Below are 72089 nucleotides of genomic sequence, written 5' to 3' on the forward strand. Positions count from 1 at the left end.
CCAACCTTCCAATTTATTATTTGTTAGCAGGGTGCCCAACCTGTTATTTTCATGCACCAACCATATTCTGGGGGGGGGGGGGCAATGTCTTTTTGTCTTTTCAATTCTTAAAAGGCATCTGGAATTTCATTCAGAGGCAAAAAAGCAAGGGCTTGCAAATGTCTCGTGCGGAGTGCAAAACCAGGGCCAGTGCCGTAGAGCTGAGCTAATCCTGCTATCTGGATGCTATGGTAAAGACTCTGACCCAGGTGAAATAAGCAACATTTATGCTGGCAGGTTCCAAATTCAAGCTGGGTGGCATTTATTGCAGCTATCTCGAAATCAGTGAGGATATATTACAGTGCTAGGTCGATGTCAAATTCCAGGCATAATCCTGTAGTTCTTGTAGAAACTTTTGATAGCACTCCTGGCTTTTACTCGAAAGTAATCCATAAACCAGTGGCACAAAACATCTGGTGTGTTCATTAGTACCAACCATAGCACGGATGGTGTAGATCTGCCTAAATAATGTTGGGCACATTTTGAAGGTGCCATCCATAACCCAATATGCAGTCTCCTGTAGTTTTTCCAAATTTTCATAAGTCGCAAACAGTAAAATGCGTTTGCTGCCAAATGTGTTGTCCTTCCCGGAAAATTGCTCTCCATCTATTTCTTTTAAGTTGTCGGGGACATTGATATCATTTATAAATGTTGGCTGTGCTGGCATGTCAGCGAGTCTCACTCTCTTCACCAAGCTTGTCGATGGCATTTCAGCTGCTGTGACATGCTGGATGATCTGTGCCGGGGTCTCCATGGTATTACATGTCCGTTCCCTGATGTTGTGTCTTCCTCTGGCAACATCAGTTCTTCCTGCCCTCGCTGTGTAGTTATATGTTCTGTGTGAGAGATCAGTTTGCGACTATTGGCAAATTCCACTGTGATGGTCCATGCACGACAACTGCCATTTTTATACTCGCTGCAATGCCAATAATTTTTATAGGGACAGATGTGAGTTTGGACTATTTACCTACATTACATAATTATTTACACTATGACATAATGTCTGAATTATAGCACAAAGTTGAAGTTGTCAGACTGTGTGTCTGCATTAATTAATTTAATGTTTGCTATTCAGTTAGTTAACACTTGTAACAGACACACCATTAATTTACACGGTCGCGCAAACTTTATTAGCTTGTAAATTTGGCAACAGGTTTTCAGTTTGTTAATACGTGGAGACTGTAAGCCACAGACAATAGGAATTACAATGGGGTAATTTGAATAATAAAAAAAACTGTTGGGTCAGATACCATACATGTTTGTAATACAACATTATTCCATATGTAAAAAATTTACTTTCTACAGTAAATTAAATGTTGTGTTTGGATTTATTGTTAATTACAACTTTGCAATTTTTAAATTCTCAATAAAATACTCATGCAGAACACTGGTGAGTTACTGACAATGTTATGTTTATGAATCTTACTATCAATGTTATGTAGCGTGTTTGAGGTGATTTTTAGATGTTTTTAAAAAGTATATAATTATTGCAAGTAATACCCATTCTTGGATGGCACACTATAGGATTTATACTGTTTAAGTTTAATTGACCGTTTACTTACAAATTTCTTTAATAATATCGCCTAATCAATATTCAACAGAATAAGATACAATCGAAATTGCAATGGCAGGAATGAAGTATACTAGTTCTAAAGCAGTTAAGGTTAACTATAAATCTATATAATTGTTTATGTTGCAATTCAATATTTAAATTATGTTTTCTATTATTTTAAGTGGCAGCTCATTAATGTTATTTTTAAAATCTTACTATGTAGGTTATATACTTTGGCATTTATATTCAATTTATAAAATGATTGTTGTTCAACTTATGTCCTTTCTTTAAGTTTATAATATATATTTGTGTATTGTTAGAAGTTTTAGTAGGAAGATTTACCAACTATGTTACAATCAGAGCCAGATTTAGACCTCATGGGGCCCTAGGCAAGATACTGGTATGGTGCCCCCTCCCTGAAAAAATCCATAGCACTATAGTTTTTAGCATAACATATACCCCTATTCAGGGGCTGGCTGGCAGACTTTAGCCTGGGGGGGGGCAAGCACATAGCACTGGCCCAAAGGTAGCAGCCCATTTTTAAAGGTTGGTCTCACCGCTGGCCCTGGGAGGGCCCTCTAGGGACCGCTGGGCCCTAGGCAATTGCCTAGGTTGCCTAGTGGTAAATCCGGCCCTGATTACACTATTTATCAAGTTAAACAGTAAATTACCCAAAAAATAACATTCATTTGTAATATGGATGTTAATATTCATGGCAACCACATTACTCATAGCACCCTAGCAACACTTATGTATATTAATTAATTACATAGTAGATGTCAGTTACATTGAATTCAGACCATGTAATTTGAAAAACAACAAGTTTTTAATATAAATACAATCATTAACAATATATAGTGGAAAAAAACTGTTATCAATATACATTATATGAGCAAAAATTATTTAATGATGATAATATTGTACAATGAGTAAGTGTTGGACCAAAGTTTTTGGTAAACATGTTCAAATGGTTGATAAAGCTTTGTAGGATGCTCTCAAATTTAAGCCACTCTCTTTTAATTTCTGTAAGTGCATCTTTTCTTTATGAAGATATTCAGTTAAGGTTTTGCTTGCACGATGAAGCTGACTTTGTAACATCTGTTGAACGACAAAAATCAAAGGTTGTACATCAGATATTTTTAACCAACATTAAACAAAAATATAGCACAGTGTATTAAATTTTAAAGAAGATTGTAAGTTTGAAGATTTATAAAAATTACCACAGCAAACATAGAATTATAAAAAAACATCACTAGACCTAATAATTAGAAGTATTATTTTAAAGATACTTACATTTATAAATGCTGTTTCATTTACATTTATTCAGTGTGTATCGTGGGAGGTGAAGAGGTTATCTTACAAAAAACTTGAGTAGACAGTCTGTAGTTGAATTTCCAATGTCTGTCAATAGATTCTACCCCCCTCCCCCCAAAAAAAGAGATTAACAATACACATACTACAAATTAATTAAAGAGGGAGAAAAGATAACAAGGCTGTGAAAGGACTGATAGAGCAGAAACAAACCAAGTAAAAGCCTGGGAAAGGAAAATACAAGATGGAGACAGGAAAGGTTTATAGCGGTTGCATATAGCAATAACCTGATGTGCTGCTGTGGCGCAGTGCAGATGATTCTTCTGTCTTCAACGGTGAGGTGGTTCTTCGGTGGAAGTTGTCTGCTGTTCACTTTCTGTTTCAACTGCATTGCTGTTTCCGAGCAGATTGGGACTGCGTTGCAGCACTCTCTTGGACATTTCTTTGCATCATTTGTTTTACCAGTTGCAGACTCGTGGAAACTGCAATGCTTGCTGCAGCCGCCTGTTGCTGTGTGATCCACATTTTATTCACAGCTGCCCACATTTGATGCTGTGACATTTGGATGTTCCTAAGTGCTGTAGAATGTTCCATTTGATGGATGCCTTGGTTCAAAAGTGTTTGGGCAAAGAGATTCTGATTGGCCAAAATTTGTCTCTGATTATCCAAAAGCATGCAAATTATCGAGGGACAAGTGGCTTGGGTCTGTGAACTTGGTTAGTCACACCCTTCTTCCTCACGCTGTGTTGGTTCAGGTGAGATGTTGGGAACTTCAGCATCTGATGGAGGTGTGTTCTTCTGTGGTTTCTTCAGTTGTGTCTGTGACCTGAATTGTAGCTGGGTCCACCGCTTCATTTTGCATGGTGTCCTCTAACTGAACTGTGGCTTGCTCAGATTCAGGCTGAGTGCCATCTTCTGCCTTTATTGCTTTATCTACAATGCTGACATACTTTGCAGAACAGCCAAGTATCATCTCCTCCTCAGGGGCAAACACAGGATTTCTATAGAGGGGTTTCCACACCATGCCGCCAGTGGGTTTGGCCAGCATGCATGGGAGCGTGGCTATAGTTTTAGAAGGTGCTAGGCTGCTCTTCTAATCTTCCTATCCCCACCATATACAAAGGAAATGCTGTGTGCACTACTGTTAGGTACATGCAGCTGCCGATTCACAAGCAGAGCTGTGTGAAGCGGGACATACCTCCCAACTGTTCCTACAGTTGGGGAAAAGTCCTGACCGAGTGTGTCAAAATCGGGACTGATCCACCAGAATCAAAATAGTTGACAGAGTGTCCTGCTCTCTCCTACCTGTTCTTGCTGCTTTCACTACTTGTTACTGCTGCTTGTGTCATAAGCTCAGTTGCTGCTTGTCTGGATCCTGGAATGTTGGGTCCCTGTTTGGAAAAAGAACAGGTATATGAGAGATATAGAAATCCAAGCAATGAGTGAACAAAGCAGCCTGATATTAAATCAAAAGCACACATGTTTAATAATTAGGCCTACCAGCAACCAACCCAGTGAATTAATGGCATTCAATTTTAATAAAACCACCTATTTCCCCCCCAAACAACCCTAACATTAAATTAATAGTTTTTACACTTTCCTCCCAAAAATTAAATAATTAGCATTCACTTTTAAGAAATAGTTCTCCTTCTCCCCAAACTCAACCACACATTCAATTAATGGCACCTATACCACCCCAGCATTAAATAAATAGTACCATCATCAAACTCCAAATTAATAGGTCCATCATAACTCCACTATTAAATTATATATTCCCCACCATCACCCCACCAATAAATTAAAATCTCCCACTCTCAACCTATGAAATCAATATTTCACTCCCCTACACTTACATTAAAATCCCTTCCCATACACTTATAATAAAAGCCCCTCCAAGCCATGCTCCATTTTTAATACAGGTTCTATAATATTGGCAAGCACTCCTTTGTTCTATCTCTCTAGTTGTTTTAATATACTGCTCCTTATATTTGTCATTATATTAATGCTAGTTAGAAGTACAAAATTTAGTTCTGTTTAAATTATTTAGCTCAAAAATGACATATAACAGATATAAAGTGATATCTGACCTAAATTATAAACAATCCAAGATATTTTATGTAGTAATTATGTATGCACTGGTGGACACTAATTAAAACATATATGCACAACGAATAAAGAACTTATATATAAAATGTTTAGAGAAAATGATTCTTTGAGCAGTTTCTAAAAAGAATCAAATGTCTGCTGTAATAGCATTTATAAATGCATTTTAATGGTGATAGATCTTTTGCAGAGTGTTTGCAGCAGAGTGTCGGCACAAGTATGCATTCAGGATCATGAAATTCTTTCCCTATTGACACTAATCTAACTTGCTTGAATCTTACCCTATCCCGTCGTTTAGATGTAACATGCTTGCAGACTTATTTCAGCGTCGGCTCCAGCTGTGCGTCTTTGCGGCTGTGTTGAACCGCATTGTAGAATGCAAGGGTCCCTTCACGGTACAGAGTTAGACAAAAAAGGTGCTGTGTATTTTGCTTTTAGAGGACTTTTACAAAGAATGCAATGCCAAAGTTAGGAGAGCTTTTTAATAACCTTCTTTATAAAGTACCAACACACCGTGTACACATACAATGTAGAAAGCCAAAGTAGGCCAGAATAGGTGACAGAATATACATCTGGATGTGGCTGTTTGACAGCCCCAGTCTTTACACAGAAGAACATACAAAAAAGGTAACAAAAAGGCAAATAAAGTAGACATTCAATTCGAGGGCCTGAAATGTATCAAGATATTAAATACCAAATCATTAAATGATATATCGGAGTGTGAGGTCTAGTTTCTGTAATGTAATAAGGAATGGAGAGAGAGGGATAGAGTGGGGGTATAGACTGAGACAAGACACTGGACTTCTGGCAGACAGCGCTTCTCTATTTGAGGAGAACAGAATCAACATTTAACAACAAATTTGACAGATTATAAGAAGAGGGATGAAGTATCCTGAGGGTGAGCGCTGGCATCGTGTTGACTGTAGCGGTTATTATATATAAAACAATCGCACCAATTTAAAAGAATTTGTGGGATTTATTGTTTATTGGCATACCTTATTGTTAAGGTATGCCAATTTTTTTTCCATTGATGCCAGGAGCCAAATTTTATTTATGAAGTGCTGTCTGGATGAGGGGGTCTGATTTTTTCCAGTTCTTAGCCACTAGGCATCTGGCTGCATTAAGGATTTGTATTGACAACTTCTCTGCACACTTATCAAGAGCCTCTAGCTGAGAGCCCAAAAGTAAGGACCAGGGACATTTAGTAATTTGAATCTGTTTAACTTCACTTATTAAAGCAGCCACATAAACCCAAAACAAAGCAATCTTTTGGCAGGACCACCAGATGTGAAGGAACGATTCTTGTTCGCCACATCCTCGCCAACATAGATCAGATGTTGTCCCGTATATTGTTTTCAACCTAGTCGTGACAAGGTACCACCTGAAATAGATTTTATAAGTGTTTTCTTTTACAAGAGAGCAGATAGAAGTCCTCGAGACTCACTCTCTGATTGTTGACCAGATATCCTCATCTGGTGGTCTGCCCAAGTCGGCTTCCCACTTAAGGAGGTTATATAAATTGGAAATAACACCTCTCTGAAGGGGATTTATGACACAAATAAATTCCATTGGGGTCAGCTCTCTCTCAGCGTCAGGTTTTGAGAAGGATTCAACATAATGTTTTACCCGAAGGTAAGCAAATGACTGACCGACGGGAAATCAAAATTTTGTTTTAGGGATGCCAGTGGAATACAATGACCATGCTCAAGTACATCGCTAATCAACTTTATGCCTCTCACGTGCCAGGATTGAAATCTAAATGGCATTGTCCTGGTGAGAAAGCAGGATTATCCCAGAGAGATGCTATAGGAGAGGGTATTGTAGTGGTCTTAAAATGCAATCTACAATAGTCTCAAACATGAGAAGTGAAGGAAATGACAGGTTAAGCTTTCATAGTTCTAGGTCTGTCGCTCACTGGCATCCCCAATGTCGAGCCTAAGAAAGACATCTTGCAAGTGGAAGATTCTAGGTCTATCCACGTGGGCCAAGTCTGCCTGAGAACCATGCGACTGCCTGGCCCAGGTAGGTAGCACTATAATAAAGGTTAAAGTCAAAAAATCTCCTACCTCCATTGTGTGTGGCTCTATGCAAAGTCACAAAGCTGGTACGTGGGGGTTTGTGATGCCAAATTGTGAAAACCAGCTATGCAGCTGTAGCAGAGTAGATGTGGGTACCATCACTGGGAGTGTTTGAAATACATAGAGTAAATGAGGTAATGTTCATTTTAAGGGAGAAAATCCTACCCAGCCAGGAAATAATCATTTTCTGCCATCTGAGCAGTTTGTGTTAATAACATGTGGTAAGTTTGTTAAGCATGAAGTATCATATATTTCCAACGGACACAGTATTTACTATTATGCATGTCTGGTAATTATATCAGACATAAATGCATGTGATCTGGCCTTTTACATCTGTGCTGCACTCATATAGATGAATTGGATTTTCTTGCATGTATATTAGGTATGGTCTATTAATATACGGTTTTCATACAAAGACCTATTAACCATTTGTAGTCCTCTGTGTGTGTCAGCTCCTCCCTTATGTGCCCAGTCTCTTACTGTTTACTTTAGCATACCAATTTGGAGTTAACAGGCTTATCTCCTTGTGAGGCAGTGGCAGCATCCAGTATCCCTTCCCTCAACCTTTATTAAGAGTGCTTATTGAGCATTTCCCTTGTTTTATTGCAGTAAAGCTGTCTGGGCCAGGGGCTTTATTTAGTTTTAGGATTTTTATGAAGCTGGAAATTTCTCTGTGGAGTGAAATCTGCACCCAATATCTCAAGCATGCAAGGTAGAAGTCTAGGTATGTTGCATTGGGACAAGAAGTCTCGAATAGATTCCACAGGCACCCGGGGGAACTACCCTTAGATGTAATGTTATAGCGTTTACTATAGAATTTCCGAAATTCCTCAATAATTTGGTCAGGATCCTGTGTGGTAACACCTAAGTGTGATTTAATTTGAGTAACATTGCTACGGGACATCTTGGCCCTCAGCCTGGATGCCAATAACCTGTTTACCTGATCACCCTTTTCATAAAAGGTCTGATTCAGACATTTGAGTGTGTTTTCAGTTTTGATAGAGAGCAAACGTTTGAGCTCACCCCCAGCTGTCACTAGTTTATTATAGTCCTCTGGTTGACCTGTAGATTTGTGGATAGCATCCAAGTTGGCAACTCGCTCTGAGACCTCAAGAAATTTTTGAGTTCTCATTTTTTTAGCAAAGAGGCCACTCTAATTAGGCTACCACGAATTACAGCTTTATGGGCATCCCAGAGTTGCATAGGAGAAATCGATTAGTCGGTGTTTATGGAATTTTAATCACAAATTTCATTGGCTATTTGTGATTTTAAGTGGGGATTAAGCAAGGCCCTGTCATTTAGGTGCCAGGTGAACTGCCATTGCCCAAACCGAGGGCCCACAACGTCCACCATCACCGGGCCATGGTGCGTCCAAGTGCTTGGGAATATATCAACATTGAGAAAATGTTGAGTTAATTCAACACACAGAAAGATCATGTCCAAGCAGGTGTATACACTGTGAACTGGGGAACAGAAGGTGTAATTTCTAACTGTAGGTTCTTTAACCCTCCATGCGTCAAACAAGAGGTATTAGGAGAGAAGAGCTCTCAAAGCCTTGGAGTTAGTGGTCACACTCTGAATGATAGATCTAGAGGGAGGCTGGGATCTTTCCTGATGGTTATCTAGTGTGGCATTGAGGTCACCTAAAGTTTGAAAAAGTGGGACTGGTTTGAGTTGGGGGCATACACATTAAGGAAAGTATAAAAGACGTTATCAAGTTCCCCTACAAGAAGTAGGTAGTGCCCCTCTGGGTCCCTGATCTCCGTAGATGGTTTAAATAGAAGTTATTTTGCAAAGAGAATTGCCACTTCCTTTTTCTTGCACACCGGATCACAAGCGTGATAAGAACATGGGAAGTATTTAGATTTGAGTTCAGGGTGGCGTAAACCAGAGAAGTGAGTTTCCTGTAGGAGCACTATGTCACCCTTTAGTTGTCGGATAGTTCCTTTACATTTATGTTCAAAATTTTAATTGCCATAAGGGGTAGATGGAGATATTATGCAGAAGAAAGGCCACCGGGAGCCCATGAGGTGGGTCTCAGAAGGGGGGGCTAGAGTCATCAATGTGAATAGCCTGAGGTATCGGACCCAGGTAGGTGGACGGCTAAAAGCCGAAAGTGTGCAAAGCTGGTCCTAGTGACCAGACGGGGGTGATGTGGCACTGGCAGCACTAGGTGGTTAGATGTGTGTGATGAAAGCAATGGCCCAAGGTGCGTTGTAGAACCAAAGCAGTAAACAAATATACATATTTATGAGGTGGAACATTACTGCAAAACAGATAAAGTAGTATAGCAAACACAATACCAATATTTGTAAAACATAATACTAACAAAACACAGTAAAGTACAGCAGAAAAACCTAGCTGTGGTAGGGTATAAATAAATAACAGACAGCAGAAGACTTAGTCAAGTAGGCCCGTGTGTTGGAGGTCAGAACAGTTGACGTCCATATTGATAAGGGTAACCCAGTACCTGTAGAACAAGAAACATAAAATCACAAAGAGCACAATGTGGGCAATGCATGCGGTATTACAAGGGGGATTGAGTCCCCAAACTATATTTGTTCTAGTAAGCTGGTATGTCTCCCCTAAAGCACTTAGAAAACTAGTAGTTCCAAAGTATGTTGTGCTTGTCTGGTGTCTTCTTAGAAATTAACAGGAGTTCTTGAGATTGGTTAACGTAGTTCACTAAGAATTGTTTAGGTGATGGGAGGGTTGCTTGATTTGGATGAGACTGTACTCCAAACTGATCTTGGTGCCCTCTGAGGTAAAGCTGTTTCTCCCTCCCAAGATGTCCCTAGTGGAGACGAAGAAGTGGGTATCTGTAGGTTTAGTTTCTGCAGAAGCAACCGAGCATCATCGCGGGAATTAGCCAACAGCACCAGGCCATCTTTTTGGACTTGGAGGTTGAAGGGGAATCCCCACTTATACTTAATGCTATTTTCACATAGGGTTTGGATAATTTCTTTCAGTTCTCTACATTTAGTTAAGGTGGTGGAAGCTAGATCTTGGAAGATGAGAATTTTGACGCCATCCATCAGGATCTTAGAGCGTTACCCCCCCCCCCCCCATCCTCCCTGAAGAATTTGATCCTTCGTCTTATAGTAACGTAGATGGAGAATGACGTCTCTAAAGGTGTTGGGATCTTGAGAGTGGGGGCTAACAGTTAACTGATAAAAATGACATAAAAATGGAAAAATAAAAATGTTTATTGTTCTTTTAAGTTTGTTGTGCATATCTTATTTAAAATAGGGGTATTATCTAAAGTGGAAATCTATTGCTCTACAATTAAAGCAATCCTAAGATAGTAGATGGAAGGTTTCCTACCACCACCAGGAAATATATTAATAAAAATAAATAAATAATAATTATCCAAACAATAATTCAGATTTAGAGACATCATTCCATATACTTCTTTAGATGTCAAAATAAAGATCATGATTTGTGGGCCTTTATCTTTCCTTCTTTTCCTAGACTTTCAGAAATTGGCCACGGCCAAAATCCATGTTTAGGCCATCAGGTGTTAGGGTCTTTATATTGTGTGTCCACTTTGCTTCAGTTCTAGATATATTTTTTGTATAATTTCCTCCCCTCCAAAATGTATGGATTTGTTCTATTCCCATAAATTTCAAGTGTTTTGAATCGTCATTGTGTTTCTTTAGAAAATGCTCTGACACACTGTGGGTGTTAATGCCTTTTTTTTAACGTTATATATGTGTTCAGATAACCTGGTTTCAAGTGCCTTTTAATAATTCCTACAAACTGTAGGACACATGGGCATTCCAATTTATATATCACTCCTTCCGAGTTGTAGGATATATTCTGTTTGATTGGAAAGATCTTCCCATTGAAATTGGATTGGAAAGGGGTAATTGGTTTCGTATTATTTTTACCGCTGACCTTGCATGATTTGCATTTCAAACATTTAGGAAATCCTTGTTGCTCTGGCTTCTTTCTGTTTTGGAGATTGCTGAAGGTAGCTCCTAGTCAATATATTTTTCAGATTTTGTGCTTTTTTCATATACTATCTATGGATTTTTAGGTATAATACCTTTACATTCCTCATCCATTTAAAGAATGTGCCAATGTCTCTGAATTATTATTTTATAATTCCTTTACATTACTGTTAAATTGAATGATGAAGATGAAATTGGGTAAATCTGCTTTTTCTTTATATTTCATCAGTGTTTGTCTATCTAATTTTTTAGCCTCTTCGCATTTTGAAGACGCCAACATCTGTGCAATTTCTCTTTAATTTTCAGAATTGGCTTCCAGGTATGTTTTGTAGGACTTCAATTAGGGATCTTTAAGAAGGAGTTTGAACATTTATATGTAACACATCCAGAATTCTGGTATTTTATAATCTACCGAAGGTCTATAAAGATAAACAGAACCCTTCCCCCCAGGATGTCTAGTAGCTTCAAGGATTAACTCCATAACTTCAAATCTTTCAGGGTATATTTTTTGCAAGGCTTGGTGCCATCACAGAAAAGCCATCTAAAAGACACGACTGCAAACTTTACTGGAGGACATCACTTGGAAGGAAACTTACAATTTAGTTACATGTGATGCAAAATCCTTATACACCTGCTTTTGTAATGCAGACGGATGTGAACACACTTACCACTATTTATTTCAAAATATGAAATTTGAAACAGCTCACATAAATTTTATCATGCGTGGAAAATAGTTCATAATAGAACATAATTATTTTTGAAATGACGATATATTCTACAATCACATTCCGGGCATATGACCTTTGTGCCAAGCTACGCTAATGTGTTTGTTGCAAAATGGGAGGATGACAATATATGGTGTAATAATACTTATCAAAACAACATAGTATGTTAGAAACGGTACATAGTCAACAACATCTTCATTTAAGATGGTGAACCATCGAGTGTAAGCAGTTTCATTAAATATATTAATAACAATAAAAGCAATATGGAATTTACTGCAGAGATGCGCCAAGCCAACATATTTTTTGGGGATCTTACAATTTACTTTGAATAAAATACAATAAAAACAGCATTTCCTGCACCGACCTCTCATTTTTTTAAGAAATTCTGCACAACAAGTTTATGTTTATAAATTCATGATGCACATACAATATTCACTCTGTTATTGATAATGAGGAATCTTGATGAGAGTCTTAGCGGTGTGAACAATTTTGCTATCACATGCCTGAATTTTTTCTAAAAGCATGACACTGAAATGTTTCTTTGTGAAATCTGCAAAATAAAGAGTAGCTTGCATGTGAATGACCTGGCATTGAGTGCTAACACTACTATGCTGAAAGGATGAGGCGGAGGATGGCGAATCTACCAGTGCTGCTGCTGCTGCTGGCGATACATCTACCCAGTGGGCTGTAACGGGTATTCTTTTGTTTGACCAGTACCGCTTGTCCACATATACTTAGTTAAGTGGATGGTCAGTCCAATAGCATTTTCTAAGGACTGAATTATTTTTTGTTTAACCTCCTGGTACAGATGTGAAATTGCTGTTCGGGAGAATTGGAACTGAGATGGAATTTGGTAGCGTGGACACATGACCTCAACTAACTGGCTCAAACCTGATGCATTGATTGCAGAAATTGGATGCACATCTAAAGCTAGCAAAGCTGTCAGTGAGATTTAGTGAGTTGCTGTGCAACAGGATGATATAACACTAGGTTCCTCTTTCAAATGCTTGCTTCACAGTCAGTTGGGTAAAATGCTATTTTTCTTGGTCCTCTTTTTCTGTATAGATATATTCACCCACAGCAGCAACAGCTGTAACATACAAGGATGTCTCTTTGGAATCATGGATTGCATTAGGGGAGTCAGATGGAATTGGAAAATTAGATGCTGACATACGTACTAATAATGAGAAAGTTGATGATGACGGTGTAGACCAGGGTTGTCCAACCCGCGGCCCGCGGGCCGCATGCGGCCCAGCACGCCTGTAAATGTGGCCCAGAAGGAGTTTTGGTTGTGACAAGGGGGCAGCACTGTTAATGGAAAAAAAAAATCCTGCAAAAAAATAAAAGAAAATACTTACCTTGCGGTCACGTCAGCTGGTACTCCGGCTCCCTCCCTTGTCTCCTCCTCCGTGCGGTGCTCGCAGTGAATGTCGGGCGTGATGTCATCACGCCCAACATCCATTGCGGAGCGCAGCACAGAGGAGTCACCCGCGCGAGAAAAACAATCAGCAGCACAGAATTGGAGAAAAGAAGAGAAGAGGACAGGAGAACAAGCCGATTAAAAGGTAAGTTAAGGGGGATTTTTTTTATTATTTCAAGGGACGCTGACCAGTGAATAAAAGTCACCTGGTCCTGGAGCATCATGGACCTTATCTCCCTGCTACATACTTCTACTTGTAATACTAATGGGGCATTATATATTATTCTCTTTGGCCCATTATAAGTTGTTATCCCTTAACTAACATAGTGGTGTAATTTGCAAAACAGGTCACAATTTGGGGTCACAGTGATGTATATGTCAGGTACCGCAGGCCTGGTCAGGGCACCCTGATATACAATGCCTGGCTTAAATGCACTTTATTGATATTGCATCGAAACAATACAAAAAGTGATTATAGTATAATAACTAGAGAGGATTTTTTGAACAGGGCGATTGAAAAGGTAAGTATAGGGGGATTTGAAAAAAAAAGTGATATATATATATATATATATATATATCACTTTTTTTCTCATATAACTATGTTTTCTATGTTTTTTTGGATGATCAGCTATCGTTATTGTTAGTGTATCTTATGTACGGCCCAAACCAACTCGTCGTCTTCCAATGTGGCCCAGGGAAGCTAAAAGGTTGGACACCCCTGGTGTAGACACTGGTGAGGATTGCATGAAGTATATCCATTCGGCTGCTACCCGATGTTGGGCTGCTTGCTACTATACACAATTTTGTACATTTCAACAAGTGACTTGAATGCACTCAACGCAAATGACGTAACAGAGTGGAGGTGCCTGGATGATCAACATCCCTACCTCTACTTATTTTGGCCTGACAAAGGCTACAGATGCCTTGACAAATGTTGTCTGGATTAGGATAAATATATTTCCAAACAGAAGAGGTGCTTTTTTCATCTTATGCCCTGGCATGATAATGTGCTTATCAAGGGTATGAGGTGGTACCAATGGTGACTGTTTTAGTTCAACACAATCACCAACATCTTCCTCATTATTTCAGTCAAGTACAATATATTCATTTTCAGATCCACAATTATCCACCTCATCCTCTTGCACATTTGCAACTTCCAAAGTAACATCCTCAATTATTCAGTGTAAATCATCTTTACTACTCATCCTCAAATTTCCAAATGGTTAAGAAATTTTGGAAGGAGGCTGTTCTATACTTACAGTGTCAAAATCGTCAGACTCACATATCGCACTCGATACCCTCCTTAGACTCTCGTCAGAATTCTGTGAGTGCTTAAGTTGTGCACCAGCTTCAGTGCTATTTTCAGGCACTGATTTGGAGGTGACAGTGATAGACCTATACTGAGTGAGAAGGCAGTGCAAGGGAAGTTAAGAAAGATGCATGACCATGTTGGGAACTCTGTTTTGCAATGTGCAATCTAGTACGTGTGCCAGTACAAGCAGTAGCAGGACGCCTACTAACAAAAAGTGAGCATGGTTTGAGCCTTTTCTTGCAAATGTGGCTAGTGTATGGAATGTTAGCTTTTTTCCTTTTTTTTTAACAAATCACTACATTCATCAGAAAATTCTCTCTTAATCCTCCTCTTTAGCTGATGTTTCATTGAGATTGCCAAACCATACTTGGATTTTGAGGACGCTTTCTTTGTTCCTGCATGACCTTTTTTTACTAGTAGAGGTCGAAAACATATTACTAATTCTACTACTGGTACTGGAATGCTCCTGATCTTTAGATTGATCTATGGTTGACATTAACAGGAGGAGTAATGCTACTTGAATTTGGAGTTACTTGTAGCTGCCACACAACAAGTGGATGCACAATGAGATAGGGAAAGGAGATATGAGGGAATTACCTTACAATTCTTTTGACACTGCTCCACAATTATATATTTGAAAAGTAAATATTGGTTCTTAAAAAAAAATAAAAAAATTTGGGTGGTGCTGCTGCTCACACTCCACCAACATCCTGGTTTTTGCCCGCTTAAAAGAGAAGATGTCACTGACTGCCCCTCTTCAAAATTGTTTTGATTGGTAGAAAAACACTTGCAATTTTAAAGATACGAAATTAAGAAATATATGTGCTTTTCGGAGTGTGCTGCTGCTGCTCACACTCCACCAACACCTTGGTGTTTATCTGCTTCATAAAGAAGATGTCACTGACTGGCCCTCACAAAAATTGCTTTGACTGGTAGAAAAACAATTTTGATTTAAAAAAAAAAGAAATAAATTAAGAAATATGTGTTTTTTGGGGTCTGCTACTCAGAGTCATACAGCAACAGCAACCTGTTTTACTCCACTAAATAATAATTCACAATGATGTCTATAGTAATTATATATATATATATATATATATATATATATATATATATATATACACACACACACACACACACACACAAGTTAACCCGTGCATGATACTCATGCATTCTAGTCAAATCAAGCTACTTAAGGTGTTAAAAAGGTTCTTGTCATGCATTTGGGCCTAGCCCAGGCCTCCTCAGGGGAAGAGTGTTACTTCCCGACGCAAGCACCCTTTTTTAACGTGGTTTTGTCCACATGTCACCACCTCATCATTTTTCTCCATCACCTCATCCTTCATCGCCACATCCTTCATCAAGCTACTTAACGTGTTAAAAACTCCCCACTGTCACCCCCGGCAACCACTCCCAACTGTCACTTCTCCTTCAAGAAATATATAGGTCTGTGTATAACTCTGCCCAGCAGGTGGCGCTGCAGCTTGTTTTTTTTTTTTTTACACACACGCCCCTAGGCATTTATATAGTAGATTATATATATATATATATATATATATATATATATATATATATATATATACTATAATAACAACCAGTTACCACTACTACTCTACATTTTCTAACACTGCCACCCAATTGATCAGCAAACTATTCTAGCTGACTGATCTATACAGAAATAAACTGCATTCAAGCAATTACAGGTATTGTATTTTTCTATGTAAATTCCTTCTTTCACCCTGTCTAGTGCTCTAGTCACTCTCTGCACACGATTTTCAGAGCACAGCCTGCTAGCTGATTTCCTGTCCACACACTGCATGTTCTAAAATGGCAGATGAGAAAACGAGGGATGGATATCGCTTAAAGATAGCGATTGAAAATTCGCAAGATCAGACATTTTCCCGGAAATCACGCTTTGCCTTGCTTTCAGATCAAAATTTTGGTTTGAAAAGTCATGTTTTGACTTGAGTCGGAACACCAAAACTCGGTTCTGTTGGATTTGCCCAAATCTGAACTGCTCATCTCTAATAATTGTCAGTCATGCCCTTATATTAAGTTGGATTCTAATAAATCGCATTTCATCATGTTAATTTTGAGAGAGGAGTGCATAGTGTTTGAGGGGCTACATCTTGAAATGTATATTAAGCTGGATTGGGGGGTGGATTAGTGTTTTGGAACTCAAGTCCTGAACTCAAGCCGTGGGAAATCTCCAAATATGTGTGAAGGAACCGACACAAAGACCTCATAGAAGCGCTTAGAAACTGGTTGGGCAACACATATGAGAGGTTTTATTTTGCCAAGTCCAGAATCCCTGGATTTATTACAGATGAAGAGCCTGGATTTAGGTGAGCAATAAAGAGCGTGAATGAGGGTAAAGTAGCTGTCTTTTATTTCAAATAAGCTTTTACATTTTGCCCTGGTGCACTACAGGTCCCAGCGGGCCTGGGTGCCAGTGCATGCTGGCACTTGTGGTTCTCCAAGTTTGCAGTACTACTTGTGCCTGCATGCCCAAACACTCAATGGCAGCCTGAGCATGCTGGGACCTGTAGTGTAGCAGGGACAAAATATTTATTTTAATCATGTTATCACTTGTTATTACCACCCACCCACCGCACCAGTGTGGGGAAAGAGCCCTAGTGCTTTCGGCACAAGGCTTGTTAAAACAGGCAGGGAAAGGGAAAGGGGCGTGGTGACGAAGACTTGTGCTTGATTTTTTAAATTTGGGGGGACCCTACACTTTCTGTCCCCCCAATTTTGCAAGTGCCAGCCTAGGCTGGTAGCACTAGGACTGGTTAAGATTTGTAGGGTAGGTCCACGCTGCTTTTTTTTAACAAAAAAAAATATTATTGCTTATTTAATGATCAGCCTTATGGAGCCGTCCCCAGTGCAGTGAATAAATTAATTAATGTCACTGAGGGGGCGGGACATTTAAAACAGATTGTAATACAAGTGTGTTGTATGTAAACAGCCACCCCCTGTTGATTCTCATTGTTAAATTTGTGGCTCAATGTAATTTGACCCTTGCATGTGACAGAAAAGTTGCTGGGCATTTGGAAGTTGCAGGGTGTAATGTGAGAGAAAAGCTGAATGTCAGATGGTTTGACATGTGGAAGAAAAGCTGGTAGGCATATAGGGTGGTACCTAAGAGAAAATTTGTTTGACATTTAGGATGGCATGTGAAAGGCTGGTGGACATATTGGATGGCATGTGAGAAAAGCTTGTGTGCATATGGGATGACATGAGAGAAAAGCTAGTACTCTGGGTTGACATGTGTGAAAAACTGGTGGACAGGGGGTGAATGTGAAAGAAAAGACAGTGAGGGGTTATATGTAATCGAAAAGCTGGTGCGTAGAGTGGTATGTGTGAGAAAAAAAAACATGAACTTGAAATGGAGGGTACTAGATTTAAAGGAAATTTGAGGAGAAATTACTTTACCAAAACAGTAGATAGATGGAATAGGCATCCAGCAGTAGCGGTATAGCCTAATATAATGGAACAATTTAAATATGCTTTACGGTTATCAGGGATTAAGAAAAATAGTGAAAACTAGATGGGCTAAATGGTTCTTATCTGCTGTCAAATTCTAGGCTTCATTCTGGAGTTTGAGTGAGAGATTCAATAGTTTTCTTCAAATGTAGATGGTGTGTAAGTTTAACAAGCCTTAATTTGACAAGTCTTGAGGTACATAACCACCTGGATCCTCCGCCCTGCCTCTGACCTTCTCCATGCTCACTTCTAAGACATTTGCTGTGCTTCCCCCAATCTTTGGAACTACCTACCCTCCCTCACTACTCTCGCTTAACTTACAATCCTTCAAACACTCACTCAACCCTCACCTTTCAAGCTCTCCTATCCTACCACCTCCTGACCATCTTATCCATCAACCTTCCAACCTTCTCTTCCTTTGCCCACAACCTTCATTTCATCCCATTTGGTCCTATTGAGCTAAAATGTAAGTGCTTACGGATAGGGTCCTCTCTACATATTGTCTCATGTCTGTCAACTTTCTGACTCCCTCATACGTCCAGCCATGTCTTTTGCTACAATCTCTGTACACTGTTTTTATTCTCCATAGCATTACTCATACTTATCTGTGCTGTTTATGTATATTACCTCATCTATTTGTGACTTGATTTGTGTTTCCGGCGCTACGGCATCTGCGATGCCTTATAAATAATATCTGTAAGGTTTTTGTCTATGGCTATTCATATAGTGCTAGCATACTTTGTAATTGATAACAAACACAGCAATAAAACAAAACTGGGTATTAACAGGTAGAGAAAAAAGTAAGAGAGCACTGCTCACAAGCTTACAATCTATAGAAAAATTCCTTCATGCATATGTAGGTTGGTGGATTAGAATAAACATACCAGGAACAGCATGCTGTTTGAGCGATCTGAGCATTCAGAACATAATAGGAGGCACCATACATGTATTAATTACAAGGGCAATCATTATTTATTAATGAGGGCAAAATAATTGTATGAAAATAATTGCATGAATAGAATATTGGTGCAAAATTAATGTAGGATTATATTAAGAGGGTAATATTTTTATAATAATAACCATTTGATTGCCAACAGGCACAAAAATTATTTATTTATGACTGGGCAACATTTATTATTTCATGATGTGGGCACCACTGACAAGTGCTAGCATGCACTTGCACCCATGTGATGACACCAGCAACAGTATCTAGCTACTTCTAATTGACTGGTACTTATTGACCCTTCCAGCTGATGGTACTTCAATCATTAGAATTGTAGCTATATAATGTCAAGGCCCGGCCAGCTGTTCGGATTGCTTATTTGTCATTTCATTTTGACCACTGTAGGAAAGTGTTGCAAATGGATTTTTAAAGTGGGAAATGACAGATGTGAGTTATTTTTTTTTATTTAATTATATTTTATATGAAAAATGTGACATTTGTTTACAAGACTATTAGTGCACTATTCTCCCTGGCAGGAATTTGAAATGAAGTGCTTTCTACATGCAAGTTTCTGATAGGTCAAGAGAATAAGAATAGAGTTCGTAACACAATAACTTCCTTAACATCGGATGCACTGAATTTCAAAATTGTTCCTCACCTCTCTGCTTATTTTCTTACCTCTGCTCACTGAAAGGGCCACACCTTAAACCTCATAATTTTAAGACCTATGTGCATAACTAACTTCACCCACTTTCTGACCACACTATATTAAATGCCACTCACAATTCAATTACCCCACCAGCCTGGCCCCCATACATATGTGAATGGATTATGGGAGGTTTTTCTCTGCTTCCTTGCAAAGCTTTGCATCTGATCACAAATCTCTCCAGACCTACTTATCTCACAGTCATTTTATCAGGAGAAGGTTGCTGCTGTCAAACTACACTTCGCCATACTCATTTTGCTAAAGCCATGGCATACCCATCATAAATGGTCTCTCTAAAATTCCACCTGGGTTGCAAAGTGCAAATGGAAGAAACAGTTTAAATTTCCGTAGCAATAAATCTCAACTTTGCTCGTTCAGGTCTTTCCTGAACCCCGATTAAAGAACTAAAATAAAACAAACTACTTTGCACTCACACTTTCATTCACATCATATATTTCCTTTATTTAATTCCACACTTAATCACACACACACACACAGGGTCCCTTTAAGAGAACAAATCCATCACCTATTTATCTAAGTACCCCAAGACTTGGCATTTGACCTATCATTCTCAGTATACAATACTACAAGCAGAATGTGATATATTTTTTTTTACCAAAAACTGTCCACAAATAAATTCCTCCCATAATATTATTCCATGCATTAAAAAAAAAAAAAAAAAAAAAGATCTTCCCAAGCACTCCTAAAAACAGCACTTATTTATAGGGGGATATTCAGCGAAAAAGACTTCTCTATGACGATCATACAGGTCCCACATTAAAGATCATTCACTCTCTAATAAAAGGAGTCTATTAAAGGGAGTTTTCACAGGATTTAAGGCATCTCCCTATTTACCAAAGCCTCCAGCCTGTAAAGACTATCGCTGAAGGGTAGCCATCTGAATGGGCCTCCTGCAATACTTTCCCATATAAAGCATGGGGAAGCCTTTTTTTCCCCCAAGGATGGCATGCGCTAGGGATCTCCCACAGGAAACAAAACCTTGTTGAAAGAAATTTTTTTGGAGAATCTAACTGGAAGTCAAAGTCTGCACTTTCGGCTTCAGTGTGCATGACCAAGCCGCCACGTCAGTTCAAGCGTTCGCATAGGGTCCCAGAATTGACTTGGCAAGCAGTACGACTCCTTACTGCTTGCAGGTACTAGCATTTTTTTTAATAAAAGATTTTAGATCGCAGAAAATCTTGTGATCAGAGGGATCTTAATAAGTAGACCCCATAATGTGCGTGGAATATGATTGACACATTAGAAAGATTTTTCAGACATTACTTCACGATTTACATTCTATGTAAATTATGAGTATTCTCTCTCAAGCAACATTTAAACGATTTTATTCATGTAAGCGTGTGTTATGTTTATGATGTACTATACACCACAAAGGTTTCACAAAGTATTTTACAGACACGTAAAAACAGAATAAAACACACTGCTTCTGTACTTATAAGTGGATTTTTTTTCACTGAAATATTGAGGCTATTGCTCCACAGTAATATAGGTATTTGTTTTTGAATATAATCCATACTTGTGAGAACTCATCCTATCTCTCTGAAGAATCTATCCACCTGTCCGCAGAAGACTTTGGCAATTTCATGTCATGTTTATAAAGGACTCATACAGAAATGGCACATTTTAATCACCATTTACATTATATATTGTACTGTATATTTGTATTGGTCATACTTATATATTTACGAGTCTAGTTATATATTACACTTGGTATATTATTTGAAGAGCCAGTACCAATTATGTTTTGATATTTGTACCATGCATGGTTGCATTTATACCCCCATCTCCCACCCTCAGCTGTCAAAGCTATTTGCCAACTGCCTAATGTATTAAGCACTCCATGTACCATTTGTACCTTTATCAATTCCCCACTCCTTGTAATGTCTGCAATATAATGCCCCTATGCTATATAGCTGTATATGGTGTCACTTGTCTTTCTTAATTTAAAAACATGAGTTTGTAATAATATTTCAATTGTTTGAAGGCATTATCCACTTTAAGACAACACCTCATTATGCACTTGCACCTATTTACCAAACTGGGACTCTCAGGAACCCTTCCGTAACCTTCATCTTGGAGTTGGACTGCGTGCTATTTAAGGGCAGGCACCCGCTATAGGTCAAAGGAGAAGAGGACTCAGTCAGTCCCATACAGTACAGTGAAGTACATGAACAATGCAAGCATTAGAAGGGTCTGAGGTTTGAACAGAGAGCATTCAGGGTTGAATACTATTATTTGTTTGCACCTATATACAAAGCACCAATAGCGATATTACCCATTAAAGTGCTATATAGAGAATAATTAGTTTTTGACATCAGTTGGTAAATAAGTGGTGCTTGCCACCTCAATAATCTACCACATTTTGTCAATTAATGTAACAGACTTACACACATTCGTTTTGCCAATTTACCCAACAGTATAACTTAGGAGTATGGAGGAAACTGGAGAAACACCAACAAGCATTGGTGAGAACATACAAACTCCACCTATAAGGTCCTGGTTGGACTAAAACCTATGACCCCAGCATTATGAGGCAACAAGGCTAACAACCATGGCATCATGCTGCTCTACTATTTTACTAAGTATCGTCTGCATATAAACAGTTAATATTAGCTGGAAAACCACATTAATACAGCAATGGGAATGATTACATACACCAATACTAAACAAGTAATTTCAGCAGAGAAGGGACATTCTCACTTCTCCAATGTTTATGCCCCCAAAAGATGCTACGCACATTTATTCTCGTGTCATGTACAATACTTACTTGTCCCTTCATGAAGGTAAAGTATTCTCTAGTCATCCTTTTATCGGTTTTGTTTTCTAATGAAATATGGAATAAAAGTAGGCACTCTAATATTGTTTCATACATCAAAACATAGGTATTTCAGCAAGAAGAGCTCTGAAGGAAATATTTTGCTTTGAAAGTTATCATTTCACTTTAAATAGGTCTACAGTGCCCATTCATTCAAAGAGTTTCAAATAAGGTTTTTTTTTACCCGATTTATCTTTAAGATAACAAAATGCTGGCCTTAAAGAATATTAAGTTTGGGGGTAGTACATTATAAATGCAAATGATTATTCACCTTTATTTTAATTCAAAATGAAAGATCAGCATGTAACAATATCATATCAAATAAATTTGCGCTAGCTGCTATGTCATTAAGAAACCATTTGCAGTTACTGGGTTTGTCAGTAAAAATCAGTCAATATCTATAGCCATAAGAGACTTCTCCATCAAATTTAAGCACACTTTTAGGTAAAAACTAGAGTGGAAACATCTCTAAAATAGGAACACTTGCATAAATATTACAATATTAAAAAAATATTGTTCAGTTACTTTTGTTCACAAATATCTCACTAGTTCACTTCTTTGCTTCTTTGTAAACAGAAACCTTTATAATCCAGATTCAAAAATAAATTCATCAACATAAAATGTTAATGTTTTGCAAAGATCCTTCATCTAATCATTTGATGGATAGAACAAACAAAACAAAAAAAAAAAAAACCATTGGTTGGCACTCAGAAACACTTTGTGGAACTGGGGAGCATAGGTTCCTAATGACTATTCCGTCACTACAGTTTACAGAAAGTTATTTTTAAGTAGGAAAAATACAGCATACAAAACTGTTTGACATTAGCCTTAAGATTACACTTAATGTTTTAGATAGACATTAAAAGTAGTCTGAGTAAAAGTAACTGTAATGACGTTAATAAGGTTTATTAAAAAAGGGAAGGGGGACAAAAAAAATCTACCCCTTCAAAATTTTTCTGATTGCACCTTGCGATTGGTCCTCGTGAGGTTTAAATGAGGGGGTGGGGGCCACCTTAGGAAAATATTTTTCACGTGGTGATAGTCCAGTCTTTAGTCAGTCATTAATGTAACTTTTTACTTGCAATAAGAGCAAAATGATTTAACCTCTGAGACAAGACAGTGTCTCTGCCTACAGAGGGAATTAAACTTTAACAAACCATTTACAAATTATGCGACAAGGCTATACAATTTAAAACCCTTCCCCAATAATGAATGCAACCACAATTTTTTTTTCTTTAAGTGAATCATGATTTCAGCTACAAAATATGAATACATGAAAGGCACTGGAATAGATATGCAATATGAGAAGTCCCCACTTCATTTAAAATTAAATATACTGGAATTACACTAAAAAACACCTAATGCACAAAGAATGAAAAACTGATCTAAGTACATTAGAGTCAATGCAAGAAAACCTGATAAAGACAATAAGATCATCCAAGCTATTGCAACATGCACCAGAGTGAACTTTAATTTTTAACATTAAAAAATGAATTAGTTACTTGAACTTGCTAATAGAATCATCAACTTTATTTATTTTTTTAGTATTGTAAATGTTCATATCCCATATTATGGGCAGCTTTATTCTAAATGTACCAGTCATTCCTGGTAACTATCCTAAAGAAAACTGCAACCTTATTACTCTTCCTTTTGGAGACACATCAATAGTTCATCTATTTTCTTCCTTGCCATACATCTAGATACTGCAAGACTCATCAGAGGACCAACCATGAAGAACTGGCAACCTTGCATCAGCTCTTTGTCTTACATGTTAAAATCTAGGAAGCAGCAGAGAAGTGCAAATACCAAATGAAATGATCATCACAGACATAGGAGCACAAAAGATCTTTTTATACTCTTTTTGGCAGCTAAACTTGATAAATAAGTGAACACTTGTCACATGTTATCACAACTCACCTACTACAACATTATTAATTCCTTCAGATTAAGAGTAGACATGGCAAGTAAAGTGTCTGGAATATTTATAATCCATATAAAACAAAATGCCATAAGCTCCATTTAAAATAATATTCTTAACATTATATACACTCTGGGGAAACAGTGTGAAGCCACATGTCTTCCAGGCAAAAACATTTTTTTTTTTTTTTGCACATTGACATCAAACTTGTTAGGAAGTTTCTTCTTTCTTGTTTGGTTACATATGCAATATGCCATAGAAAAATAGGACATAGCTGACGTTTCAGAAAACTGTGCTTCAAAATGAACGACGCTGCTCAGTTTGTTCCAGGAGCCGTGATTTGTCCAGATGCAGTTGAACACCACCAATGAATTTGAATATAATTTTAAAGCAGCTTTAGACTTGCATGCAATAGTTACTACTGAAAACATATGCACATTAGCTCTTGAAATGTCACAGTACAGGTACACAAATAAGGCACTCCAGTTTTGTTTGATTTTGTTTTACCCCACTATCTGAAAACCCAACCATCAGGCCATTTCACCACCATTTGCAGGAGTGCCTTTATTGCCATAAAAATGAACTTCAGTTAACACAATGTCACAGATGAGGTCTGGTGACAAAACAAATGGAGTCTGAAAATAGCAGATTAAGGCCAAATGATTCCATATCATTGGTTACAAGGTTCTAAAATTATAACATTCCCAGAAATACAAAAGTCATACAGATCAAAATATCAACATGTTATACAAAGCTGGATATTTCTCAAGTGGCCAGGAATAAAACCAATCTGTTTAAAACTCTGCACCAAATTATTATAAAGAAAATATTTTTGGTAGCCCTTTTTCTGCTTGAGGCCTACAATGAGCTACTCTGCGAAGCTCTACAGAACCTTCTCAATGAAAGAGCATGTAATGTTCACTTAACAGTATGCTTAAAAAGTAGGTAAGCAAAGTTGAAGTGTCTAAAGCTTGAGATGTTTCAATGGAATATATATTATTTTCTAAATACTATTTGAAAAGATGTAAGTGGCTCTTTAAAGCACTAGAAAAGTCATCTAAAATGGGTAAATCACTTTGGGTGAGAACTTTTGCAGTCCAGGGCAAAGAATGAAGCCACAGCAAGCAGTTAAAACATGTAACAGGGCATGCCACAGAGACGTAAATTTAGAATAAACGCCAGTGTTAAAGATTAGTCATTTTGTCCATCTTCCATACTGGAATAAATTGAGCACAATCTTATTGTGATGACTAAATTGTTCTTTACATTTGCTTTGGGCAAGTCTGAATGGAGGAAAGAAAAGCATTTATAAAATAAAAATATAGGTACTAAGGAGACTATGCATATTAAAATGCAAATAAATATATTCTATGAAACAAAAAATTTTTTTTTAAAGGAAATACAAAGCTTACAGAAAGTATTCCATGGGGTACTTTATAGTTTAGTGTGGCTTATACAGTTTACATTTACCTTACATGGATACAACCAGCATGTAAATAAGTGCATACATGTGCCTAACCTGACAAATTTAAAAGCCTATGGAGAGTAATTTGGGAGAAGTTTTAATATTTGTACGTCAGAGCACTAAAACACAAAGTGAATCCAATAAAGATCCTTATAATAAGTCATCGTTAAGTATTAATTGCATGACCATCATATCACCTCTGCACATAAATCACCAGAATCAACTTGGTTTTTGTTAAAAAAAAAAAAAAAAAAAAAGGGGGACCTGTACACTGGTAGCCAGGTGAAAGAAAACAGATGGAAGCCTGTAGAAAAGAGAATTGAATTGCACCAAGTTATGTTTTAGGCAACTTCTAAATGGTAATATAAGTGATGCAAAAAAACAAACAAACACAGCAGTAAGGGGTACTTATAAAGAAAAGAAAACCTAAAAAGAATGAAAAAAGGGAAGAAATAATGTTTATTTTTATATAACTGACTTATTCCCTTTGCAAATACAGGTAAGGTCACTTTAGCATTTAATGGATAGATGTTGACCTATGATGATCTTGCCAAATACTACACAATGTCGAGGATCAAGTGGCTTTCAAGCAGCATGGTGGGTGTTCAAATTTTTGCAGATTTAGATCATTCGATTGCGTTTATGGGTTGGGGAGTCTGTAATGACATCACCACACTGTGCTGAAGTACGCTTTCTATTGCCATTGTCCAAGTGGAGTGCCATTTCTTCTGATATGAAAGTGTTCAAATCGACATCATGAAGTCCATTTCTCCTACGGCTAGTATTGGAACTGCCGCTAACATGAGTGGGTGAGCCTGGAGTACTTGAGCGGACACTTATGCCAGCCATTGCTCCACTCAGACCTGCAATTAACAAAACAAAAATAGTTTATTGCAATGTAAAGTTGGTTTACTAAGCAGCACATGGTTTTGACCAATAAAGAGCAATATGACCATGTGCTGCTTTACAAAGCACTGAGGCAAAGGCGAAAAGGACTTGAGTATTCTGAATAGAAAGCAACAAATGTTGGCTATCCACAGCTTCAGAAACCTTATAAGCTACACCAAAATTGCAGGCCTCATTTTAAAATAAGCATGCTCAACCACAATGCTCTCCAAACACACAACCAAACAGGTACCCTTTGAAAGTTAAGAGGTCTTCAGTTAATTGAAATCACTCAGTACTTGTTTCAGATATAGTTCTAAAACAATATACCTGCCATTAATAGAGGTTTTAAAAATAGCATCAGACTATTTAACAAGTTTATTGGATCACAACCCCCAGTGATTGCATTTGGTAAAGGGTGTGTATATTGTAAATAATGGTCACAAAAATATGAATATAAACATGAATAATTTAAAAGATTATATATAAAGTTCAATCCAGAACATTCTGGTTTGTGGAGAACAGATTTGCTATGACCTAAGAAAAGCAATTGCTCTTCATTCTAAAAGTAGTTATATAAAGCCCAATTTCAAAACAACTTGAAGACCACCACTTTAAAGTGAAAAAGCTTTAGAAATGGATAACATTGAGTGTATCCAATCTCCCCAGGAGAAGGCCTCCCAGCAAATTCAGCCAGAGATCAGATCTTCCCATAGCACATGGTGGGAGTAGTAACCTACAGTGAGATCAGTCCTAAAAAAAAAAAAAAAAAAAAAAAAAATATATATAAAAACAGCCATTGCACAGTTTATGAAGGTGCAGATTTCGCTCTACTTTGTACAGGTTACCTCAGTCCTCAGTAAATTATTTGAGTTGCAGTCCCCACAGAGTTCTAACCAGCAAAAAGCATTGCTTTACACAGCAAACCACCATCCTGAGCTGAAGTAGTTCGTAACCATCTCTGAGTTCCACTGAAGAGAAAATGGATTTGCATGATCCCCCAGCTGGGTCAAATCTCTTATGCGCAAACTTTAGCTGCACATGCGCAGTTCAGGTTTGGCATTCACAGGCAGCAAGCATTAGGTTGCCAGGGAAAACATACAACACCTTATATAGCAGGGGGATCTTCACCGGGCTCCCCAAGTAGCTCCGGCAGTCAGCAGCAGGGGTTCACCATGCATCACTGCATATTGCATGGCAAAGCACTACTTTAACAAATTGACCCCATGGTCCAGGGGTAGGCAACCCCTGGCACGCGTGTCAGATGTGGCACTTCGACCACTTCTTTCTGGCACTCCAAAGCTCTGCAGCTGCCTTACAAAAGCAGCCAAAGATAGACGAAATGCAACAGTTCCATTTTGATAATCTTCGGCTGTTTTAATAAAGCAGCTCCATGGTTCCCTTGTGGAACGAATGGTGTCTGGATGTGCGTCCGGAGTCTCCAGAGAGTAAATATGAGGCATAATATCACATACACACATATACAACTGGCACTCCTGGGCTTGAAAATATTTTTTCTGGCACACTGACAGAAAAAGGTTGCCGAGCCCTGCCATAGTCCATTTTACATGAACCTTTAGGTCATATGCAGAGTAGTGGCAAGTGGATCATTGCAGGGAAGGTCACAAGAGGGAATTTAACTCACATGTATAGTGCACTAAAGGATGCTTACTGCAAGGCTGTATTGAAATATACCAACCAAATTAAAATATTAAATGAACAGCCTTTAATCTTAAGATACCAGAATGTTAGCAAGTAAAAAAGTGTGAATTGTGAACAGAATTCTGTTAACCAGTCACATGAACACTCTCAAAATAGTATTTACATGCACAGATTGATAAGGGCAGCGGACGTGTATTACATTTCCAAATTAGACATAAAAGAGGAACACGCTAAACTTTAAAGTGTTGCTTAATATTTGTATAACAATTTACATAAGATGCAAGATTCTCAAAGCACTTTCCTCCATCTGTACTACATGTACTGGTGTTTGAGTCCAGCATCAGAAAGGCTGCCCACAAAAGGATAGATCAAGAATGAGCAGATACCATATCTAGAAGCAAGATAGCAGCAAAACAGGAAATATATTCTTCTTCATTAACTCTTTCCAAGAGATCAATTAGAAGGGTTACGTATTTAACAAGATTTGTTACTATAGTACCCAAATGTTCCACGAATCATATCCCAAGTTCATGTACAGTCAAACTTAACAGGTTGTAAATAAGTCCAACCAGTTGTAAATCTGCATTCTATCAAAGAGTATGTAGCTCCACCGCTGCTGGAATCAGATAAAAATACCCCTTATATAATCCTATCTGCCTTTCTGCTAGGGACACCCGAGACACTGCCAGGAAAAGATTTCTATTAAGTGTCATACTATAACAGTGTCTATAGGTACTCTATCCATTACTATGCATCAACTTTATCGTTGCATGTTATCACCGACCTAAACGACTTTTACCATCAATTATTTAACCATTTTGGTAGTCTTGTAATATTGTACGCAATTTAATAAATGTGGGAAAAGTGAAGACTTTGAACAAGTATTCATAAAAAATGCAGTCTATGAAATCACTAGGAAATATTGACATGACCACTCTACAAAAAGGTCACTGTAATAGAGTTCACCAAATTATGAACTTACACAGCACTACACCATACAAGTGTTCAACTTTACTTCATTTTGACCACTATAGGATCTCTTCATTGACAATGACCAGATTTTACCATATGGTGTTCAATTTATAATTCTACAAGCATTAAGTGGCTTGTGTTAAATGAGCACGGTTGTAATTTATTCATATATACAATAAATCCAAGTTAGCTCTGCTTTAGCTCTCCACCTAACAAAAAAAAAAGTGACCTGTGTTATTCCGTGACTCCAAAAAGGGATGGCATACAGTAGAATATTATGCATGTTTTCGAATCAACGAATCCCAAAGACAGATTCTGAGATCCATACTACAGGTTGTACACCTCAGCTAAAAGCAAATACAGATATTTAATGATTGAACCATGCATTGAACAAACCATTTTGATGCCTACAAAAGCAGATTAAATGTTATACCACAAAACAAGTGTATGGTATCCTTTACAAACAAGAAAAAACAAACCCGACATTGGCAGCAAAAAAGTGAGCAAGCATTTTTAAATAACGTAGGTTGCAGTCTCAGACATCATACATAAGTCTGCCTCATTACTAGCAGGTCCAGACCAACGTATTACTTTGCAGCAATGAAAAAGTCTTAATGTAATTGTAATACTTGTGAAAATAAAAATTCAAGAGAAGAGCGACAGTCACCCCAGGGTAAAACATTGTTAATACATATGTATGGCCTACTTTGTAAATTAAAAAAAAAACCTACAAACAAAAAAGCTGCCAGAGCCATGCCTCTGGGAAGGGGTGAATAAAAACACTTACCAGGTGTCTTCAAGCAGCTTATCACTTCAGCATCTCAAATGGGGAGATCACAGATGTTTCTATGCAATACCACACATTGAAAACTGACAATCTAAAAATGACCTCCAGGATACCCAGTCTCCAATACCAGGATATCCCTTCAGTTCTGTTGAAAGCAGCTTCAAACTGCCACTGCGCAGCCACATTATGCAGTAGCTGCAGCAGACAGGACACCACATCATTCGGCGAGTGGAATATAGCAAATTACCTAAAATTCTTAAGACCATAGTAAAAGGTAAGCACATCTTAATGTATATTCATATATGCACCACATTAAGATGATAATTTTAGGAGGCAGATTTAAAAAATCAGATACTTGTTACAAAAGAACCCACATATTTCAGTATTAAAAAATAAAATATTTCAAAACATTCTTGCATCACAAATAAAAAGTAGTAAGAGTGTTAGGAATGGAATTTATAAAGATGGCGTTAGTAGAGATATATTAACTGAAAGTTTAAGGTTACCATGGAGAGCTATCGCTTCTCGGAAGGGCTCCAAATCAGTCTCTACAGATGTGCCAGTTTCTGACGGAGAAGCTCGGTTGGGGGATACAACAGTTAGTCTTGGGGGCGCACGCGAGTTTCTTGGAGGGGGAATTTTGCCACATAGAAAGCTGATCAAATCCTCTCTGCGAATTGTTCTTCGGCGCTTTTTTACCCAGGCCAAGACATCCTTATTGCGTCGCTGATAACCAATCTGAATTCCTAGATCAAAGCTCAGCTGATGTGAATCCACACTTTCTGCAATATAAAAGGTAAAAGTTAATTAACATAAAATGATTTGAATGCATATCATCAGTTACTTATATAGCACCACTAATTCCGCAGCGCTGTATAGACAACTCACATCAGTCACTGCCCCATAGGAAATTTAGATTTTAAGCTCCAAACACACACACTCAGACTAGGGTCAATTTGACAGCAGCCAATTAACCTACTAGTATGTTTTTAAAGTGGGAGGAAACCAGAGCATCTGGAGGAAACCCACGCAGACACGGGGAGAACATACAAACTCCACACAAATAAGCCCATGGCTGGGAATTGAACTCATGACCCCAGTGCTGTGAGACAGAAGTGCTAACCACTTAGCCAACCATGCTGCCATATTTGTAGGTGCATTTAATATCACATGAAATTTAGAATTCAGAGAACTGGAGGGAAGGAAACCCCCCCCCAAATGGAGAGATTAGTTTCCCAACGTTGCTATGGAAAGAAACCTGCATCAATGTTCCAAAGCAAAAATCGATATTTACTTTAAGACACCTAGGGCTTTTTTTCAGTACCATTGTAATAAACAGTCTTGAACTGGGTACACACTAACACAATTATCACGCGGACCACACCATAAACTAATATTTGATCAGATATTACAAGATATACGCTCCCATGATCATGTTTTATTATACAAAAGCACATTGTATCTGTCTATTTGGTTTTATAAATTTACTAAAAATCACGATCAAAGCTGGAATGAAGTCAGGCAGATGTGGAAGTGTTTATGCACTCATGAGTGTAGGAAGATATCTGTGGAGTGTACAGAATCGCAATCTTTTCAGCAGATGGTTAAGAAAAAAAAAACAAAACACAAATCTGAAAGTAAATTGTGCAGGTGCTATGAGTCTGCATGATCATCGGGATTTTCAGCAGTCTGTACCCAGTTTTATTTTATGGACATTAAATAGAGGAGTGGGGTAGGCAGTAACCCGTTTCTTAATTATCGCTAAAGATTCTTTCATGCAACAAACCAAAGTAAGTTGCCCAAAAAAGTAATTTAGTTCTTCCAAGTATATTGATATGTACTTGGGTCTGAATCAAGTCTATGGCCAGTATAAAGAAAAAGCATTTACAGTTCTCTTGCATATGCAGTTCTAATAGAGCCACACTATATGGCAAATACTTTCTGCATAAACCTAGTACTGCCTTGCATGACAAGCCCTTCATGTAACTTCCCAGACTTACTTTCTGTTATGAGAATCCCCAGTGACATCACTGAATAACCTATGACAAATATGGATGTGTACAGAGATTTCCCATACAATATAGGGACTGTGCTTGGCCAAAAACCAAATAGCATTTTCATTGGCTGCAACACCTGTATATTTGTACTGCAAAGAAAATAAATAAAAGTGCATGGATTACCAGTTACAAACCCCAAGCTACCAGACTTGAGTCGGTAGTTTTAGCAGGTACTGTCTGTCCATCTGTATTGGTGCCAGGCAATAACCTTCTCCTGACTAACTTAAATCCATTATATAGGGTACCAGCTGGTTTCTCGTTGATAAGGTTGGCCACCTTCATTTATTTGTGGAGTTGTCAAGTTTCCAGAACAGACTGGGTCATTTATAATGAACATATATCTGCTCAACAAGTCATCAACTGTGCCACATTCAGGTGCTACAGGAAATGCTACATAAATTAGGAGGCCTTCTGTAAATGAAACAAAAACTCAACAGGGAACTTTCTAGAACATTAATCCTCAATATTCAAGATGATCATTCCATAGCGTGCTTTTAAAGCGTAAGTATCGTAATTCAGATGCCAAAATCTCAAGCATTTATCAATACTGGGTATGCTTGCTTGGAAAGTGGTTTCCCTTATGAAATAGTAAAATTCTAATAACGGTTAAAATTTTTAACTAAACCTGCCTGCTTTGTATTTTACAAAGCTAGTCAACTTAGTGGCTCAGTGCCTGGATATGCTTGTCCCATGACTTTCAATTTCTTCAACATGACTCACTCTGCTATGTAAAAACAGTCACAACAAGTAACAAATATTCAACATTGTTTAGATTCAGACAGCATTACTAGAATATCCACATCAAGGAATATACTCTAGAACCAATTTTAATACATTTGCATTTCTATTACAAGTTCCTATTTAAGGTTAAGATCAGAAGAATTTTATATAAATAAATCAAACCTTGCACATTGTTTCAACTCAGACTGATAAGCAACACATTTTAAACAGTGCACTAATGTCTACTACCAAGATTTAAAAACTAAAAATAATTTGCACTGGATCATGTGGGTGGAGCTATAGATAGGACATATCTTTTCTGTGAAGTTTGGTGGTTGCCGCAAAAGCTATGGCAGCACTGTGTGCCAGAACGACATGTGCAAAGTTACAATGTATCAATAAGCTGCTTAATTAGCATTTGAAGGTATCACAAGTGTTAGGAATGAAAACTAAACCAGGAAGTTAAGAAAGTTTAAGATCCATCTTACCTTAAATACTGACTGTACAACACATGCCATTGTGATACCTTCAAATCAAAGGTTAGTCCAACCACTATTAACATTTGTAAAGTATGTGTATCACCCAACCAATATACCCGCTGCTAAATAGTTTATACTTGTTAAAAATGTCTCCAGCATTCTTTAACTTGTTGCTTTTCTGATGGTTGCCAGTGAACTAACCTCAAATGTTTATAGTTGTATGCCAGATTTATCCAAATGCCAAAACCGCTCCATCAGGGCAGAAAAATGTCCAGCACATGCAGACATTGTTGCATTGGCATAGAAATAAATGCCCAACTTGGGGGTAAATGTATGAATCTCCGGATTCTTCATCTCCGGCGTGTTCAGCCTCTTCAGCGCTTAAATTTAAAGCGGCGCTGAAGCGCCGCTTTAAATTTAAGCGCTGAAGAGGCTGAACACGCCGGAGATGAAGAATCCGGAGATTCATACATTTACCTCTTGGTGTTTTTTCAGAGCAGACTTAACAAATGTTACCAAAATATCTTCACTACATAATTTAACATTTTATTTTTAACCACATTTACGCTGTCTGACTTGCTTCAAGAGATTTTTTTTGTAGCCCACAGACAACAGAAACCAAGTGCCCAGAAGTAAGGGCAACTTCAACAAATCAGATGCAGTACAAAAGTCAAGATCTAAATCAATGGCATGTAGTCCACTGATTAAACAGTACTGTTCAGCATAGGTTGAATTCATACAGATGAATACAATCTGTGAAATCACAGCATTTCATTAAGAAAATTACAGTATGCTGAGGTATTTAAAGTCCTTCTGTCAATTAAATGCATTGTTCAAAGTTATAACTGCCTTTTGCAGTTTATAAAAAGATGTAGGAATTAAACCACACATTATCAGCACTCACCTAAAGCAAAAACGAATCTGGAATAATATTTACTCATTTGAAACATAGGCCCATTCAAAAGCACTGGATTAACAGAAGGGCATGTAAGCCAAAGAACAAAGATTATGTCACTGATAATTTGGAAATAGAATTTTAAACAGAAAGACTAAGTAGCAATTGACATGTCCTGCAAATTCTACCCTTCCAAACATGACAAGACCATGTTCTATATTGTGACATGCCTATATACTGCGCAGGTGTAATACATACCCACACAAAACCAGATACACTGGACTAAGAAATAAAAAGCTATACCCACCAGTGACAATTTCAGATCACAAATACACAAACTGGTCATGCCACTAAAGTTTAAAAATGAAGTATTCAATGAAATACATATTTATTTTTCCAATGTTAGTTCAAAACTTAAGCCATTTGAAACCATCTCATTCTAACTAAATCAGGGCACAGAAAGCGTAGTCTGACTGTATGGTCATGGTCAACCATCTCTGTTGGGATTATTCAGTTGTTAACCAGGAATCTCTATGGACACATGCATATTGCAATTTGTGAACTAGGATAAAAATATCCAATGTGTATAGGCACCTTGATTTTGTTTTTAGATATTTCTTGCAATACATCAGTACTTGTCATGTGTGAAGAGCACAAGTCAGTTAGTGTTTTCAACCAATCCATTATCTGTATGTAGGAGCCACTGAATTTTCAATACTGTTCTGCCAACTGCTGTAGCAGAATTAGCCATTGGAGAAACACAGAATAAGTAGGGCCAATTTATCTAATCCCTGAACAGCAGAGGTGTCTCGGAGCAAACACCTGCCTAAATAAGTTCTTTAGCAAAAAAAAACATTTACAATAAAAACACAAGAAAGACTTTTTTTTTTGAGTGGACAACTATACTAAAAAAAAAAAAAGAAAAAAAAAGTGAACATTACTAATTAAATGTAAACAAGTAACTTTGCACCCATGTATCCACTGATATACAAGAGGCACAAGACCCACAGTCTCATTGCAAACAGGCAGACACCCCTTATAAAATATTATTTTCATGGTCTTGCAGTTATATAAAACAGACCACTAGAATGCACAGATTACCAATTACCTACTGCCAACATAAAGATGGTATAGTTCCAGTTTTAAGCTCAGCAACCCTACTTCCACTGTATGACATTTAGCATTCTAAATAAGTGTGGGTCAAGCGTTTGCCCCAAAAACCAAGTACAGTTTGAACATAACTAAAACAGGTCTATTAAAAACAGACTGTGTGAAAGAACACCATACACAATATAGCAGAAAAATAGTAAGCTACATTTGTTTTAAATGTTTCTACGAGTCATGGCTCTGCCAAAATGACCATCACAGGACAGTTAATTTTGTTTCAAAAAAAATAAAATCTTTGAAACATCTTGAAAAATATGTTACTATATTATCAAGACAGAGCCCACCATTAAACAAAACAACCTGGGAAGAGGAAATATTGTTATATAAAAGCATGCTCACCAAAATAATTACCAATTACTACATTTAATACATACATAAGACTTTGTAGGGACTGTCAGTTTGTATCTATTAGTTGCAACCAAGAGATACAAAGAAACGTCAAGCCACTTCATTGATAAATATGAACAGCTCCCCATATGAATATACAATACATGAAGCCGTACCTTTATATAGATTGGTGACAGCTGTTGCGGCGTTTTGGAAGGGGACCCACAGTGACAGTCCCTGCTGCTGACACACGCGATCTGTAAGAGGAAAAAATAGTGAGCCACATGTAAATACCAATAAAGGCAGATTTATCACTGTGCAGAACGGCCATGTTCTGGCTCGCCATTTTTATAATCCGGGTCGGTCCCCTTCTTTAAGTCCTGTAAGAGGGTGGGTGCTCGGAGACAGCAGACTAACACAAGCAGACACAACACAAGTCGCATCAGTCACCCATTTGGCAGAGGAGTGAGAGAGGAGGATCGGTTAATAGGAGAAAGGACGGACCGCGTTACTCACAATAGAGAGGTGTAACGCCATTTTGTTTTAGCAAAACAACCCTTTACCCCAGCAGAGCGAAATCCTGCTCCTTCCTGCAGGGGTAACGGGGGGATACTTTGGGAGTAAACACAGCTGTCATGTCGCTAGGAGCTGCAATCCTGTACACAGTACCCGCCCCCCAGACACAGTGGATGCGCCCCCCCCCCCCCCGGGGGGGGGTAAGAGAGGGTTACATTAGCCCCTCTCACTGCACACACTGGGGGTTAGAGGGAGGGGCTATAGGAAATACTCCGGTATAGGTGCATTCGCTGGGGGTAGAACCCTCCGCCATTTTGTTTTTCTGGCTCTGTTGCTGGGTGAGGTGGGGGCTGCGGATCTCCCAACCCCAGCCTCCGAGGAACACAGGTAGGCCTCAGCCTAGCCCCGTTACCACACATCGGTACTCCCGGTTCTGACCTTTGTAAAGCTGCGCCACGGCGGTGGCAGAGTTCTGAAAGAGATGCCAGAGTTTCCGCTGACTCTGCTCGGCGGCCTCCTCCTCCTCTTCAGGTGGCCCCTCCTGCTCGGCCTCGGCCAGACACTGCCGCTCCCATTTAGTGAACCAGTGTTCGGGTCCATGTTCCTGGATCTCAGCCTCGCCCTCCTCTTTCTTGTCCTCCATTATCCTCCAACCTCCTCCTATTTTATCTTCCGCTGCCTCCCAATCCACTTTTTCGCTGCTCTGCACTCGCAGGAGGGTGGCAACTCGACAATTCAGTGGTTACTCTTTACCACGCTCTAAAAAGAGTCCGTGTCGGGTACGAGAGCAAACCAGTCCTGCCAGTTACCTCACCCCCATAGTTCCTCCGTGCTGACTCCAAATAAACTGAACCTATGACGCCGCTGACCTGACACTAAGTGTTAGCTCGGCAAATCCTGCTAGCGCAGTAACAACGCCCACCACTGTCTTCGCGCACTGCTACTGGCTAGTGTTTCGCTTTGAACTTCAACCGTTCTTTTTATTGGGCGTCCGCGCTGCAAGTCAAAAACGTCACAATGGGTGGATTTGCCAGTCAAGCTTGGTTGCTTAGCAAGAAGAAAAACAACAGGACGCATGCGCGTGGTTCTTAGTTGTTATGGATGGCAGTTACAGGAAGAGCAGTTACCAATGTTATGTTGTTTGTTTTGTTTTAATTTTTTTTTATTCAAATTACTGTACATGTACACAATTGAATGTGGTATATTATAATAATTTCTCCCAGGTAAATATCGGCGTCTCAACAAGTAAAATCACCAGTACACAATATGTTTTCTTAGGTGTAATTGGGGTTTCTGCTGAAAAAGCCTAATGTTTTTGGCTTTCAATACACAAAGAAGATAATTGGGCGTAAAAGACACAATACATAATCCCACCGAGGTGTGAAGAAATGCACGATTTTAAAAATATATCAATTATTATTTGAAGAATTAAACGTTTAACAGGAAAACAACAATGAACAGTAAAATTACATGAGACATTGTATACCATAAGATAAGGACCCGTCATTGTATCTCTTATTTGTATCTCTTATAAGGGCTGTTAATGCAATACCATGGGGCTGTTTAACCAATTGCATAGCATTTAGTTTCCAGGCTCTCTACCTCAAGGAAAAAGGAGAACGTGACTACCAAATGTAACATAAAGGGATCTCACTTTGGAGTATAGAATATAAAAACTGATTTCATTAGGGACCCCAGGATTGTAGAGGAAGGTGGTGTCTGCAATGAGGCCTCTACAATTCAGAAATGGTTAATAGTGGAATTAGTCCTGGAATGCTATGGGTGGCTGTAATGTCAGTTATGAATTCTCTAGCTGTCAGATATATTGTTCCCCTGGATGTTGCCTCTGTAGTGAAGAGAGCATAAGCTGGGTACACACTACAGCAGAAATTTCAACCAACTTTTTATGCAGGGCTATTTTACATACGATCGATGTTCCGATCGCTCGTTCCACGGACTGCATACACACTAGCCTTGTTTAGGACGATAAAGGGAAGAGCGGACGTCCCTTTAGCAACTTTTTACAGCCATGTTGTCGTGAGCTATGACTGTAATTTCGTACTCACTGTTGTGGATCGGTCGGAAGTTTATACACACTACACAGCGGAAACGAGATTGGATCGAAAATATTAAACGGTACGACCAACCAAATGAGGCGACAATCGTCCATTTGGACAGATTTTCGACCATCGTGTCACTGCACACACTGACCCGACTTTTGAACGAGCGGTTGTATGTCGGCTGATTTAGCCGAATATTGGATGAAAACTGTGTAGTGTGTACCCAGCTTTACTTGTGGTCCTGATGTAGGGTGTGGACAATGCCACAGAGGAATTATCTTTATTATGGTGTAGCAAAAGGTATTGTGCCAGACAAACTCAGAGCAACAGAAGTTTCTAGATTTTAGAGAATTATGACATTAACAGTTGAAACCACTAGTCAGAAAGTCAGAAGAGATTTTCTAAATCACTCATGTTTCAAGATCCAACCATCTCATTTTTCAAGTGCATCTTAAATGTCACTCTGCAATCCTAATCTCTCTATAATTGAATTCAGAAATGAAAATTTAAAACATTTTGCACATTTTCAAGATACTTTTCTTACAAATTGCTGAGCCATTTTTTGCAAATTTTTTGAAGGGTTCCGTGCTTTTCTCTGCCCTTTGCAGCCTTTGAATTAATATATAGTTCTATACCCATCAACTCTTTGGAACACATGAATGAAAGAGATTTATCATATGAGCGAAATAATTGGAAAATCCGGCATCATCTTCAGCACCGACAAGTGTGCATGTGGTTTTTAATGTATTGTGCGACTATTTCATAAACTGAATACATATATAACCAATTTATTTCCCTTACAGTAATTTTGTATTATTCATTTATTTTTTTAATAAATGTCCCTTTCAGTCCATTTAATTTCACCGGTAGTGCAATAATTATGGATAATATCAAATGTAGTACAGTCCTAGGAGGGATTGGTAACCTGATCTATTATGAACAATCTACTCTGGGAGTACATGATGCTGGCCCTCTGGCCATTATGTACCCCCAGAGTGGTGACCAGAGTTGCATATAATGCACTGGGGAAGTGATAATCCACCATATGATAAGTAAGGTACTTTATATTTCACCTGCAGGCTGAGGCCATCTATGCATAGCACTATTTATTGATTTTTTTTTTCTCACATCAGTTTTCTTTCACATTTTTATTCATTTTTTTTTCATGGCTTTTAGGAGACGCTATGGATCCTGTCACCAACATTCTAGGATAAGAGGGTTGGCAGGTACCTTTTCATTCCCACACTTCTCAACCTATCCAAGGCTCTCCCATGGGTTAGAACAAAGGATGTAGGCCCTTTAAACAACATTGCTTGAACTGCAGATTTGCTTGCCCTTTAAACTAAAAAGACCCCCCTAGCTTTACAGCAAAGCAGTCTCTGAAAACACTTGCACGCATTGGAACATTATGGCCAAGGAGTCATGGATAAAGTGACCCTTCTCCTGTGGGAAAGGAAGCAAAGACACTGTGCACTGTTGGCCTGATTCAGAGTAAGATTTATGCCCATTTGCATTGTGTATCTTTGTGTTTTTTCCGCACTGGGCATGCTTAGAAAGTGAACTTAATCAAATGCGGATATTCAGACCTGCTGCTTTTTGGCACTTATGAATCCTTACACCTGAAGAGGCGTTATGGGAAAAGTGAGATATGTTCTAAAATAGGCAATGTACACTAAGGGTCGTGTTTGAACAATTGCGTAAGAATTCAGACTACTAAGTAGTATTAGGTAAGACTGAAAAAGTGGTTTTGTTTCAGGGTGATCGAGGGTAGGTGTAAGTAGCGAATGATCATGATGATAACAAACACCCAAACTAGCAAACCACTTGTAATTAGAGGATTGTGAATGATTTGCAGACACTTATTGAGAATTAGTAGTCATTCAGCCATAGATTAGGGTTTGCTGATTGTATTGTAGCAAAGATAAAAGCATTTTTTTTTATATGCATGTCAGGAAGTATTTCCTGCTGTATAAGCTAGGTTATTCAAGTTTAAATGATGCTTCATAGCAATTACATTCATAATATATTAAATAAAAGGTTTTTGAACATGTTCGCAAGTTTGATGTAAATATCTGAGGGGTGTGTCTTTTATAAAGCAGACACATCTGCTACTCATTAAGACCTGGATGCATGTTTAACACAATATAATGTACATATACATTTTAAGAAAACAGCAAAAGTTAAATATCATGAATATTTACATTTTATCAAGGAGGGAAGTGCAAACTTCAAATGGGAAATTAGACCCCTGACTTGACAATGTTACTTGTGCCCTCCATGTGTGATGGTAGCGTCTGACTAAATTGGCCGTTTCGGTTCCCTTTGGAGTGTGAAACACAATTTTGTGCTTGGCATAAAATGGCATAAATGCTGCATGTTGGTACATCAGAAAATAGATGACCACTTTTGGCCTGTGTGTTCTGACTGCACTAACATACCCCAGTATTGATGGAAGTGATCGAGCCACTCAGCCCCTAGTGGCCGTATCTTGCCAATTTGGCCTCCTACATGCTGCAAATTGGACATTGATCCTATCACTTGGTGCTAAGGCAGAACATCAGAATTGATCCATGTTTCGTCACCATTAGGAGGACTTTCATGCTCTGTGCAAAATCAGTTTTGCTGCCACCATGTATCTCAATTTGTACAAGATTATTTTGGTTTTCGCCAAATGCATAGGTGTACAGAGCAAGAAGGCGGTCTGTGAAAAGGTACAGGAGTTTGCACAGGCCGAGGATAGAATTTGTGCAGAGAAAGGGCATTCCTTGTAAAACATAGAGTAGATACAAAGCAGCTCCTATTTTAGTGGAACAGTGCAAATGCGTCATTTCATTTTGAGGAGCAAGATCATTGAAGTTAGATAACGGCATAGGCATGTTGCATTTTTAGTGTTTCTCCTCGCTGGGAGCTGGTGCATACAGCCATCATTTTATTTCTGTAAATTAATTTTGCACCAACTCGTCTGGGTTTTGTCCTATACAAATAATGAGAGCCATTTTGCACCAAGTAATGGTGTTTAAGGCTTTACACGCATAAAAATGAATCATTTAATAAAAATATAAAATAAGAAATATCCCAATAACCTTAGTCTCATAATTATTCTCATTTGCTAATCCGAGTATTGTTTTAGGAGAAAGTATAATTTAATGAAGGGGTGGCTCCAAACTAGTAGGAGATTAGACTTGGATGGTACTTTACACTTGCACAATGCACCTCTAGGGATTTTTATGCCTTTTCACACATCTAGACCCTAGTGCCTTTTGGTGCCCCGAGTAAGCTCATTGGAATGGGACCCTTCTAAAAAAAAAAAGTCTGTTTTTTATAATGCAATGAAGACAACTATAAATTCATTTTTTTATTAGAAAAACACGTAAATAACATTTATATAGAACATACAAACAAGTATATGCATAGTGCCAACAAACGACAAATACATTGAAGAATACAAACATTTCTTTCTCGACTTCTTCAATGCAAATTCATCAATGATTTCTATTGACAAGAGCGCTAAAGCACTCAGCTGTTCCTGACCCATATAGTTAAGATTTTTGATCATTTTTGATTTTTAAAAATATCTCTGCCTTGGCTATAATCACAGGTATAGTTACATACACCAGACAAACAGTATATACATTGGTATAGCTTGATGGCAAAGAACTATGTTCGGTTAGTAACATATTGGCAAGCTGTTCAACATCCTTCACTTTATTTATCCTGTCTTTAAATGAAGCCTTAACCAAAAGAAACTGTGATGGAAATAATGGAGATCTTCGTAAAAAAAATTCTTGAAAAATTCTCTGCTTCCAAACAAACTTCTGCTGCAGTAGAGTCTGCAATAAAGTGTAGTTGAAGGACCTTGTATGTCTACATTCCTTGGAATCAGTTATCCAATTGTGAACAGCAAGTATCGATCATTGGATAAAACAGAGTTACTCTGAAGCAGCGCTCCAGATCAGTCAGCCTTACATCTTCACAAAGATCACCAAAATGATTTTTTACTTTCTTAACTCTGTTATTATGAAATTGATTTGAAAACCCCAACTTTGTACACATTCCAGAAGCTTCCACTATAAGACTACTGTAAAACTTTAGTAATTGCTTGAAAGGTCCATCCATTTTGTTTTTCATCCCTTGGAAAAGGTCCAAGTTGTTGGTTTGGGCCAGATGCGATGATAACCTGTTTCATCTCTGAGTCCGTGATAGTGTTTGAAAAATTGTTTGTTGTATTTTGAAGAGAAGTATTCTCAATATCTCCAACAGGAGTTGAAGGTGAAATCTATAAAACAAAAACCACTAAAAATAGTGAACTGACTGGATACCATTTTTCTTTCCAATGGGAACTTACATGGTGACCCCTTGAATCACTGTCAAGGTTATCAACATTTGCATTATTTCCTTCTGCCCGTTCATCGGATGCCATAAAATACAAAGTGCTTTTTATCGGATACATATCACAAGGTGGGGTCATATAAGACTCCAGCCTATAAAACAGCCTTAACAATAATTCTAGTGATATACATAATGTTTATGGATCTAATACTAACTGAATAAAGGAAGCTGGGCCAAAATATTTTGTTACAGTTTTTGATTATACCATTGCCATTTACATCAGATGAACATATGGATGTATTGGCGTTGATTGATATTACCATAAAGTCAACTGAATGGAACCTAGCTGCTTCTGCACCTTTTTTCTTCTTTTCCTGCCTTTTTTTAGCTCTAATCTGATATGTTCATTTCATGTCTAAAACATATATGCTACAAAGAACACACTCACCAATCATTACCAATAACTGCACAATAGCCTCAACAACTTGTTCAGGTTGGCAAAACATGTTGCACTGTAGGGGGTGCAAATTTATATTTAACTCTAAATTGCAGTGTAAAAATAAAACTGTGTGTTTGTAGCAGTATTTGTGTGCTACATGCAAAAATAGGTAGTATTTTTAGTATTTTCATTGCATGTAAAACAAATCCATATGCACCTCTTGCATTGCTGCATGGCTTGTCCAGGGGCAAATGTGCTCCTTTTTTTATTTAAAACTGCCCTTCATCCCAATAAATATTATGTACTGCAACCACTACCTAAGATATACTTTATGAATGAACTGCAAGAGTATTCTCACTAGCAGCCAACCACGTTTTTTAGCACTTAAATGAATATCAACAATGGGAAAAGCGTTTAAAGTTTTTATAATGTTAGTGTATTGTCGAGACGAGGTAGCGATGATAACTGTATACTTTTAAAATATATATACAACAATATTTAGTAATATCCACACCCATTGTGCAAGGGTGTCCAAACCCATGAAACCAGGAATATCCAATCTAAGGAAATGCTAGGAGCTGCTAATTTTTTAAAAGTCAGCAAAATCGATTGCTTTCAAGCGTCAAGCATTTCACCTACTTGTATAAAGAGTGCTTGAGGATTTTAAAGTGCTGTCTATTCGGGGCTCCTTTTGGCCAGTGGCCATAGGGCACTGCCCCTGCTGCCTCAGCCTTGATTTGACCCTACTAGATGCTCTTCTAGTTTGCAGAGGCAGCTGCCGAGAAAGGGGTTGGGTACTAAACGGCAAGTACAAAAAACCTGACAGCAATTTGCACGACATGACAACAGCGATACTTTGCTTACTGACAGTGTGTTCATGTCGACCGCTTGGAAAACAGATTTCAAAGAAATGCGGTGAATCAACATCCCGTCCAAGCAAATTGACATCATTTTAGAGAGAGCGACACAGTGATTGGTGGTATTAAGGTGCTCATTTAAGGAGGCGCCGGCTGTACAATGTTTTCTTTTACAAACCATTCTACATTGTACAGCCGGCGCCTCCTTAAATGAGCACCTTAATGCCACCAGTTACAATGTCGCTCTCTAAAATGACCACATTTTGCCTGGACAGGATGGTGATTCGCCGTATTTCTTTGAAGTCTGTTTTCCAAGCGGTCGACATGAACACACCGTCGGTAAGCAGTGTATCGCTGTTGTCATGTCGTGCAAATTGTCAGGTTTTCTGTAGTCGGCGAAGTGACTACCACTGCGAGAGTGGAGATTAGGCATGCTTTTACATATCTTATAAAATAACACTTATATGTAGCTATATGTAGCATAAAACAAATATTGTAACTAATATTTTACTGTACAAATCCCACAGAAAATAATTAGCTCTTCATCAGCTAACCTGGGTGCTTTAACGGAGAATTACAGCGATGCCACCAGGTTTAAGAAGTCATATACCCATTAGATACTCAAGCCTATGGGTGGGTTATGCTATATAGGCATATTTATTCAAGGCCTAAAGCAGCACTGTCAAGGGTGCTGAATAGGAATGATTTTAAGTTAAATTTCTTTCCAAGAGGGTCTCTGTCAGCCATCACAATGGTGAAATTGGTGTTGACCAGCAGTAAATAAATATGCACAACCATTAAGACAAGGCATGTTTATTCATAACGTCCTATAGGATTGCAGACTGTAAATTGATGTCTGTCTCTGAGTACGCATTCTTGTGCACACCATGTTATTCGTGCCAAAATAACCTGTTTCTATGACACATGCTAAATTTTAAATAATGATAAATATATATAAAAAAAAAAAAAAAAATTGACCCTAGTCTCTCTCTCTATGTCTGTCTGTGTGTATGTTAGGGAATTTAGACTGTAAGCTCCAACAGAGCAGGTACTGATGTGAATGAGCTCTCTGTACAGCGCTGCGGAATCAGTGGCGCTATATAAATAAATGATGATGATGATGATGTGGACTCTCTGACGTAATCTGTGGCATTGCCATTATTTTGTTTACAGCAATAATTGTAACAAATGCTACCAATGTCCTTTTTACCACCTCTTCATCAACACCAGAAGACTGCTTAGCATTCTTAGGACACCTATTACTGTAATTGGTATTGCCCTTAATATTATAACAGAAAGTCCATAATATATTAGTGAAAATCACACACTTATCAAAAATGTATGCATTCCAACCAGTTTCTCTCCTGATTGTGAAGCAGTGACCACAACAGCAGTAGACCTTTTGTTAGTGTATATTTTTACAAATATATCTGTAGGGTATCAGTTTAAAGGATACTCATCTGTCTTTAGTATAGAACGATATGAACCCATCTGGATGATTGGGGAGTCTCTATTCAAAGGCACCTCTGTAAAGTACCTTGTCCAAGGATTTGCTGCCTAGTTTAGGTATATCCATATACTGTGAAGGATCACAGGTCACCAGTACGTACCAACAAGAGAGCTAAAAGTATTATTGTGCATTTACATGTTAAAAGGGTTTGGGTGTGGTACAGTGTGTACCACTGTGTAAAATACTGTGAAATTATTGCATAAAGTTTCAAAAGTTAAACTGCTAAAGGGAAGTACTGCTGCAGGCTGTTGTTCAATTAAACCAATTTGAGTAATTAGAGTGTCAGCGCTGCCTTATCTATAGGTACTAAGTAAGAAGTAAAATAAAATAGTGCAAGGGAATTTATTGGAATTGCTATGCAAACATTTAGTTTTTTGCTATAAGATACAGAAAAATAGTTGCTGCCCAGTCCTCATCTGATAAATATGCCAAGGTGACTTCTACATCATGCTACACCTGCTAAAGTGATTTTCATGTTTGTGGTCACTGTTATATTGGTGGGCAATGGGGCCCCCTTAAGTCTCTCCTTTGTGTTCATACTCCCCAAAAGAGAAGCCACGTGTCCAGATCTGGATGGAATCACTGTTCTGAATAAGAGAGGTGAGAGGAAATCCTGTACCCATGCCATTTACATACACATATTCCCAGAGGAGCCTGGAAAAGGGGTATAACAGTTAAATACATTTGTACAGTAAATGTGACTTAAAAAAAGCTTCTGGCACCCACTGTTTTGAGCAAGTGTACCTCTTCTTTACATAGCCGTCCCCAATTGTTGATGATATGAGAAAGAGTGAACAAAGTATTGATGTGCCCATTTTTGTATGCTATTGCACCATTGACTAGTCCCATTGACCTCACCAAAACACCCTGTAAGAAAATACTGTTCATTTACTGAGTAATTTTGATGTTTTGAGGAATAGTCCGGATTCCATTTGTCCACAAGGTGGTCATTTAATTTATAAAATAGTGACTAGAAATAGTGAAGTAAAAAAGTCAGGCATTAGCAAGGAAATATTCATATGTACTTCTGCAAATTCATCTACCCCTGTATTCCCAGTGTTTTGTTAAAGGTATACTCATCTAGTCATTCAAGTCTAAGCAACTGGGAATGTCGTGCTCAACAACATTCAAAACTAGGGGACTCATTTAGAGTCGGGCGCAATTTACACTAAAATCGTAAATGTAAATTGCATCCCGTAATTTACACAGTATTTAAAGTGGCACAGATCTTTAGATCCATGTGACTTAGATTACTGTGCAAATTACATAAACACGCCCCTTAATCTGCCTTATGGAGCGGTGTGCAAGTGTATCATGCACAGCGCCCTGTGAAGCAGATAATGAAATAAAAAATATAATGTAAAAAAAAAAAAAATGTCCCCCCTCCGCCCCCAAGCAGCAAAAGGGTTGGTTATGTTGTTCGGGAGGGGGTGCACACCTTTCTTTTAAAATGTAATTATTTTTTTCCTTTGTTTTTTCATACACCAAGGTCTCTTGCACCAGCTGAAAGCACCAGCAAAATATATGTCTCCTAGAGACTTATCTGCAGGTGCTTTCACCTCAAAATAGCATGTACAGAGCGTGAGCATACCTTTACATTGGTAGGCCTACTACCTCCACTGTTTCACCTCTCTAAGCACAAAGAGGTGCAACAGGGAGAGCTGTTGCAGTCACAGTGCAAACTGAGACGGCTCTTTGGCCAAAAGTGCTTTTTGCGCTGATCAGAAGGACTTGCATCTGACTCTAAATCATGCCCTAAGAGTTTGCCAGGGAGGGGAGGTCCTAGAAAAATAATGTGTATTCCTTGAGCTCCAGCAGCAATACTTACAAAAGTTCATGACATTAAGTATTTCATTTCACTTATATTTAGGAATTAATTTACAAAAATAAACTGTTTTGCACTAAAGAATTTATTTTTGCCATTTCTGTAAAAAAATATCCATTCTTATGACCAGTGTACTCAGGGCCGCCATCAGGGGGGTACAGGGAGTACTGTTGTACCTGGCCCGGGCTCACCAGGGGGCCTGGTACAACAGCGCAACACAAACTTACCTGGGGGCACGCTGTCTTGCAGTCCGCTGGTCTCCGCTACTCTGCGCGGATGTCTTCAGCCTGGCTGTCACCGTGACAGCCAGGCACCAGAATGCGATCGCATGGGTGGAGGAATCATTCCCCTGCGATCATGTGATCTGCCTGTGACAGATCACATGATCGCAGGGGAATGATTCCTCCGGTGACAGCAGGCCCCCAGGTAAGTTTGTATTGCGCTGTTGCTCATCGGGAAGGGGGCGCTCACCGGGGGGGGGGGCGTACTGGGCCCCATGATTTCTGATGGCGGCCCTGAGTGTACTATACAGTCCGTGATTAGTGGCTAGTATACAATAGAGAGCTGACACCAGAAGATTAAGCAGCACTCAAAAAAGACACATAAACATTTTAATTGGTTTGGTTCCAGAGATTAGACTGTTATCTTCTAATTTTACTCATTTTTAAAACTTGCATTGTAGATTGAAGTGGTAAATGTATCAAACCACCTAAAAAGTGACCACAGCAAACAATCAGATTTTAGCTATCATTTATAGAGCACAGTTTGAGCCAGATCTGTGCCCGCACATCTGCTATCTAATATAATGTTCCATGCCTGTTGTAAAGTACGCAAGGCAGAGCCATATCTGCATGTAGGTATAAAACAATGAGCCATATTTGTGTTTTCCATGTGCAATCTATTGTAATAGTCGAGGTTGAGTTGTAAAACTGTAAATGTGATAGTAAAATGGTGCAATGGTGGAGACAAGTCCATAAGAAACCATTCATGGTATTTTTAAATACTGTTTAGTTAGCAGATGAAAAAGCTCACCAACAGCGGATAGGTGTGAACGGTTCTAACACACCAGTAACTATTGCTTTCTTCCTACAGCTTGGTAGTATGAGGACCCATACACATAGAAAATGTTCAAATAGATTTAAAGTTTTTATTGGGACATATCCTTAATCCTTAAACTCAACTCTAAATTGCAGTCTAAAAATAAAGTTGCCCCCTATTTGTGTGCTACATTCAAAAGCAGCCAGTAGTTTCCCTTCATAAAAAAAATATTTATAAAAATTTGCATTTGCACCCGTTCCAGTGCCATATGTTTTGTTAGGGAGCAAATTTGCACCCTCTAGCTGAACTTGCTCCAAACTCTAAATGAGGGCCTTTGTGTAAGAGCGGAGGGTATAGTGTGTATATTTTATAAGTTATTCCTACAAGTTATATGTATGTTTTAATTTAAATCATACTTGTCAACTTCTTGTAGTTGGCTGCCGGGGGGAGGTGGGCGTGCTGGGGGCGGGGACCCGAAAATTGTGTCATTTTGGCCCCGTCCATGTGACGTAATGGTGCAAACGTGTCATTTTACACCGGGGGCGTGGCCAAATGCCGCAAATCCCAGAGAATCACAGCATTTTGGACCTAATCCTGCCCACTTCACTAGGATGTGGGCAGTTGCGGGAGATTGCCATACACTCCCGGGAGTCCAGGAGATCCATCCTGAATCCGGGAGTCTCCCGGACATTCAGGGAGAGTTGTCAAGTATGATTTAAATATACTTTTTTAGGTATAATAAACATATGGCAACCAAGTGTATACAAGGCAGGAAACCTGCCACTCTCAAGCTATTTAATCTACAGTGCCAGCTAACTATTCTACACTTTGGTGCCTGGTCTCTCTTATTTGTATTTTTCATTTCTTATTTAGTTTCTTAACTAAGGATTCTTCAATATGAAGTATTTCTACCAACGGTGGACTCAAACTGCTACAATAAAAACAATACATAAATTATAAGAAAACAGCAAACCCTCCCCAATAGAGCTTGTTAGTCTGTGCTGATTATCACTATAAGCAAGGAATCCAGCAGCAGGGGGTGTCTTGTTATTATGATAACTAGCTTCCAGACTGGTTAATACAGGGTTAGTGCCTCTATTAGAGGAGGGAAGTGGCCTAAACAAATAGCATGACCTCCCCGCCTCCTAGAGGTTGTGGGAGAAGAATGACTCCCTACAATGTAACTCTTTTGTCTTTATTACAATCGTTTGCAAGGTCTTTGGCAAACCTGTCCGTTTATCCACTTCAGCTGTCAGCACCTTATGTCTCAGACAAGGCACCATGACAGTAGACCAATATGCTATACAATTTCAGACCCTAGCCTCAGAACTGCACTGGAAAAAGTAGGGATTCAGAAGTAGTTTGAGTGAGGAGTGTAGAATATGTCAAAAGAAACATTAAAAAGAACTCCATATTGGTAAAAACTCTGGGTCTGATTGATTAAGGAAAGTAAAGCAAAACAGGAGTAAATTGGCACCTTGGCAAAACCATGTTGCATTGGAGGAGGAGGTGAATTTAAAATGTGTGGACAGATTTATAGTTGAGGTGGGGTATGTCCTAGATCAATTTTAAATTTCAGTGTACAAATAAAGCTATCAAGTATTTGTGTCCTACATGAAAAAACAGTTTTAACTTATTTGCAAAATGATAAACTAATTTGCTCCCCTTGCATTATAACATGGTTTGTCCAGGAGAAAACGTACTCATTTTTTTGCCTTTTTTTCTTAATGAATCAGGCCCTCTATATTCCCCTGAGGTCAGTGTATCACAAAATATATTGTTGTATTAAGAAATGAAAAGATTGTGAAAAGGTGGAGTAGATCCAGTTTGAATGCGCATGAACTGGTGAGTCCCCTTAACACTTTATTTCAATGCATTATTTTGTCTGTTATTGTGAATGTAAAATTTAATATTTAAGGTGTTATTCTACACAATTACTGCACTATGAGAGTATTTCTCACATTAAGGCAATAAAGATGTTGTTATCTTATGTCCTGAGCGCTATTTATTGAGAAGGATCAAAGTTTATATTTCTTTTACTGCTTGTGCATCTCAATCAGGAGGTGAGTGCTTTATATGTCACCACATTAATCACTTTTTGAATATACACCATGGGCTAGATTTACTAAGCTGCGGGTTTGAAAAAGTGGAGATGTTGCCTATAGCAACCAATCAGATTCTAGCTGTCATTTTGTAGAAGGTACTAAATAAATGAAAGCTAGAATCTGATTGGTTGCCATAGGCAACATCCCCACTTTTTCAAACCCGCAGCTTAGTAAATCTAGCCCCATGTGCTTTTAACTTTTCTTTACATATGTAAGATTTTTTTTTTTAAATTGTATTTTTATTTCTCAGTAAATTATACTGATTTAATATTTAGGATACATAAATAGATTTCTATACAAAATAATCTTTCACAGAAAATTGATGACACAATTATCACAGGTTTCAATTTCCTTTTTCTTAATGAGGCTTTAGTCACCTCTTTTCGCAAGTTCTTTTGAAAATCATCAAGAATATGAGGGATATTGGGATCTCCCAGCCATACTGGATGACCTGATCATCTTGTGTAATAAGGTAAATCTTTGATTGCAATCAAGAGAGGGATTTACAACTTAATTTTGTCTCTCAGTTTCCAATATATTTTACTTTAACTGAAGAGAATCTGCAAGTGGGTCATTCCCATTTTCTGTGGATTCTGAAGCATTGAAAACTTTATTGAATATAGTCTCATTCAAAAACTAGGGGGTAAATGTATCAAGGTCCGATTTTGAAAATCCAGCAATTTTCTCGGGAGAGTTGAAACTCGCCGATGTATGAACTGAGATTTCATGTAAAATCGCCAGAGTTGTGCTTCTGTCAAAATCGTTATTTCCAAAATCGATAGAGATCAAACTCCCGACTGTTTGCCACTCTAGCTATACAAGTCTCAAGTGTATGAAGCTGCGATTAAGCAAACTCTCCTGAGTTTGCTTTCAAACATGCCAGATACAACACGCATGCTTGCTAGCAGCGTGTTCTGTAAACACATCACTGTTACACTGTTCTGCAATAGAGCCGGAGCTCCGTCAGCTGTAAAAACTGTAAAAAATAGATAAGTTTTTCTTAAAAAAAGCGTGGGGTCCTCCCTCTATTCACTATTACTCTAGTGCTGTCAGACTACTGCTGGCTCTATGAAAATCGGGGAAAAAATTTGCGTGGGGTACCCCCGATTTTCACAGAACCAGCAGTAGACAAACTAGCCGGGGTGGTTGGCACTATAGCAGGGGGACACGTGTCAGGGGTCCCCCTGCCATAATGACAACCAACCCCAGGCTGTTCAGTGCTGGGCTGGATTCACTAGGGAGTGGGGTCCACCGAAAAAAACAAGTGGGCCCCCCCTCTAGGAATAACCAGCCCAGTGCTGAAAGCACTAGGGCTCTTCCTACACCCCAGGGCAGTGGGTGTAGGATAATAAACGGCGATTGTAGTGTAAAAAAATAAACAGACGCCATGTTGTTTTGTGGAACTACAAGTCCCAGCCAGTCAGAGTGCCATCAATAGTTTGGGCATGTTGCTACTTGTATAACTACAAGCATAGTACACCCATGGCAGCCAGGGCATGTTGGCACTTGATGCCCTGACACCCACAGCTGGCTGGGACCTGTAGTTCCACAAAAGAAAATGTTAAATAAACCACCACACCCTTGTTAAAACTAGGGATGAGCGCGCTCGGATTTCTGAAATCCGAGCCCACCGGAACGTTGCGGATCCGAGTCGGATCCGAGACAGATCCGGGTATTGGCGCCAAATTCAAAAGTGAAACTGAGGCTCTGACTCATAATCCCGTTGTCGGATTTCGCGATACTCGGATCCTATAAATTCCCCGCTAGTCGCCGCCATCTTCACTCGGGCATTGATCAGGGTAGAGGGAGGGTGTGTTAGGTGGTCCTCTGTGCTGTTTAGTTCTGTGCTGTTTAGTTCTGTGCTGTTTAGTTCTGTGCTGTTTAGTTCTGTGCTGTTTAGTGCTGTGCTGTGCTGTGCTGTTTAGTGCTGTGCTGTTTAGTGCTGTGCTGTGCTGTGCTGTGCTGTGCTGTGCTGTGTTCTGCAGTATCAGTCCAGTGGTGCTGTGTGCTGTGCTCTGTCCTTCTGAGGTCAGTGGTGCTGCTGGGTCCTGTGCTGTGTCCTGTTCAGTCCAGTGGTGCTGTGTCCTGTGCTCTGTGCTTCTAAGGGCATAGTTATTTCCCCAATATTCCCCTGTGTTTAAAAAAATAAAAAAAAGTTTTTTTAAAAAATACCAAAAACTACTTTAATATTTTTTAATTACCACAAAATTTTCACAACCAATCCTGCAGTATAAGCCCATTGGTACTGCAATATTACCAAGTTCACACATTCAGCAGTAAAAGTCCAGTGGTACTGCAATATTACAAAGTTTACACATTCTGCAGTATCAGTCCAGTGGTGCTGTGTCCTGTGCTCTGTCCTGCTGAGTTCCGTAGTGCTGCTGGGTCCTGTGCCGTGTCCTGTTCAGTCCAGTGGTGCTGTGTCCTGTGCTCTGTGCTTCTAAGGGCATAGTTATTTCCCCATTATTCCCAAGTTTTTAAAAAATAAAAAAAAAGTAAAAAATAATAAAAAATTTAAAAAAAAAAAAATATATAATAATTATAACCAAATTTGCAAAACCAATCCAGCATTATAAGTCCATTGGTACTGCAATATTACCAAGTTCACACATTCTGCAGTATCAGTCCAGTGGTGCTGTGTCCTGTGCTCTGTCCTGCTGAGTTCCGTAGTGCTGCTGGGTCCTGTGCCGTGTCCTGTTCAGTCCAGTGGTGCTGTGTCCTGTGCTCTGTGCTTCTAAGGGCATAGTTATTTCCCCACTATTCCCAAGTTTTTTAAAAATAAAAAAAAAGTAAAAAAAAATAAAAAATTTAAAAAAAAAAAAATATATAATAATTATAACCAAATTTGCAAAACCAATCCAGCAGTATAAGTCCATTGGTACTGCAATATTACCAAGTTCACACATTCTGCAGTATCTTGTGCTACATATAATGGAGACCAAAAATTTGGAGGATAAAGTAGGGAAAGATCAAGACCCACTTCCTCCTAATGCTGAAGCTGCTGCCACTAGTCATGACATAGACGATGAAATGCCATCAACGTCGTCTTCCAAGCCCGATGCCCAATCTCGTAGTACCGGGCATGTAAAATCCAAAAAGCCCAAGTTAAGAAAAAGTAGCAAAAAGAGAAACTTAAAATCAGCTGAGGAGAAACGTAAAGTTGCCAATATGCCATTTACGACACGGAGTGGCAAGGAACGGCTTAGGCCCTGGCCCGTGTTCATGACTAGTGGTTCAGCTTCACCCACGGATCTTAGCCCTCCTCCTCCTCCCCCCCCCTACAAAAAATTTAAGAGAGTTATGCTGTCAGCAACAAAACAGCAAACAACTCTGCCTTCTAAAGAGAAATTATCACAAATCCACAAGGTGAGTCCAAGGATGTTGGTGGTTGTCAAGCCTGACCTTCCCATCACTGTACGGGAAGAGGTGGCTCCATCCAGCATTTGCAGCACGCCCTCTGCATATGCTGGAAGGATCACCCACAGTCCAGTTACAGATTTGGCTAATGAAGGTGTGAATGTTGTACACCGGGAGGAGGATATTGATGTAGCTGGCGCTGAGGAGGATGTTGATGATTATGATGCAGACAGATACCAAATTGCCTTTCTCAATTTCTATTTATATTCTAGATTATATAACGGCTGAATAGTTTTCTATTTTACTCCTAGTGGAGAGGGGATCTGATGCAGATAGATAGCAAACTGCCTTTGTCCATTTTTTTGTATATTTGAATTTCTAGTTCTACAGTCTATGCAGGCTGCTTTTTTTATATTCAACTACAAGTGTAGGGCGGGGAGGGGGGGGGGGCATAGATAGCCACCAAAGTAACGTGGTCCATTTAATTTCACTTTCTAGCTCCACAGTCTGTGCAGCCTGCTTTTTTTATCTTCAAAGTATTTACAAGCCTTGCAATCTAAATTAACTAGAGGTAGTGACGTGGTAGAACTCCAAAAGGCAGTTTGGAAGCCCCTGTACAAACTGGCTCTATTTTACCTGAGTTGTCCCCCCTCCAGTGTGTACTCGGAAAGAGTTTTTAGTGCAGCAGGGAACCTAGTCAGTGAGCGGCGAAGGAGGTTGCTTCCTCACAACGTTGAAAAAATGATGTTTATAAAAATGAATAATCAATTCCTCAATGAAGTACAGCACTGCCCTCCAGATAGTACAGAGGGACCTGTGGTTGTGGAGTCCAGCGGGGACGAATTGATAATGTGTGAGGAGGAGGAAGTACACACTGTAGGGGGAGAGGAATCAGAGGTTGAGGATGAGGACGACATCTTTCCTCAGTAGAGCCTGTTTAGTTTGTACAGGGAGAGATGAATTGTTATTTTGGTGTGGGGGCCCAAACAAACCAATCATTTCAGTCAAAGTTGTTTGGTAGGCCCTGTCGCTGAAATGATTGGTTTGTTAAAGTGTGCATGTCCTATTTCAACAACAGACCTCTCAACTGCAGCTCATCCCTCCTCTGCGGGGATAATGTCTCCTGTGCTCTGACACGTCACTCTGTGTACTCTCAGCCTCAGGATCTGACACTACAGCTACCATGCCTCTTGTAGCAGCCCTCACTCCAGGGCCTCTTCCATGTGCAGTGTCCCCCTCTCTCTTGGGTTCACTATAGTGACATGGAGTTCTCCCCCTCATCCAGGGCACACATTCCTTGCCCTGGCTCAGTCACCACGCTCAGACTTCCAGGCAATGCTGGGGGAGCCTGGGAGCTTCCACCCCAGGTCCCCAGCTACAACTCTCCTCTCCTGTGTCTTCTCTCTCTTTCTGACACTTTAAAGATCGTGCCTTTAAATGAAAAAGTCAGTCTTCATTGCACGACTATGTGCAAGTGCAACAGGGACATTTTTTTGGGTTTACAAAGTCAAACAATAACACTACGACCCTGTCTGTCTGGGGTCTGTCAATGACGAATTGTCTGGAGCATGTTTTGAGGAGGTATTGTGGCCCCGGTATCAAATTGGGTACTGGGGCCACCCCACTATGCAGTCCAGATACTTGTTTGGTGGAATTCCGACACGTGGAGGGTTTTTTAATTATATTGTGGCCTCGGTACCAAATTGTGTACCGGGGCCACCACACTACGCAGTCAAGATACTTGTTTGGTGGAATTCAGACCAGTTGAGGGTTTTATTATTATATTGTGTGGACCACTCTATCTATACCACACTACAACTCTATACCACTCTATTTCCTACTTTAATTCTATTTAATTCTATTTCCTACTTTAATTCTATTACTAATTAATTAACATAAAGAGGAACAAAAAAAACCAATTTTACCAAAAGTATAATATGACTTAGACTTACAAACACTACACTTGAAAGATCGTGCCTTTAAATGAAAAAGTAAGTCTTCATTGCACGACTATGTGCAACAGGGACAGTTTTTTTCTTTACAAAGTCAACTAATAACACTTGGACCCTGTCTGTCTTTAACATACTTGATGGGATCTCAATGACGAATTGTCTGTAGCATGTTTGGAGGAGGTATTGTGGCCCCGGTATCAAGTTGGGTACCGGGGCCACCCCACTACGCAGTCCAGATACTTGTTTGGTGGAATTCTGACACGTGGAGGGTGTATTTATTTTATTGTGGCCCCGGTATCAAATTGGGTACCGGGGCCACCCCACTACGCAGTCCAGATACTTGTTTGGTGGAATTCTGACACGTGGAGGGTTTTTTAATTATATTGTGGCCTCGGTACCAAATTGTGTACCGGGGCCACCACACTACGCAGTCAAGATAGATAGATGCGTATCATAGATAAAGTACATTCAGTGGTGTGGGGCAAATTGAAAAATATTCAAAATGCACTGACATTATCAAAAACAAGAGGTTGTCACACGCTAAAACTCCAACATGTATATGATGGAGAGGATGGAGGAGCAGCCGTATGTGTAGTGTAATGCAGACCTGTTGAAGGTTTTTTATATATTTTATTGTGGTGCCCAGTGCCCACTCCTCTAGGCAGTCCAGGTACATTTATTGGTGCGATTCATAAAAGTTCAGGGTTTTTAATATATCTTGTGGTGACCCACTCCTCTACGCAGTCCAGGTACATTTATTGGTGCGATTCATAAAAGTTCAGGGTTTTTAATATATTGTGGTGACCCACTCCTCTACGCAGTCCAGGTACATTTATTGGTGCGATTCATAAAAGTTCAGGGTTTTTAATATATTGTGGTGACCCACTCCTCTACGCAGTCCAGGTACATTTATTGGTGCGAATCAAACAAGTTGATGGTTTTCTTATTATATATATTGTGGTGACCCACTCCTCTACGCAGTCCAGGTACATTTATTGGTGCGATTCATAAAAGTTCAGGGTTTTTAATATATTGTGGTGACCCACTCCTCTACGCAGTCCAGGTACAATTATTGGTGCGAATCATAAAAGTTCAGGGTTTTTAAGATATTGTGGTGACCCACTCCTCTACGCAGTCCAGAAAGATACCTTTTTGCAACGTTTTGGACTAATAACTATATTGTGAGGTGTTCAGAATACACTGTAAATTTGTGGAAATGCTTGTTATTGAATGTTATTGAGGTTAATAATAGCCTAGGAGTGAAAATAAGCCCAAAAACTTGATTTTTAAACTTTTTATGTTTTTTTCAAAAAAAATCCGAATCCAATACCTTAAATCCGAACCGAGACCTTTCGTCAAGTGTTTTGCGAGACAAATCCGAACCTCAAAAATAACGAAAATCCGGATCCAAAACACAAAACACGAGACCTCAAAAGTCGCCGGTGCACATCCCTAGTTAAAACCACATACATTTAATAAAAATAAATAAACCCACAATAAAGATATAGGGGTAAATGTATGAACCTCCGGATTCTTCAAGTCTGGCGAGTTCAGCGTCTTCAGCGCTTAAATTTAAAGCGGCGCTGGCTTGTAAAGGGAAACTTTACAAGCCAGCGGCTGTTATTAATGGGTTATTGTTAGCATGGAATAGAGCAGGTTGATGAGGTAATATAATGAAAGGGTTAATATTTTTAATTGTAAGGAAACATTACTGTTTAGTATAAATAAGGAAAATTTAGGAAATGCATGCATGTGTGCTCAGATGTGAAATAGGAGTAAATACCTTGTAAGTGAGTTACTAGCATATTCACACCAGAACGTGTTCCTCAGATATGTATGAATATGAATAGAGGTTTTTATTTTTATATATATATATATATATATATATATATATATATATATATATATATATATATTGTAACAAAAGGAGGCATTTAGCTGGCAATATGCAAAGAAAGCAGGGAAGTAGATTAAAGACCTATGTATGAAAAGCAATGGTTTAAGTTTGGTTTAACTTACATGACTTGAAATCCCTCCTCTCAGCAAACAGACAGGGTGTGTGTCTGTCAGAATTACAGAGCCAGTGAGGGGGCGTTTCCTTTTAAAGAGAAGGTGGGTGTGTCACCTGTCCATCAAGCTAAGGCTGGGGGAGGAGTGTCAGGTATAAAAGCTTGTTTATATCATTTGTGCATGAAGATCAATGCTGGGTAAGCTGGCTGATCCTGAGAGAGAGCTGGACTATGTATAGCTAGCGTTTAGGGTCTCCAAGTATTGCTGTGCAAGTTTACGGTGTCAAACATTTACCATCCTGACAATAAAGCACCATAAAAAGAAAGTTGTTCGCGTGTGCTTCTGCAGTAGCGGCCTCTTGCCACAAGTGGTGTCAGGAGTGGGATACTCCGGGAAGCAAGTTTCCGCTACCCAACCCGCGCAGATGTCAACATGGAGGAAGTACTGAGAACCCTCGTGAATGTGGCCGCTGCGCAGCAACAGCAGCAAGCTCAGATGCTACGAGTTGCCGAGGCACAGGTGGAAAACAAGGCTCTTAAGAGAAGAGTTAAGCCAGGTGAGACATGACAGAAATGAACCACTTGGTCCTGTTCTCCAGAAAATGTCGCCAGGTGATGACATAGAAGCATATCTGGTGTCCTTTGAGAGACTTGCAAAAAGGGCAAAATGGCCTCCTAAAGATTGGGCTGAGAGGCTGGCGCCATATCTGACTGGTGAAGCTCAGCGAGCGTATATGGATCTAGATGAGGAACGGGCCTCTAATTATTTGTGCCTAAAGTCTGAGATATTGGCTCGCATTGGAGTTTCCGGGCCAGGCCAAGCCCAGAGCTATCACCAATGGCGCTATGATAAGGGAAAACCGGTCAGAGCGGAAGTGGCTGAGCTTTCTAAAATTTTAAAGAAATGGCTGCAGCCTGAGGAGAATTCGCCTTCTCGAATTATTGAAGTTCTGGCGATAGATCACTGCATCCGGGGGCTGAACTGCGATTTGCAAAGGTGGGTTCTGCAATCAGACCCACAAACTTATGAAGAGCCTGCCACCGTGGTAGAAAGGTTTTGTGCGCTACAGCAAATGACTAAAGAACCTACATTTGTGCCAAAGCCGCTGCCACGCCAAAAGCCAGGTTTGACAATCCTTGCTACAGGGCCGAATGGCAAAACTGCTACGGACAGAGGGCCAGGTGCAAAGCCGTCTAATCTGAAGTGTTTTGAATGTGGTGAGCCAGGTCACTTTAAGGCAGAGTGTCCTAACCTACCGGAACCCATGGACTGTTCCGTGGCACATATTGGGCCTGCTTTTCCAAGCTGTTTTACCATGAGTCCCACATCAGGAAGTCCTTGTTTGTTCCGGGTGACTGTGCTAATCAACCAAAACCTTGTTCTGGCCCTGGTTGACTCGGGGAGTGAACTCTCATTGGTTTCCAGCTCTGTCTTACCCGAAACCATAACTTTTTGGTTGCCCAAGGTGCTGGTAGCTGCCATAGCACCTAAACTCCCATATCCACTCATTTTGGGGCGAGACTTCCCACTGTTTAATGATGTCCTCGGTGAGCGGATCCGGCCGGACATGCCGGCAACTGATGCAACGGTCGGAAGCCCGGTCTTAAAGGAACCGCCTAAGAATCCACAACATCTGGACATCGATCTTTGGGAACCACCAAACCGGAATGCCATCCTGGGAGTCATAGCAGGAGTTCCACAAAAGCATCCACCTGCGGGGAAACATGGACAGTCCAAACTAGCATTGGTCGGTGATGTCGCAGATGAGCCCACCCCACCTGTCAGTGAGGATACGGACTGGTCCTCAATACCAATTTTGTTTCCTCTGCATGACTTTGCTTGAGACAAACTTAATGATGCCACTTTGGAACATGCCTTTAAAAGTGTGACTGAGGTAAATGGGGTAGCGAAAGCAGCCCAGCCTGCAGAAGGTATACCATATTTTATTGTTAAAAATAATTTCCTGTATAGAGTTGCTACTGTACAGGGGGATAAAGTAGAACAATTAATGGTTCCTCAGGTCCATGCAACCCTAGTGTTAAAAGCAGCACATACACATGTCTGTGGGGGACACCTAGGGGATGATAAAACACGGGAACGAGTTCTGCTTAGGTTTTACTGGCCCGGTGTACACATGGCAGTGAAAAAGTATTGCCGGTCCTGTCCCATTTGTCAGAGAACCTGTCCCAAACCCATGTACAGGGCACCTCTCATTCCAATACCAATAGTACAAGTTCCCTTTGAACGGATAGCTATGGACCTTGTAGGGCCACTGGAAAAATCCGCACGTGGGCACCAATATATACTAGTGGTGCTTGACTATGCAACCAGGTATCCAGAGGCAATTCCCCTACGAAATATAAAGTCCAGCACCATAGCTAAGGAATTTGTATTGATGTTTACACGCTTGGGAATACCCAAAGAAATTCTCACAGATTAGGGTACTCCTTTCATGTCTAAACTGATGAAGGACATGTGCCAGTTGCTAGGGGTTACGGCGCTTCACACCTCTGTATACCATCCACAAACAGATGGCTTGGTGGAACGCTTTAACCGCACATTAAAGCACATGCTCAGGAAAGCAGTGGCTCAAGAGAAAAAAGATTGGGACACTCTTATTCCCTATTTGACCTATTTGATGTTTGCCATCCGTGAGGTACCTCAAGCTTCAACAGGGTTTAGTCCCTTTGAGTTATTGTATGGGAGACAGCCCAGGGGTATCTTGGATATGTTGAAAGAAGGGTGGGAGCAGCAAGGTCCCAGGGAGCCAAATCTGGTACAATTTGTGTCCCAAATGTATGAGAGGCTAGGAAAGATAGGGCCCATTGTGCAGCAACATGTAAAAGAGGCTCAGGAACGACAGAGAAAATGTTATGATAAAAGTGCTGTTGTTCGATCTTTCAAGCCTGGGGACAAGGTCCTAGTCCTGGTTCCCACCCAGGAAAGCAAACTTTTCGCCCATTGGCAGGGTCCATATGAAGTTCTGGTGGCTGTCGGTCCTGTCAATTACAGAGTCCGCCAGTTAGGTAGCAGAAGGGAGGAGCAAATATATCATGTCAACCTCCTTAAACCTTGGCATGATGAGGAAACCTCTCCTCAGGTAGTGAATACTGCCATTGAAAAGTCTGAAGTGCCCATAGAGCCAGCTTTGTCCATTCAGCAGAGACAACAGACTGAAGAAATGATTCGCCGGAACAGGGATGTCTTCTCTTCCATTCCTGGGCGTACTACCTTAATCGAACACGACATTGTCACTGCACCAGGAGTCATTGTAAAGCAGAAGCCGTATCGTATTCCAGAAGCCAGACGGGTGGACGTGAGAAAGGAGGTCGAGAAGATGCTCCAGTTAGATGTGATTGAAGAGTCCACTAGTGAATGGAATAGTCCCATTGTGCTTGTCCCGAAACCCAATGGGACAATTAGGTTCTACAATGACTTTAGGCGCCTAAACAGTATGTCGCAGTTTGATGCCTATCCGATGCCACGTGTGGATGAACTTGTGGAAAATCTTGCTGGTAGCAATTATTTAACAACCCTTGATCTAACAAAGGGTTATTGGCAAGTTCCCCTGACTTCCACGGCCAAGCCAAAGACTGCATTTTCCACCCCTGATGGTCTCTATCAATATAAAGTCCTACCCTTTGGGTTGCATGGAGCACCGACCTCCTTTCAAAGGGCCATGAATAAATTGCTATGACCTCACACAGCTTATGCAGCCGCTTACTTGGACGATATAGTGATTTATACCCCAGATTGGGGATCACATTTAGCCAAAGTTGAGGCGGTCTTAGCTTCATTAAGGTCAGCAGGGTTAACAGCTAACCCAGAGAAATGTGCCATAGCCATGAGAGAAGCCAGATATCTGGGGTACATTGTTGGTCGAGGGCATGTAAAACCCCAGCTAGACAAAGTGGAGGCAGTCAAAAATTGGGCAAGACCAGAAAAAAAGTCGCAGTTAAAAACCTTTTTAGGCTTAGTAGGTTACTACAGGCGGTTTGTAAGCCACTTCGCCACTAGAGCTGCTCCACTTACGGATATGTTAAAAAAAAGTTGTCCAGATAGATTAACCTGGTCTGATTCTGCAGAAACCGCCTGGTCTGATTTTACCTGGAGGTTCTTCCTCCAAACTGATGCTTCTAGTGTTGGCTTAGGTGCAGTCTTGTCACAGGAGAAGAATGGAGTAGAAAATCCTGTCCTGTACCTAAGTCGTAAGTTGCTTCCAAGGGAACAAAAATATGCCGCTGTGGAGAAAGAATGTCTCGCCATAAAATGGGCTACAGAAGCTCTGCACTATTATCTCCTAGGCAGAGAGTTCACCTTAATAACAGACCATGCACCATTGAGATGGATGCAGAACAACCGGGAAGTAAATGCCAAGCTAACCCACTGGTTCTTGGCACTGCAACCCTTCAAGTTCTCAGTAGAACATAGACCCGGGATTCTACACAAAAATGCAGATGCGTTGTCAAGGAAATATGCGCTCCTCGCGAAGTCCGTGTTCCCCTACTTGGAGACGCTAGGGGGAGGGATATGTAACAAAAGGAGGCATTTAGCTGGCAATATGCAAAGAAAGCAGGGAAGTAGATTAAAGACCTATTTATGAAAAGCAATGGTTTAAGTTTGGTTTAACTTACATGACTTGAAACCCCTTCTCTCAGCAAACAGACAGGGTGTGTGTCTGTCAGAATTACAGAGCCAGTGATGGGCGTTTCCTTTTAAAGAGAAGGTGGGTGTATTACCTGTCCATCAAGCTAAGGCTGGGGGAGGAGTGTCAGCTATAAAAGCTTGTTTATATCATTTGTGCATGAAGATCAATGTTGGGTAAGCTGGCTGATCCTGAGAGAGAGCTGGACTATGTATAGCTAGCATTTTGGGTCTCCAAGTATTGCTGTGCAAGTATACGGTGTCAAACATTTACCATCCTGACAATAAAGCACTATTAAAAGAAAGAAGTTGTTCGCGTGTGCTTCTGCAGTAGCGGCCTCTTTCCACAAGATATATATATATATATATATATATATATATATATATATATAATATAAATGTCTAGTGGCGTGTGTTAGTCTGTCTGTGTGTGTGTGTGTGTGGAAAAAATAAAACCAAGCTGCAGCGCCACCTGCTGGGCGGAGTTATACACTGACCTACTAAATTCTTAGTGTGTGTGGAAAAAAACAACTCAGGGCTGAAATTTGGTATACTAAGATGTTTTTAGTTTGTTAATTTAATTTGTTAATTGTTAAAAGTGTTTATAAAGATTTTAAAAATATATATATATATTTCTTGAAGGAGAAGTGACAGTTGGGAGTGGATGGTGGTTGCCGGGGGTGACAGTGGGGAGTGGTTGGTGGTTGCCAGGGGTGACAGAGCGAGAGGAGTGTGATACTCAGGACCGCTGAGAGAGATCCCTGTGTCTGGATAGACATCTGGATAGATGTGGCGATGAAAATGAAGGATGAGGTGATGGAGAAGAATGATGAGGTGGTGACGTGGACAAAACCACGTTAAAAAAGGGCGCTTGCATCGGGAAGTAACGCTCTTCCCCTGAGGAGGCCTGGGCTAGGCCCAAATGCATGACAAGAACCTTTTTAACACCTTAAGTAGCTTGATTTGACTAGAATGCAGTATCATGCACGGGTTAACTTGTGTATATATATATATGTGTATATATATATATATATATATATATATATATATATATATATATATATATACATATATATATATATATATATATATATATATATATATATGCACAAGTTCTGTGCCCTTTTTAAAACCGCAAGTTGCTTTTGGAGTTGAATCAGGCTCTCAGTGTGCAAATGCATTCAACCCTAAGGGCCTAAGTCATTAAGGAGAGTAAAGCAAAAAAAAGGAGTAAATTTGCTCCTGGACAAACAATGTTACAATGCAAGGCATTCAAATTAGTTCATTATTTTGCATGTAAGGAAAATACGGGCTGGTATTTAATGTAACACACAAATACTTGATAGCTTTATTTTTACACTGAAATTTAATGTTGATCTAGGACATGCTCGACCCAACTATAAGTCTGTCCCCACATTTTAAATTTACCTCCCCTTCCAATGTAACATGGTTTTGCCCAGGTGCAAAGTTACTCATTGTTTATGCTTTATGACTCAGGCCCTGAATGAGTTCCCCTGTGTTTAAGCATTATTCTGTCAGGTCTTCTTCAACTAACCTTGAGTCTGATTGTTTGCTTGTAACCCTGACCCTGGCTTGTTATACTTTTCTGGACCAATTCTGCCCATCCTGATTTTGGCCTATATATAGACCACAATTAATGTCCCATTCCTCTATATAGTCAACTGCTGCCCAGTAAGGCCACAACCTTTGGGTTTCACACAGTAAAACTGGGGTTACCTTTATACTCTGCATCTCAGATCTAGCCAGTGCTACTCCAGGCCCACCGATAAGATTTAACATGCGTCCCTCCTGTCTTCCCATATGGACAGCCCTGAGCCCTGGCTAATTGCTTAAAGTTTATTGACGTTACATGTAAGACAATTTCAACAAAGTCATAGTAATAATTCTGCTATATAAACTTTAATGGGATTCAAAAATAGAAATCTGTAATTTAAAATGATTTAGTAATACTAGTAGACAGTAAACAAAAAATAACAGCACACACAGTGAAACAGTAGCTACCAAAGCTAATAAAAATTTGGGATGCATGAAAATTGGTATAGATGCACAGGATACAAATATAATTGTATCACTCTAGCCACTTGTCAGACCACATTTTGAATATGGAGAACAGTTTTGACCATCTGTCTATAAGGATGACATAGTAGACATTTGAGAGGATTCAAAAACTGGCAAACTTTTAAATTAACAGAATTGATGGATTACATTATCAAGAAAGACTTAGCAAAGTGGACTTGTGTGACAGGATGGTCCACCTATGCTTCCCTGTCTGTTGTTGCTGGAAACCGGTTAGGCTTACTTTACCACTGTTCCCTTTCTTTATCCCAAATGCGCCCTCTAACTGCAATAGGAGGGGCTTAAGCTGCTGCCACCCCTGGACTCATTAACGGCATTCAGAGCCTCGTTCCTTCTGGGTAACTCGCTGCTAGTGTACCCCCTTGTTGGTGCACCTGGGCTGGTACCCCTGACTTCTTCCTATAGATTAGAGTTGCTGTGGATGCATCTCCCCTGGCCTATCACACTGGCCAGAGTTGCAGGGTAGTGGGCAGAGCGGTGGTACTGGAAAGCTGATTCCAAACCTCAGAACAACCGGAAATGGATTAGATTTGGGTCTAATCTGTAGGTCACAGGAATTTACCGCAGGGAAAAGTTGTTAAAGCAGGATCTTGAAGCAAGTAATATTTATTAGCTCAAGTGTCCTGATAAGGACAGTTCACAGTGGTTAAAAGTACCAGTGATTAGAAAGTCAGAAGGAACAATAATGCTAAATTTCAGTACAAACCAGTGCTGTTTTATACAGTTTTGAACACAGCTTAGCATTGGGGTAAGCCAGCCCCCTGAACTCTTTGCTGGCCCCAAGAAGTCTGAATTAATTTTAGTATCAGGATGCGATATGTTTCCTCCCAAACATGGATTTAAATGCAATTTATACTTAACAAAATTTACACTTATCTGTGATATACTACATCACGTGCTGGTTACAATGTTCAGACAGGTTCTAACATTCTGGACAAAAAGCCACTCAGGAAGAACAGTAACGACCTCCAGTAGTGCATTTAGACTAAAAAGTGCATGTTGGTTACTCACATGAATAGACTTAATTAGCCCTAATGAAGACTTCCTTTCAAGGCTACACAACAGACTTCCTCAACAAATGCTTATTGCATTAGACATATACCTCAGAAATGAATGCCTTTCTAAACAAAGTGCCACACGATACAACAAAATCATCTGCAATCATATAAATAAGTGCCATGTGCTCTTTCCTTTAACTAAATTTAGACAATAAGTTAGTTATAAGTGATCCAGCCACATCGTGTTGCATTGAAATAAAGGTAACCTAATAACACTGAACAACAAAAAATACAGTGTTTTTGTTACCTGGATGAATTTGTTTTTTCCTTATTGATTTGCATGTGGTAATTTTAAAATTAACCATTAAAAAAACTGGAATTGTCAAATTACTAAAAATACACACTCTTTCTTATATTGTGCAAATTAAGGCACATGAAACTTAAAAGGGGCCAATTAAGAGTATAGAAATATAGAAATACTTTTAATAATATTTTTTTTATGAAAATGAAGTTAAATTGTGAAAAATATGAAAATAAATATTTTAACAATATTTGTTAGCTTTTATAAAAGACAAATACTATTTGGCTTAGATTTTTCAAGAAATGTCACATTGTCGAACTTGACTCACAGTTTACACTTCTTCACCTTCTGTTTATATTCTATATCTGGAGTATCTCTTGTGACAGTCCAGCAATAGTCTGGTAGTATTAAACTGTTTCATTTTCCTTGTTATCTCTCCTCTATTGCTGAGATGTTCTGATGGAATCTATTACATTGTTCATCACTTACTGCACCATAGTTGTCCAGGAAAAAGCCCAGATTAGAGTGAAGGGAGTATATTTTTAAGGATATGTTGCTGCCTAATGTCTGATAAGATAGCAGTAGGTTACTAACAAGTTCTTATAATTATCTGCTCTGTTATTCACCATTGGATGCTACTGGTTTGAATACATCTGCCACAGTCCGAAGAATTCTGTAGGATCCTTGGGGTCAGCTTGGCTAAGCGCCACCTACAGGGAGGCGCAGAGTCTTGCAGATCAGAAGGTGTTCACCAGTGACCCCTGCAAGGAAATATGGACTTTGCAGCTTTTGCCCCGCAGATCGCGGTTCTCCTAGCAAGACCCAGTGGAAAGTGCTAAAAAGGAGTAGATTCAAGAGCAGGTAGGAATCTGCAGACAGGAGTACATGAAGGTCCAGGTAAGCTTGGAAGCTTGGTGGCTGGAGCAGAGGAGGTTTAACGGTCTGCAGATGGGAGTACACACAGGTCAAGATATGCTAGGAAGCTTGGTGGCTGGATCAGAGGAGGTGTAACAGTCTGCAGTCAAGAGTACACTGACGTCCAAGTAAACTAGGAAGCTTGGTGGCTGGATCAGAGGAGGTGTAATGATCTGCAGGCAGGAGTACAAGGAGGTCCAGGTAAGAAATAGCAGCCAAGAAAAGCTGCATTAACAGAGGTAGAGAGACTCGAAGATCTGGCATCAAATGAAAGAAACAAGTGGTTTAAATAGTCTCACCATTAGAGGGCACTAGCCAATGGCAGGCGTTTCAATGTTGAAGAGGACCAGTGTGAGTGACAGCAGGTAAGTGCACCGGGATCTGAATAACCGATCGGCGGGTCCTATGTGTGATAACATCCCAAGACATTTTCTCATTATTCTGGATCTGGTTCAGCCTTAGTAAACTCTATAGTATCAGTGGGCCAAAGAAAACACTTTCGTTTCTTTTGACATCACTAATTCTAGGAAATTTGTCCTTGAGGTACCACCGAAACTACAGTCATGGTCAAAAGTTTTGAGAATGACACAAATATTATTTTTCACAAATTCTTCTGCCTCAGTTTTCATGATGCAATTTGCATATACTCCAGAATGTCATGAAGAGTAATCAGATGAATTACAAATAATTTTAAACGCCCTCTTTGCTATGATAATGAACTTTATCCCAAAACAACATTTCCACTGCATTTCATCAATGCCACAAAAGGACCAGCTGACATCAGGTCAGTGATTCTTTCATTAACTCAGGTGAGAGTGTTGACAAAGACAAGGTTGGAGATCACTCTGTCATGCTGATTGAGTTAGAATAACACACTGGAAGCTTTAAAAGGAGAGTGGTGCTTCAATATCATTGTTCTTCCTCTGTTAACCATGGTTAGCTACAAGGAAACGTGCAGTCATCATTGCTTTGCACAAAAAGGGCTTCACAGGCAAGGATATTGCTGCTAGTAACATTGCACCTAAATCACCATTTATCAGATCATCAAGAACTTCAAGGATAGAGAGTCAATAGTTGTGAAGAAGGCTTTAGGGTGGACAAGAATGTCCAGCAAGTGTCAGGACGGTTTCCTAAAGCTGATTCAGCTGTGGGATTGGGACACCACAAGTGCAGAGCTTGCTCAGGAATGACAGCAGGCAGGTGTGAGTGTATCTGCACGCACAGTGAGGGGAAGACTTTTGGAGGATGATCTGGTGTCAAGAAGGCCAACAAAAAAAACAGTTCTCTCCAGGAAAAACATCAGGGACAGACTGATATTCTGCAAAATGTACATGGATTGGACTGCTGAGAACTGGGATAAAGTCATTTTCTCTGATGAATCCCATTTCAGATTGTTTGGGGCATCTGGCAAAACGCTTTTCCAGAGAAGAAAAGGTAAGTGCTACCATCATTTCTGTGTCATGCCAACAGTAAAGCATCCTGAGATCATTCATGTGTGGGGTTGCTTCTCAGCTAAGCTCACTCACAATTTTGCCTAAGAACACAGCCATGAATAAAGAATGGTACCAAAACATCCTCCAAGAGCAAATTCTCCCAACCATCCAAGCACACTTTGGTGTTGAACAGTGCCTTTTCCAGCATGATGGAGCACCTTGCCATAACTCAAAAGTGATAACTAAGTGACTCGGGGATCAAAACATTGAAATTTTGGGTCCATGGCTAGGAAACTCCCCAGACCTTAATCCCATTCAAAACTTGTGGTCAATCCTCAAGAGGCGGGTAGACAAACAAAAACCCACACATTTTTACAAACTCCAAGCATTGAAGAATGAGCGGCTATCAGTCAGTATGTGGCCCAGAAGTTGATTGACAGCATGCCAGGGCGAATTGCAGAGGTCTTCAAAAAAAATGCAAATATTGACTCTTTCCATAAACTTAATGTAATTGTCAATAAAAGCCTTTGACACTTATTAAATGCTTGCAATTTTACTACAATATACCATAGCAACATCTGTCAAAAAAAACTATGAAGCAGCAAAGTTTGTGAAAACCAATACTTGTGTCATTCTCAAAACTTTTGGCCATGACTGTAAGCAAACTACGCTCCAAATGATAAATATTATGAAAACAAGAGCTAATAATGTCATTTCCAGCAGCAAGCCATCTATAATACCTGGATATTAGTAATCAACCTTTTATTTCAAGTTTTTCTAAATATCAAAGTAGGAATCCACAAAGATTTCCACTTCAATATTACAATCACAATGGCAAAAATTTTGAAATATCTTAAACAGGTAGACTGGGGAGCACAGTAGGAGAAGCCCTTTCTGAATTTAGGAACCATTAGCTGGCTTCTGGAAGTATATCTTAATTTATAAGTGCATAAAACAATGGGGGTACAGTGGGGATAAAAACTCAGGCATTTGGGTAATTTGTCCGGAAAGCTTTTGATTGATAAACAGGTGAATTGAATTGATGGAAGGAAATACATTTGCATTTTAGCAAAAATATGTTCTGTTTGCAACTATTTAGTAAATTAATGTCTGATAAAATGTCCACAATGCACAGAAATTCTAAGCCTATCAAAAACCTTAACTAAAAACATGTTTTAACATTTTTTTTAAAAGCGTAGTTACTAAAATGTACAAAACTGTAGTAATCCATAGCTACCAATCAACAATTAAGTATCATTTATCTAGTGCAAGTTAGACAAACAAAACCAATATTTCATTGGTTGCTATTGGTATTTTAACATTTCTATTTTTTTAGTAAATGTTCCACCATGCTTAACGTGCCCCTGCTCACTCTCTACCAGTTCCTGAGTCTAGCAGAATACCGAGATTTTTTATTTATTGATATTTGACTGGGATATGAAATGAGGATTTTAAAGTGAAATATAAAGTTATGAAAGTGTTGCATGATAAAGTGTCTATAATATTTATATGCTGAGAGTCAGGTGAAGTATCTGAGGTATGGAAAAAAAGGTGCATTGCCTGTGAGAATGGTGAAGAACAAAAGAGATCTTATAAAGATGGATGAGTGTCCTAGAAGGGGTTGGGGTGTATGATGTAAGAAAGAGGTTGGGTTCTTGGTTACTTTTTGTAAGGAGTTGCTGGTGTTGGTATAAGTTGTGATGGATTGCATTGTTTGGGGTGGCCAGATGTGGAAAAGTAAAAATGGCTTGTGTGATAGAAGTGCTGTGGGATTTATGTATATTTCAGAGAATATAGAAGTGAGCGATTGTGTAAGAATGGTTCTGGGGAAGTTGTATGTATTGTTGTATGTATGTTATTAGTAAGAAGGTTCAATGATGAAGAAGACATATAGAAAAAAATGGAACACATTATTAGGTTGATTTTTTTTTTGAGTGCTTTTCTAGCATTAATTTTTATTATTATTGTATTATTATTGTTGTTGCTGCTATTGTTATTATTATTGTTTTATTATTAATGTTATTACTGTTAAAGCAAAATTATCATCATAATGATGTGTGGATACATTGTGTGAAGCTCAGGTGATTGCTCTACGTTTCAGACTATCCGACAAAGTTATTTTAACAACCTGAATTGTTATCTGTGTACTGAATTGGCTTGTCCTTGACTACACCTGTACTTTGTAACCTGTGTACTGACTTTGGCTTCTTTAACTACAATCCATTTCTGTTAAGTATTATAGTGCATCGTTAGTGTCTAAAATGTGCATTGTTGTCCTGCATGCTTCACTTTTGCTGTAGGTAGTTCCTGATGCCTTACACTCTGGCAACTGGACTCTTTCTCTTATACCAAATCTGTTACATCATAATTGGAAACAATGGAGGAAGAAAACATATAGTAATGTTGCCTTAGGAGTGTTTATACTGTCCTTGTATTTGCTAATAGTCATGTGCTCATGACAATGAACATTACCTTCCACATAGAGGATCAGTTTATGCAGCCTACATCCATTAGTGAGGTCCCAAGAGGTTAGCCAGTTTAAGAATTTTGTAAGTGGTATGTAAACCAAGATCCTCCAGACAGACTTAAACGTATATTCTAACATGTTTTACGAACTACGTAGTTCCCTTCCTCAGGGCAAGGACTAATGAACAATCCGTTCTAGAGGTATGCAATATTGTACATTGGGGTACTCCTGTCTGCAATTTCATAAACATATCAAGGGAAAAATAATATATGTTTTTTAATTCTTACATTATTTTTCCAGCAAAGAAAAAAGAAACTGAGGCGCTCTTAGGAGCCCAAAACAGAAACATCTTTATATAATCTGATCTTTATTATTACAATTCAATAAAATCTTCCCAATCCTTGTAATAAATTAAATATATTTATCAAAATATTTTAAACATTAAAGTGTAATTGTGAAAAAAGAAAAATTAATAAAAATAAACATTTACGGGTAAATTTATCTGCAACAGCATGAAAAGACATACAGGAAGATTTATGTCTGAAATAATAATCTGGGATTGTTACAGGAAAGTGAATACTAAGAGGTAAATTTATCAAGCTGCAGTTTCAAAAAGTGGAGATATTGACTATAGCAACCAATCCGATTCTCGCTATTATTTTGTATAATTAACTAAATAAATCATAGCTATAATCTGATTGGTAGCTATAGGCAATATCTCCACTTTTTCATACCTGACCTAAATCTTCTTGTATGACTTTTGATACTTTTGTAGCTCTCTTAATTGATATTTTCTGATTTTCCCACTCTTATTAATAATAGTAAAATTTTTCATGTATAAAAATGTGTTCCTCATAAAATGTATGTTGCAAGGTTTAACATCAGCAAACATGCCTCTTAAGATCACTGAGTTGTTACAAAGTATCACACTTTGTTGTTAATGTCCCACCACTGGATGCTCCCAGAAAAGAACCACCAGGCTGTAGTAGCTATCAGAAAACATTACATCACGCCATCATCATCATCATCATCATTTATTTATATAGCGCCACTAATTCCGCAGCGCTGTACAGAGAACACATTCACATTAGTCCCTGCCCCATTGGAGCTTACAGTCTAAATTCCCTAATATAGACACACACACACACACAGACACACACAGACAGACAGAGAGAGACTATCGTCAATTTTGATAGCAGCCAATTAACCTACTAGTGTGTTTTTGGAGTGTGGGAGGAAATCGGAGAACCCGGAGGAAACCCACGCAATCACGGGGAGAACATACAAACTCCACGCCAAGCAGTTTAGTTCTGAGAGGACAGGTCATAATGGGACAAAGCGGAAGTCAATGATTTGGAGAAAGTAGAGTAGTAACAGACAAATCCCATGCATATGAGCTAGAGAAGGTAGAGGAATGAGGGATGAAGCTGAATTCAATGAA

At 39.2% G+C, this 72089-nt stretch overlaps 1 protein-coding gene across 1 annotated transcript; it reads right to left on the minus strand.

Annotated features, from left to right (window-relative positions):
- Positions 1-26084: 26084 nt before the first annotated feature.
- Positions 26085-37249, minus strand: HAPSTR1 (HUWE1 associated protein modifying stress responses). The gene is made up of 4 exons (XM_075179826.1): positions 36750-37249; positions 35972-36052; positions 30657-30932; positions 26085-26707 (listed from the first exon to the last, which is right to left on the minus strand). The coding sequence occupies exons 1-4, from the start codon at positions 36952-36954 to the stop codon at positions 26466-26468; spliced, it is 804 nt and encodes a 267-aa protein (XP_075035927.1). The 5' UTR covers positions 36955-37249; the 3' UTR covers positions 26085-26465.
- Between the last annotated feature and the right edge of the window lie 34840 nt (positions 37250-72089).

Source organism: Mixophyes fleayi, chromosome 7 (assembly GCF_038048845.1).
Source record: "Mixophyes fleayi isolate aMixFle1 chromosome 7, aMixFle1.hap1, whole genome shotgun sequence".
NCBI lineage: Eukaryota > Metazoa > Chordata > Amphibia > Anura > Limnodynastidae > Mixophyes > Mixophyes fleayi.

Excerpts from the sequence above, each read along its gene's own strand:
- HAPSTR1 (XM_075179826.1), bottom strand. The coding sequence starts at position 36,954 with ATGGAGGACAAGAAAGAGGAGGGCGAGGCTGAGATCCAGGAACATGGA. Across the intron at positions 30,933-35,971 it reads TGTCACCAATCTATATAAAG|AAAGTGTGGATTCACATCAG; the intron begins GTACGGCTTCAT and ends TTTATATTGCAG. Across the intron at positions 26,708-30,656 it reads AGAAGCGATAGCTCTCCATG|GTCTGAGTGGAGCAATGGCT; the intron begins GTAACCTTAAAC and ends TGTTAATTGCAG.